The 72,089-nt window shown below is 44.3% G+C and overlaps 2 long non-coding RNA genes across 2 annotated transcripts; one reads left to right on the top strand and one right to left on the bottom strand.

The window, feature by feature from the left end:
* Positions 1-46,446: 46,446 nt before the first annotated feature.
* On the bottom strand, positions 46,447-48,473 carry LOC120927088. The gene is made up of 5 exons (XR_005747029.1): positions 47,454-48,473; positions 47,198-47,329; positions 47,011-47,090; positions 46,812-46,886; positions 46,447-46,548 (listed from the first exon to the last, which is right to left on the bottom strand). It is a non-coding gene; the product is annotated as an uncharacterized LOC120927088 (long non-coding RNA).
* A 24-nt stretch (positions 48,474-48,497) lies between these two features.
* LOC120927087 lies at positions 48,498-49,359 on the top strand. The gene is made up of 4 exons (XR_005747028.1): positions 48,498-48,514; positions 48,620-48,699; positions 48,824-48,898; positions 49,162-49,359. It is a non-coding gene; the product is annotated as an uncharacterized LOC120927087 (long non-coding RNA).
* The last annotated feature ends 22,730 nt before the right edge of the window (positions 49,360-72,089 follow it).

Raw genomic sequence — 72,089 nt, 5'->3', positions numbered from 1 at the left:
CGTTCAAAAAAAACGGCATTTACGTGGGGTCAAGATGAATTAACATAAAACACGCCCACATGTTAGTCATTTGAATTTTGCGCCCTTACGCCGACACATTTACACTACGCCGCCGTAACTTACGGCGCAAATTCTTTCTGAATAAGGATCCTCCACTCTAAGTTACGGCGGCGTAGTGTATCTGAGATACGCTACGCCTGCCTAAAGATAGGCAGTTCTTTGTGGATCTGGCACAAAGTGTCTTGTGCAATAATTAATGTAACACCACCTTTAAAAAAAAAGTGGTACCAATATTAAAGTGTCTGATGTTTTTATGTGAATGTTTTTAAGCAATTTTATTAAATATTGCACACAAAATTGCATTTCATTTATAATATAAACAATGCTATACCTCACTAAAGGCACTCCAAAATATTACAAATAATTCCCCCAAAACAGTAATTAGTAGCTCTTTAACGTTCCAACTAACTTTTCACATCATCTTCTATATACAAGTATACAGTTCCACTGAATAAGATACGTTTTCCTTTATTTTTCCAAAAAACTATTATTGGCGTTTTATCCATACAGGAACAGAACTTCCCTTGTGTGGATAGTCAAAGTTAACACAATTTTACAGTGCAAAATATAAGATCAGAACAGTAGAAATATATGAAAGCTCTTACATTGACTACAACAACAAGAAATTCTTGCAAGAAAAACACACAATCTTAAAGACAAAAGAGATACAAATTAGTGTGGGGTTATCTCTTCAGTCATGTTATGGTGGCCCAACTTGTATTTATATCAGTAGCTACAGTATATGTATATATTAACACATTCTACTGTGAAATACAGTCTGAGACTTAATAGTCAAATTTTGTTAAGACTGTAATCTCTTCCAGCAGGTATATTTTGTCTAATTGTAGTTTCCATCCAGCCACTGGTGGGGGTCTAAAGATCTTCTAATATTAAACTTTTAGCTGCATTTAATGGGGTTGTAAACCTTCACGTTTTTTTACCTTAATGACACTGACCAGCCCCCCGTTTTACTCATCTGAGCCCGTTCGTTCCCACTGCGGATACGTGCTCTTATTCTCTGGCCATTGTTTTGGCTCTTGATTGAATAGATTGATAGAAGCGCAGCAATTAGCACCTGCTGCTGTCAATCAAATCCAATGATGTGGGCACCGGGGGCGGGGCAGAGTTTGGCATTTTTGTTTTTATGGATGCAAAAGCCGGACTCTGGAGCATGTCCATATGGTAACCCCCAGGGAGAGCGCTTCTCCTAGGAGGTAAACCGATGTGGCGAGGAGCTGATAGTGCATCTGGGGGCCTCTAGAAGAGGTGGATCGGGGCCATAAGCTAGAGGCATGAAAGCTTAAGCAATTTCTTGTATCAATGAGGTAGGAGTCACATGGTTATGTGGTATAATCACAGGGAGTCTTCCACTTTCCAGTGCTGAAAAATTAGGGGCTGGCTGTTAATGATATAAGATGTGAATTTTTCTGCAAAATAAATCAGGTCCCATACCTTAAAGTGTTTGTTACCCCAACACTTTATATTCCTGATACGTGCCTGTTGAACTATATACTTGTATGAGAAAGTATCCTGTTCTCTTTGTATTGCTTCCTTTATGTTAAATCACTGGTGTTCCTGCTAGCACCCTTGGTTCCCTATTAAAAACTGAATCCACTAAGCAGGAGTGCACAACGTGGTCAGATTTGCCTTTCATTTCTATTTTAAACTGTATGGGTTGTTTTACAAGGTGATCGTTTACCATCACTTTAAGTGTCTCATGGAAGTAGGAACAGTAGTGAAAGCCAAGTTTCTTCATGACTTATGGATTCAAAGCAAGAAGCTAAGCCTTTAACCAGAGGACCCCCAGATCCTAGCCCCTCCATGTCAATGAGTATTGGGTACGTTGTACCCATTCACCCCAAAAAAAAGGTAGTGTACTGGCACAGCGTCAGAGAAAGACTGTGTCAGCAGTGGAGAAGACAGCAGCGGCAGAGAAGACAGTAGTGGAGGGAGAAGACCGGAAGAAGAACACATCACCTGAGGGAGAAGACCAGAGGAAGAACACACCACCGGAGGGAGAAGACCGGAGGAAGAAGATGCATTGAAGCTACAATGGGGGAAATTATTATTTTTTAATAAACGACTTGTAAAAACTGTCTCTTGTTTTTATTTAAAATGCACTGCTTTTTTTGGGGTGAATGGGTAGGAGTACAATGTACCCCATACTCATTCACATGGTGGGACGGTATCTGGGGGCTTCCAGATTCTGGAGATTCTGAAAAGACCCCTGCCTGCAAACCCCCACAACCACCGCCCATCAACATGGCGACAAGGTGCTTTGGGGTGGGGGTGTAAAGCACCCTCCCCCATGTTGAGGGAATATGGCCTGGTACGGTGCAGGAGAGGGGGCACTCGCACGTCCCCCCCCTTTCCTGACCTGCCATGCAGCATGCTTGGATAATGGTCTGGTATTGATTTTGTAGGGAATCCACATATTTTTTTGGGGGTGTGAGGTTTCCCTTCGAAATCCATACCAGACTGGAGGGTCTGGTATAGTCTTGGGGGGGGGGGGGAAGGGGCCACACTGTTTTTTTTCATTTCGGTGTAGGGTTCCCTTTCAAGATCCATACCAGACTCAAAGGGCCTGGTATGGATCTGGAGGGGAACACCACAACGTTTAATTTTTCATTTTGGCGTGGGGTTTCCCTTCAAGATCCTCAGAGCACAAGTTGCATGCCACAAGTCATATTATGATGATCTGACTTGGATGCGACTTCCATTCAAATTAATGGGCTGAAAGTCATATCACTTATGACAGCTCTCATAGGTAGCCATTGATTTTGACAGCTGTAATGCTGGTCTTCAGAACACACTGGTCTGGGTTTTTTTTGCATTTAAAAAAAAAACACATGCCACTTACACCTCCTAAAATCCTATGTGTGCATGGACACATAGAATAACATTAAGCTGCAAAAAAAATGAAAAATTCTGAAGCTGGTAAAAGCAGCAGCATCATGCAGGGTTCTGGCTAATTCTAGGATGGCATCAGGCCTGAATCTGAAGATGCGATACACCTTTGAATCACCCATGCCAAAGACGTTCATGCACGTGCGGTATATCCTCTCCCGTGCCCTCCTACGAGTCAGTGGACCCATTAGTAGTGCTAGGACCACGGCTGCCCCTGGAATGTTGGCACACACAGATGTGTTGTCCTGCAAGTGTGGGTGCTCAGATTGCTCAGCTCGTCCGTAACGCTGCTGGTAAGAGCAGACACTAAGGAACACAATTGGCTATGTTATATACAGGCTACGGTCTGCAAAAACTCCACAAACATGGCGCTGGACAATAGGCATACCAGAGGATGGGACTATGTCTTGAGCTCCAGCAAGATGGCGGACGCTAACATGCAATGTGAAAACACATAAATAGGGAAGTGGGAGTAACAGCCTGCACACTCCAGACAAAGTCATTACGACGAAACCGGTCGAGCGGACGCACGCTGTTACAACACTTCCACGGATATATACAAACGCCTTATTTGTTTGAATCAAATGTGAGTACCCAGTGATTTTATTTAATAAACATCGGTTTTTAAACGGTATCACACTATTTGGGCATCCTTTCTTCCTTCTTTTGAGTGGCTTCTGGATAAAAAGGCCATATACAGGGGAACAAGCAAACATTTGCCAGAGCGCAGCACAGGGCGTACACTGTGGATGCCTGCTACCCCAGGAGGGGATTTTAATCTGGTGAGTGCGGGAAACACCTGAGCACAGAGGAAGGGTGCACAGAATGAATCACCTGAAATTCTATTAAGAGTGGCATGCAGCACCTTTTGCACGGATTAATCAGCACTTTATAATACAGCAATGTATCTTTAGAAAATTAATTATTCAGCACGTTAATCACTTTATGGACTTTATGCAATATCATATGGACTTTATGCATGTATTGAGCAATTACCAGATCTATATGTGACACATTTATTTACTAATATATATATTTCATATTTTTATTTTCATTTGTATATATTTTTTCACTTAATGTTATCTAAGAAGTATTTACATATTTCACTTCATATTTCACTTAGCATCAGCACAATTAAGGTATAATCTACACAGCATGCGCCACCACCTACCAACCCCCTTTTTCTCATATTTATATTCCACCACGGTGGGATACTTTTGTAGGGGAAGCCACTGTAACCGATATTCTTTTATACTTATTTGCATTCATTTCATTGTCCTCTCTGCAAAACCTATTTTCAGGCGTATCTTGTTCTGTGGGTACGGAACAAAAATACGCCGGCGCATATTTACACTTACGCCGCGTATCTGTAGATACGCCGGCGTAAGTCTTTCTGAATTTGGCTATTAAAGCCACCACTTGAACTTTAAGAGTGCTAATGCTCCGTGCTGCTCCATCTTGTTAATCAACAGTATTTGAAGGGGGTGACTTGTTTGGATGTTGACTAGGGATGAGCCAGAACGTTCGAACAGACCGAACGTTTGCGCGAACATTTAGAACCCCATTGAAGTCTATGGGACTCGAACGTTCGAATTCAAAAGTGTTCATTTTAAAGCCCAATATTCAAGTTATTGTTGGAAAACGTCTTTGAGAACCCAGGTCTTGCCCCAGGGAACATGTATTAATGGAAAAAAAAGTTTTAAAAACTGTAGTTTTTTCTGGAGCAGCGATTTTAATGATAATTAAAGTGAAAAAAAAAATTCCTTTAAATATCGTACCTGCTGGGTGTCTATAGTAGTAGCACGTGTTTAGAAATGTCCCTGCACAACATGAGATTACTCTCAGAAAAAAGTAATTTAATACTGCTTGCGGATTTAATGTAATGTTTGGTCCCTGCAATATGGATAAAAATCATTGAAAAAAATAGCATGAATTAACCCGCCACAACTCCCCCCAGGTCATTACAAGACCCAGTGCCGATCCTGACCTCCCTGGGGCCCTAAGCAAAATGACATGGCACATTAAAAATGAGAATCGGGGGGCGCTTATGACAGTGACATGTCACATTAAAGAAAGTTGAGAAGCGGGGGGAGGGGGTGTTCTGCTGTCGTAAATGACTCAGCCAGCGAGTTTAGAAGCCGGGTGAGGGTGCGAAAATGACTTCTCACCAGGCGGGGCCTCTAGAAATTTGGGGGGCCCTTAGCGGCTTGCATAGTGAGCCTATAGTGAGGATCGGCCCTGACAAGACAAATAAATAGCACATGTGCAGTAACAGCAACTGCGTTGATGTGCAAATAAATAGCAAATGTGCAGTAACAGGAACTACGTTTATGGGCAAATAAACAGCACACGTGCAGTAACAGCAACTACGTTTATGTGCAAATAAATAGCACACGTGCAGTAACAGCAACTGCGTTTATGGGAAAATAAACAGCACACGTGCACTAACAGCAACTACGTTTATGTGCAAATAAATAGCACACGTGCAGTAACAGCAACTGCGTTTATGGGAAAATAAACAGCACACGTGCAGTAACAGCAACTGCGTTTATGTGCAATTAAACAGCACACGTGCAGTAACAGCAACTACGTTTACGTGCAAATAAATAGCACACGTGCAGTAAAAGCAACTGCGTCTATGGGCAAATAAACAGCACACGTGCAGTAACAGCAACTGCGTTTATGTGCAATTAAACAGCACACGTGCAGTAACAGCAACTACGTTTATGGGCAAATAAACGGCACACGTGCAGTAACACCGAGTACGCTTAGGTGTAAACTAAACAGCACACTGGCAATACAACATGTTAGAACACTGCAGCTAGCACAATCTACTGCCTGACAAATAGGAATAGCTGATCTAGCTAAGCTATACAGTGTATAAATATATGTACAACTCCTAGGATGTATATATATCCTCTACACACTGTAAATTAAGCTAAACTGACTAGCCTGCCTGCTCTATCTATCTGGTAGAAAAGACACTGTCTCTCTCTCTCTCTGACTGACTGATCTGCTCTCATTAACAACAGCAACACACTACACGTGGCCGCCTTGCAGGCAGCCTTTTATAGTGTGGGGTGTGTGCTAAAGCCCTGAGCCATAATTGGCTAAAGCCACCCTGGCTTTGGCCAATTATGGCTCTCCGTTTTCTGCACGCTGTAATTGGCCAATCATGCGGGTCATAGTGCATGCTTGGCCAATCATCAGCGCGCAATGCCGCAGTGAATTATGGGCCGTGGCACGTCACTCGAATTTGGCGCGAACGACCCGTTTTGTTCGAATTTAATCGAACGTACGAACAGACGATGTTCGAGTCGAACATACGTTCGAGTCGAACACAAAGCTCATCCCTAATGTTGACCAAATACCTGAAGAACTTCCCATACAGCTCGCAACTCTCTCCAACTGAAAGGCCTTTTGGAATCTCTCTTGGACCAGGAACCTTGAGACACCCTCTGCTCTAGATGGGCTCCCACTACCAAAGAGATCTTTTTGCAATTTGAGGCAGATAAAACTTCCTGTTCAAGGAATTCTGATCTCTGTCCCAGACTGAAAATACACAACTGTAAAACTATGAGATGGGCTTTCACCCACTGAACCACCAGAATGGAAACACCAAGACTATCAGGGGCATGGCAGTTTGCATGGAGACTGGAAAGTTGCACTGAAGTACTGCTGAAGCCAACATCACCTTCCTAAATGTATTCCTTTGGTAGAAATAAAATTTTTTGTTGAGAATCTGGGTATATCATGTACCCTAGAAAAGTTATTTTTCTGGGAAAAAAATGTAACTGGATTTTTCCCAACTCTATCTATTCCAGGTTACACAGTTACATAGTCTGGTAGAATAAAGATAAAAGCCCATATAGTTCAACCAATAAAAAATAAACAAAATCCTACAATCCTATACCCATAGTTGATTCAGCAGAAGGAAAAAAACACCAGCAAAGCAGGAATCAATTTGCTACAGCATGGGACAAAAATTCCTTCCTGACCCCCTGAGAGTCAACCAGATATTCCCCGGATCCACTTTACCTATAAATGGTATGATATTATATATAAAAAAAAAAAAAAAATCACTGAAATCATTATTAGCTCTCACAAACACAACACAAAATAAAATGTATTGAGTTCATAAATGCGGTATTTGTAAATTTTAAATTGTGCCTTCTTGTGAAATAGTGAAAATCAATGGTATGCAAATCTATAAATACGAAAATTACTCAAAAAATCTGGAGGTTATAATTTTTCACTTATAGTTTTGCATGGGACCTAAGGGATTTGCTATGTATGGAGTGCAGGTTTAAGGAGGGAGCTACGTAAAGAGTGCATGGTTGAAAGGTGCGCTATGTACAGAGTGCAAGATTGAGGGGTGAGCTATGTAAAGAGTGCAGGATTGAGGGGTTTGCTTTTTACGAAGTGCAGGGTTAAGAGGTGCACTTTGTTTGGAGTGTAGAGTTAAAGGGTGCGCTTTGTGTGGAGTGCAGGGTTGAGGGGTTTGCTTTGTATGTAGTGTAGAATTAAGGATGCACTTTTTATGGAGTGCAGGATTGAAAGGGGTGTTCATATGGAGTGTAGGGTTGATGGGTGCGCTTTGTAGGGAGTGTTGGGTTGAGGTGTACTTTGTATGGAGTGTAGTGTTGAGGGGTGCACTTTGTATAGAGTGTATTGCTGAAGGTGCACTTTGTATGGCATGTAGGGTTGGGGGGTGCTTTGTATGGAGTTTATGGATGAGAGGTGCATTGTTGTAACAGGCACTCCGCACGTCTGTTCCCCTTACTATTACAGGCGCTTTCAGCGCCATAATGCGTTCCATGCTGGAGCGCATACGGCGCTCGTGCAAAGACGTCATCGCCCAGCGCCGCTCTGCGTTCCAGCGTGGAACGCGAAAGTGCGCCGCACACGCCGCCCTGTTTGAATTCAGTGAAATGCACTGCAGCTAATCTCCTGCCTATAAAGGCATTCAATGGAGATACAGCTGGCGTTCTATTATTTTCAGCCGTAGACTCAGGCCTAGCCTGTAAGCTCAGCCATGCTGCTCCCTTTGCCGGAACACCGCTCCAGGAAACAACTACTACTTTGCTGCTAAGACTTCCTTCAATAACTGCAATGCTGGGCCATCTCCTTCATGCCATGAACATTTTGCACTATGGACATTCCATCTCCTGCATAGATACCTATAAACGGATAAGTAGTCATTCCTCCACTTGTAGTTCTATAGGAAGAGCTAATGCAAATGTTTCATCTATTACAATTGTAGTATTACAAATACTGTGTGGATATTACTATATCCTCTGGAAGATACTAATGTGCTAAAACTTATTGCAAAGGAGTACCTAAAAGGGACAGCTACCTCTAAATCATTATAGCAACATTTACCTCATGGTTGCTACTCTAATTACCTGAGCTATATTGCCTCTCATATGTGTGCATTGCTACATCTATAATTACAGCTCATGTCTACAACTATATTTACCTGAGCTATACTGCCTCTCATATTATATCTACAAATAAATACCTCAAGTATGCTACTATAATTACCTGAGCTTTATTGTCTCTCATACGCAAGTACTATTACTCAACTAAAGTACCTGTCATATGCAAGTAACAGTTGTCACTACAACTTCTACTACTACGAGCCCGACATAAGTACAAATCCTCACAGGCCTTGTCCTAATTGTTTGAGCATGTTCAACCTAACTTTTCTATGCGTGGGGTTGATACTATTTCATAGCATCTCCCCTAGTGACCTAATACATCTCTACATGCCAAGGTGATATGATGTAGAGAACCCCCAGACTCCTGTTGCGAGGAGAGGCGCCTGGGGTCCCTTACTGATAATCACCTGCATGTAGTGGTGTATTGGGATATTGTCCTTGAACTAATTTTAAACGCTAAGCTCTGGTCGCATGCTGTAATACGTCCATGCTTAGTAGCTCAACGCCTTTCTTTATGTGACACAGAGATGATGTATACAGGGTGGGCCATTTATATGGATACACCTTAATAAAATGGGAATGGTTGGTGATATTAACTTCCTGTTTGTGGCCATTTTGAAGACGGCCATTTTGAATCCAACTTTTGTTTTTTCAATAGGAAGAGGGTCATGTGACACATCAAACTTATTCGAAATTTCACAAGAACAACAATGGTGTGCTGGTTTTAACGTAACTTTATTCTTTCATGAGTTATTTACAATTTTCTCTTTGTTTACAGCCATTGACATGTCGCAGAGGTTAACACGTGCGGAGCGGATAGAAATTGTGTTGATGTCTGGTGAACGCAGTAACTGGGTCATTGCAGCAGATTTCAATGCAAGACAGCCTACGAGACCACCCATCTCCCATGCTAGAGTTAGCAAACTGCTTGCTGAGTTTCGTCAAACTGGTTCAGTGTTGGATTTGCCAAAATGTGGACGCATGAAATCTGTCACTAATGAAGAAACATCAGTGGCTTTCCTAGCTTCATTCAGCAAGAGCCCACAGCGTAGCACTCGCCGCATGTCACTGGAGAGCACATTGAACACATTTTATAAGTGGTCAGAAACTTGTAAATAACTCATGAAAGAATAAAGTTACTTTAAAACCAAGCACACCATTGTTTTTCTTGTGAAATTCCAAATACGTTTGATGTGTCACATGACCCTCTTCCTATTGAGAAAACAAAATTTGGATTCAAAATGGCTGACTTCAAAATGGCCGCCATGGTCACCACCCATGTTGAAAAGTTTCCCCCCTCACATATACTAATGTGCCACAAACAGGAAGTTAATATCACCAACCATTCCCATTTTATTAAGGTGTATCCAAATAAATGGCCCACCCTGTAGATCCCCCAAACTCCTGTTGCGAGGAGTGACGCCTGGGGCCTAATACTGAGTTGTCGCATAGAGAATCGCATTGAAGTCCTTGCTAACCTCAGTTGTGGTTCACTCCATTCACCAGTGCTGTTACGATTGTATATGGAGTGTAGGGTTGAGGGTGTGCTTTGTATGGAGTGCAGGGTTGGGGGTGCGCTTTATATAGAGTGCAGGGTTAAGAAGTGCACTGTGTATGGAGTGTAGGGTTGAGGTGTGCTTTGTATGGATTGCAGGGTTGAGGCTTGCTCTACAGAGTTAAAGGGTGCGCTATGTATAGAGTGCAGGGTTTAGAGGTATGTTGTGTACTGTACATCCAAGTCCCCCCTCTAACAAGTACAGAGCTTTCCTCCCACCAGATTCTAGTTTAGAGCCCCCCCATTTCCCCCCTTTTTTAATATAGAACATTCCTCCCCATCACCTAAAAAACAGAGCGGGCTGAAAAAGAGCAGCTGAAACTTACTGCATGTCCGTGGAGTCCATGGAGAAGATTATGCTTGTGTGGAACCCCCACTCCCCTCCCTTCTCTGCTCTCAAATGCAGATCAATGCATAGAGCAAGGAGGGATGTAAACAGCAGCTGGGAGATGAGTGCTATAACTTTTTAATACAAAAGCAGCGCTACTGTATTTACAAGTGACAGTAGTGTGCAGCCCAGCAGCCAGAAAGTCACCAGCACCGGAGCACGGAGGTGGCGGAACTATGTCTGAGAAAAAGACAGTGGGCAGTGTGGGCTCCAAGGGTAGCTCCTTAGGGCCCCACAGCAATGGCTGGGCCCTGGGCAGCTGTCCCTTTTGCCCCACATTAAAGACGGCCCTGTGTTTAGTAACATTTTCAGTTGTGCCGACGAATTTAGATGAGGTGCCATTTAAAATGAATGCTACTGAAGCTCACTGCAGTGTAGTTTGTTAACCGCTTGCCGCCCGGCGCACGCAGATATACTTCTGCAGAATGGCATGGGCAGACAGAAGGACGTATACATACGTCCCCTTTAAGAAGCCATTGTGGATGCGTGCGCACCCACCGCGATCTCCGTGAGCCCGACCCCAACATCTCTCCGTTCTGCCTAGTGACACTGTCACTGATCGTGTTCCCTGTCCTTGAGAAAAACGATCAGCGACGTGCCATAGCAAGTCACGTCCCCTGACAGTAAGAATCACTCCCTAGGTTACATTTAACTCCTACAGCACCACCTAGTGGTTAACACCTTCACTGCCAGTATCATTTTCACAGTAAACAGTGCATTTTTATAGCACTGATTGCTGTAAAAATGACAATGGTCCCAAAAATGTGTCAAAAGTGTCCGATGTGTCCGCCATAATGTCGAGGTCATGATAAGAATTGCTGATCGCCACCATTACTAGTAAAATTATTTTTTTATAAAAATGGTATAAAACTATCCCCTATTTTGTAGACACTATAACTTTTGCACAAACCAATCAATAAATGCTTATTGCAATTTTTCTTACCAAAAATATGTAGAAGAATATGTATCGGCCTAAACTGAGCAAAAAAAATGATTTTTTTTATATATTTTTGGGGGATATTTATTACAGCAAAAATTTTTAAATATTGAATTTTTTTCAAAATTGTTGCTCTATTTTTGTTTATAGCGCAAAAAATAAAAACTGCTGAGGTGATCAAATACCACCAAAAGAAAGCTCTATTTGTGGGGAAAAAAGGACGTCAATTTTGTTTGGGAGCCACATCGCACGACCGCGCAATTGTCAGTTAAAAAGTGCCCCGTCATTTAGCAACAAAATGGTCCAGGGCTTAAGTGGTTAATTACCACAATGTATAGGTGTGAAACCAACCCCAAGGTTTTTAGCTTAAAGTGTATGTAAAGGAAAAACTGTTTCTCCCTATACATCCACTTTGTCACTTATCTTCAGTATTCCATTCTTTAATTTTTACCTTTTCACAAATAGATGCAATTAAAATTAACACATATTTGTTATTTATTAACAATAATAATGGTCAATCTTTTAGATTTAGTATGATTTTTTTACAATTATGAGGTATTTGTACAGTGCATACAAAGTATTCATAGCGCTTACATTTTTCCACATTTTGTTATGTTACATTACAGCCTTATTCCAAAATGAATTAAATTCATAATTTTTCTCAAAGTTTTACAAACAACCTTTAATGACAATGTGAAAGACATTTTTTTTTAATCTTTACTCATTTCTTAAAAATAGAAAAAAAAATCACATATACATAAATAGGTACATAAGCCTTTGCTCAATACTTTGTTAAGGCACCTTTGGCACCAATTACAGCCTCAAGTCTTTTTGAGTATGATGCTACAAGCTTGGCACACCTATTTTTGGACAGTTTCTCCCAGTCTTCTTTGCAGGACCTCTCAAGCTCCATCAGGTTGGATGGGGAGCATCTGTGCACAGCCATTTTCAGATCTATCCAGAGATATTCAATTGGGTTCAAGTCTGGACTCTGGAAAGGACATTCACAGAGATGTCCCATAGCCACTCCTTTCTTATCTTGGTTGTGTGCTTAGGGTCATTGTCCTGTTGGAAGACGAACATTCACCCTGAGTCTGAGGTCCAGAGCTCTCTGGAGTAGGTTTTCATCAAGGATGTCTCTGTACATTGCTCCAGTAATCTTTCCCTTGATCCTGACTAGTCTCCCAGTTCCTGCCACTGAAAATTTTTCCCACAGCATGATGCTGCCACCACCATGCTTCACTGTAGGGATGGTATTGGCTTGGTTTTCCCAAGACATGACGCTTGCCATTTAAGCCAAAGAGTTCAATCTTTGTTTCATCAGACCAAAGAATTTTGTTTCTCATGGTCTGAGAGGCCTTTAGGTACCTTGTGGCAAACTCCAGGTGGGCTGTCATGTGCCTTTTACTAAGGAGTAGCTTTAGTCTGGCCACTATACCATACAGGCCTGATGTGCTGAAGAGATGGTTGTTGTTCTGGAAGGTTCTCCTCTCTCTACAGAGAAATGCCGGAGCTGTCAGAGTGACCATCGGGTTCTTGTTCGCCTCCCTGACTAAGGCTCTTCTCCCCTGATTGCTCAGTTTGGCTGAGCGACCCGCTGAAGAAGAGTCCTGGTGGTTCCAAATTTCTTCTATTTATGGATGACGGAGGCCTCTGTGCTCATTGGGACCTTCAATGCGTCATAAATTTTTCTGTACCCTTCTCCAGATCTATGCTTCTATACAATCCTGTTTTGGAGGTCTACAGACAATTCTGTGGATCTCATGGCTTGGTTTGTGCTCTGACATGCACTGGTAACAGTTGGGACCTTATATAGACAGGTGTGTGCCTTTCCAAATCATGTCCAATCAACTGAATTTACCACAGGTGGACTACAATCAAGTTGTGGACACATCTCAAGGATTATCAGTGGAAACATGATGCACATGAGCTTAATTTTGAGTGTCATGGCAAAGGCTGTGAATGCTTATGTATATGTGATTTTTTTATTTTTAATAAATGTGCAAAGATTTCAAACAAACTTATTTCATGTTGTCATTATAGGGTATTGTTTGTAGATTTTTTTTCTTATTGAGATTATATAGAGTACAACAAAAAGAGAAATTAGGAAAGTATTATAAAACAAATAGAGGTAGCCAAGCAGAGCAACATATATGTAGAGCAGAGAACAGTCTGTGAGTACATTCGCCAAATTATAGGTAATATTGCCATGGTTGTAGCACATATATTTCAACAGATTACATATTTTACCATTTGACCCATGGTCGCCACACATTTTCAAACAAGGCCAATGAGTTCCCTCTAAGTGCCAGTAATCTTTTATAAGAGTAATGATTTTGTATAGTAGCTATAACCTCAGAGAGGTTGGGTGCCAGCTTCTTCTTCCAGTGTCTAGTGATATTAAGTTTAACTGTTAGAAATATAGGGGCAGATCCACAAATAGAGTACTTTCAAATTTCCTGCGTCGTATCTTTGGTTTGAATCCTCAAACCAAGATACAACGGCATCTGGGTTAGATCCGACAAGCGTATGGCTTTGTATGCCTTCGGATCTTAGATGCAATACTTCGGCTCCTGCTGGGTGGAGTTCTCATCGTTTTCTGCGTCGAGTATGCAAATTAGCTATTTCCGACGATCCACGAACGTACACGCGGCCGTCGCATTCTCTTACGTCGTCTCTAGTCGGCTTTTTCCGGTGTATAGTTAAATCTGCTGTTTTGCGGCGTATAGTTAGACTTGCCATGTTAAGTATGGGCTTCGTTCCCGCATTTATTTTGATTTTTTTTTTTGCGGAAGTCGTCCGTGAATCGGGATGGACGTAATTCACGTCTATTTTAAAAAATATGATGTCCTTGCGACATCATTTAGCGCAATGCACGGCGGGAAATTTAGGGACGGCGCATGCGCACTTCATTCGCTGCGGGGACGCGCTTCATTTAAATGAAACACGCCCCCTACTCGCCGATTTGAATTAGGCGCCCTTACGCCGCAAGAGATAGACTACGCCGCCGTTACTTATGTCGCAAATTCTTTCAGTATTCGAAGTTTAAACAAGTAAGTTACAGCGGCGTAGCGTATCTCCCATACGCTGCGCCGGTGCAGATCTCTGTGGATCTGCCCCACAGATGTTATGGCCTTTCTAAGGGCTATAGGCAAAGCATCTATCCCTAGATTTAAAAGTGCTAATGCTGGGATGATTACAAGACTGGAGACTTGGGAAAGGAGCTGGAACACAACTCTGCAGAAACCACAAACACCTTTGCATGACCACAGGATGTGATGTAAGTTGCCTATTTGGCCACAACTCCTCCAGCATAGGGAAGACGAGGGGGAGGAGAGAGAGGAAAACTGGGCTATCCGATGAAGAGTGAGGTACCATGGTGTGACAGAAACCACTATCAAGAAATGTCTAAGGCCCCGTACACACGATAGAATCCATCCGCAGATAAATCCCAGCAAATGGGTTTCTGCGGATAGATCCTATGGTGTGTACACGCCAGCGGATCTGTTTCCGCGGAGAAATCTCCTCTGGGATGGATTCCAGCAGATCGGATATTTGCTGTGCTGCACAACAAATCCATCTGCTGAAATCCATTCCAACGGATGGATCCGCTCGTCTGTACAGACTTACAGGATCCATCCGTCCAAAGGGATTCCCCGCACGCGTCGTAATGATTTGACGCATGCGTGGAATTCCTTATATGACAGCGTCGCGCCCGTCGCCGCGTCATAATCGCGGCGACGGCGCGACACGTCATCGGCAGAGGATTTCCGCGCGGATTTCAATGCGATGGTGTGTACACTCCATCCCATCGAAATCAGCGGAAATCTTTGAGAGGATTTATCCGTGGAAACGGTCCGCTGGACCGTATCTGCGGATAAATCCTCTCGTGTGTACGGGGCCTTACACTAAACATTTTGAAGCGATCAGCTATGCTGAGCCTATATTCGAGCTGTATAGTGCGCATGCTTTTAATATTCGGTCCTGTATTGTTTGTAAAATTTTTACTAAAATAATGATTTTTATTTCATTTTGGAATAAGGCTATAACATAACAAAATGTGGGAAAGTAAAGCATTGAGAATACTTTCCAGTTGCACTGGATGTACTAATAATGATTTTCATTTATTGTTATTGGAATTACAGTTTTGATAGGCATTTGTGCAACTCTCTTGAGATGTAGAGGATCAGCAGCACCATCTTTTTATTCTACAGCTACATACTTTCAGAAAATAAACAGTTTGGGCGGGGGTTACTAACTAAGTTGTAAGTGAAAATAGCAGGAACAGTAAAAATAGCAAACATGGTCCAACCATCTGAAAATGAAAAATGGAATGCCGGGCCCGGCAGTAAAAAGGTTACATTTAAGAATTCTATTGTCTTCAGTGGTCAGAAAGTAATTACTCCCCTGTTAGAGCAAAGTGGGCCAGCTTTTGTTTTCTTGGTTAAACTTGGAGTGTCTTTTTTCAACCTAACTTACTATGTAACAAAAAGTATGTTACTGGGTTCTGAAATGTTTTGAGTTCTTCCTAGACCTAAGGCATAACATATGCATCACCCTCTACTTAGGTAGGTGCTAGAGGTGAGTGCAAGTAAATCTAGTTTGTTTTGATCTGTGTGAGCTGGGAGTGGCTCAGAGTAGGCTGGTGACTCACAAACGGCATCACTCTCGGTTACCTCCCTCTGCCTACAAATGGCAATTCCTAAGGCCTGATTGAGTCAGTGTTGGGTCTAATTCATGTGCTAGCTGTGCTTGGAGTTAAGTGTTATGCAGGAGAGAGAGAGAGAGAGAATGCAGGAGAGAGAGAGAGAGAATGCAAGAGAGAGAGAGAGAGAGAGAGAGAGAGAGAGAGAGAGAGAGAGAGAGAGAGTCTGCAAGCAAATGTTGCGCAGGAGGAGTTTTAAGGAAACTGTTGACAGTTCTATAATTCTACTGAGCATCCCATATATCCCCATCCCTATCAAAGTTCAAATCCCTCAATAAAAATACAAAAAACAAACATATGAACTGTTCATTGACTCAAGGTGATTGGGAAGTGAATGCCGGGCTGGCAGGGTGACAGGTGGGCCACAACTCTCAGTAGTCCTTACAAGGAATACCGCTACACATACTTTATCTAAAATGTTTCATGTAGTCTGAATTCTATAGATAAAAATTATATTTTGCACAGGTTTGCTTATACAGTATACACATTTTTTTCCAACCAAGAACATTGAGTGATTCTTGATGTTTTTACAGATTAATTTTAGGTACATTTTTACCAAACACCAATCAAATTCCCTTATTGTATTAATTTGGGAAAGCTATTGCACAGAATTTATTTTTCTATTCAACCAATGTTGGGGCAGATCCACAAAAGAATTACGCCGGCGTATCTATTGATACGCCGCGTAATTTTAAAGTTCCTGCGTCGTATCTTTGTTTTGTATCTACAAAACAAGATACGACTGCATCTGGGATCGATCCGACAGGCGTACGTCTTAGTACGCCGTCGGATCTTAGGTGCATTTTTCCGCCGGCCGCTAGGTATCGTTTCCGTCGAATTCCGCGTTGAGTATGCAAATTAGCTAGTTACGGCGATTCATGAACGTACGTCTGGCGCATTTTTTTACATCGTTTGCGTTCGGCTTTTTCCGGCGTATAGTTAAAGCTGCTACATGGTAGCGTACTCAATGTTAAGTATGGCCTTCGTTCCCGCGTCAAAATTTGAATTATTTACGTATTTATTTGCGTATTATTCAATTATTTTGTACGGCCCATGCGCCATTCAAAAAAAACGTTGTTTACGTCGGGTCACGATGTATTTACATAAAACATGCCCCCATCACATCGTTTTGAATTGTGCGCTCTTACGCCACCAAAGATACGCTACGCCGCCGTAACTTACGGCGTGCATTCTTTGAGGATTTGAAAAAAAAAATAAGTCACGGCGGCGTAGTGTATCTTGGATACGCTACACCCAGCGGGAATATGCACCGCGCTACGTGGATCTGCCCCGTAATGTCCAAGTCTTTCTTTGGTGTTTTGACCCAGTGTACTTTATACATGTATTCATGATTTTACCGCTTAAAATGTGCATTGTGTGAGAAAAACAAGCATAAATTGTAGAGCATGGAGACACTTAGTTATATGAACCAAGCAGTGAGAAATACACTTTGGGATGAATTGCCATCTTATTTGGGTACTGCCTGTACTGCTCTCCTTTTATTATATCTCAGTATCTTTTTTTCCTTACCTTTATTTACGTCTTTTTATTCTCATGCTGTGCATTTTGATTACATAAAGAAACACATATTATATAGCTTAGCCAATAAAACTGTACAGTATGAACACTTTCTTTACGAGGCAAATATGAATCTGACAAAAAATCTTGAAAGATTTTTTTTTTTTTTTATTAAGTACTACTATTATTGCCATATTAGCTTAGAGGTTTGAAAATGGTATATATATTCGATCAGGATATTTTTTACAGAATGTAGCAATATCGCAGAAAAACAGAATTGCAAGCCATGAAAGGCAACCTTCAACAATGGAGATCAAGCAGAGGCTGACAATGAAAAAATAAATTACAAAATACAGCAATAACACAGAAAAGTGGTGCAGATTTTTTTTTTAAGGACTACCTACCTAAGCTTTCAATATACATTTTTTTTTTTTAAGATCAACAAGCAAACATTTCCATGATGTTTAATAATATATTTTGTAATAAATCTGAACCCAGTTCAAACCAAACATGTGTAGAGATTTTACCAACCTAGCATATAAATGGCAAAAGAAAAGTCAACTACTTTTTTGTCCCATGGAGTGTGGACTGGTCTCCAACTTGTTTTGTTAAATGGAAGACAGACAGACAGACAGACAGTTTTGCTGGGAAGCAGAGGCGTTGCTAGGGGGGTGCGGGGGGTGCGGGGGGTGCGGTCCGCACCCGGGTGACACCCGCTAGAGGGGTGACACCATCCCGATTTTAAATTTTTTTTTTAGCTGACACGTGGGTGGGGGGCAGCTCCCCCCCGCGACTGCAGCGATGAGCGCCGCGGAATTGGAGCGCCGAGTGCCGCGGTACAAGAGGAGGGGGGGTTGCGGGGTGACACTGCAGCACCATCCATCCCCTCCTCTCACAGCCACGGGCTGTTAGCGGTGCTGGGCAGTCGGCACACAGGCACAGCCCCCTCCTCTCTGTTTGTGTGTACAGAGGGGGAGGGGCTGAGGGGACCTTCTTTCCATGTGCCGTGGAGCTGCCTGTGATGATCTGAGGTACTGAACGGGGAGGGAGGGTGTTTGTACCTGGGGGGACTTCACTGAAGGGGGGGTGTTTGCACTGAGGGGGGATGTACTAAGGGGGTGTTTGCACTGAGGGGGTTTTCACTAAGGGGGGTTTGCACTGAGGGGGGGGTTGTACTAAGGGGGGGTGTTTGCACTGGGGGGGTTGCACCGAGGGGCTTTGCACTGAGGGGGGGTTGCACTGAGAGGGGACATTTGCACTGAGGGGGGGTTGCACTAAGGGGGGTGTCTGCACTGAGGGGGTGTCTGCACTGAAGGGGGTCTGTGTAACATGCAGGGGTCCAGAGGTGCAGGTGGCTGTGTAATGTAAAAGGGGTGCAGTGATGCAGGGTGCTGTGTAATGTAAAAGGGTCCAGAGGTGCAGGGGGCTATGAGATGTAAAGGGGGCCAGTGATGCAGGGTGCTGTGTAATGTAAAGAGGTCCAGAGGTGCAGAGTGCTGTGTAATGTAAAGGGGTCAAGAGGTGCATGGGGCTATGTGATGTAAAGGGGTCCAGTGGTGCAGGGGACTGTGTAATGTAAAAGGGTCCAGAGGTGCAGGGGGCTATGTGATGTAAAGGGGTCCAGTGATGCAGGGTGCTGTGTAATGTAAAGGGGTGCAGTGATGCAGGGGGCTGTGTAATGTAAAAGGGTCCAGAGGTGAAGGGGGCTGTGAGATGTAAAGGGGTCCAGTGATACAGAGTGCTGTGTAATTTTAAAGGGGTCCAGAGGTGCAGGGTGCTGTGCAATGTAAAGTGGTCCAGAGGTGCAGTTGTGGAGAGGGGGTACACAGTAGTAACAAAAAGATATTGAAGGATGCAGAGGTATGCAGGGGGCACAGTGGGGTGTTTTTACATTTTAACGTGGGGGGGGGTGCCAGATATTGGATCCACCCCGGGTGCCAAATGCTCTAGGTACGCCCCTGGCCTATAGGCTCCTGAGATGTGAATTCCGGTTCTGGAGAAAGGGAGGTGGGGGGAGGGGACAAAGAAAAATGGAGAGAAAGAAGGGATAGAACGAACAAGAAAGATGGATAAGGAGAGAGAGAAAAGGGGAAGAAAGGAGAACAGAGAGCAAACAGTAGGGTAAAAAATATTTGAATTTTTTTATTGGGGGGGGGGGGGGGGTGACACCATATTTTACCGCACCAGGTGACACCAACCCTAGTGACGCAACTGCTGGGAAGACTGGACATGCATTAGAGTTGGAGATATTAACCACTTCAGCCCCGGAAGATTTGGCTGCTTAACGACCGGCCAATTTTTTGCGTTTCAGCACTGCGTCGCTTTAACTGACAATTTCTTTCTTTTGGTTATATTTGGTCACCTCTGCAGTTTTTATTTTTTGCGCTATCAACAAAAGAAAAGCGACAATAATAAACATCCCTAATTTCATTTTTTCCTCAGTTTAGGCCAATATGTTATCTACATATTTTTGGTAAAAAAAAAAAACGCAATAAGCATGTATATTGATTGGTTTCCGCAAAAGTTATAGCATCTACAAAACAGGGGATAGATTTATGTCATTATTATTATTAATTTTTACTAGAAATGGAGATGATCAGCGATTTTTATTGGAATTGCGATATTGGGGTGGACAGATCGGAGACTCTTGACACATTTTTGAGAACAATGACAATTATACAGCGATTAGTGCTATAAAAATGCACTGGTTACTGTATAAATGTTACTGACAGGGAAGGGGTTAACACTAGGGGGCGATCAAGGGGTTAAATGTGTTCCCTAGTGTGTGTTCTAACTGTGGGGGGATGGGACTTACTAGGAGGAGAGAGGGATCAGTGTTCATACATTGTATGAACATACGATCAGTCTCCTCTCCCCTGAGAGAACCGCATCGGCTCCAGCAGCGAGCCGTGGGTACACACCCCCTAGTGGCCAAAATGTGAAGCAATGTAAGTGCCCCCAGAGCAAGCAGCACACACAGAGCTATGGGTTGGCCCCACCCCCTCCTGATTGGCTCACTGGCAGTGATTGACAGCAGTGGGAGCCAATGGCTCCTCCTGCTGCCTCAGCCAATGAGAAGTGAGAGTCTCCGCACATCAAGATGGGGCACAGGTAAGTATTAGAAGGGGGGAAGGGGGTTGCTGCACACAGAAGGTGTTTTACCTTCATGTAATGAATGCATTCAGGTAAACAACCATGAGCCTTTAGAACCACAATATGTGTACATTCTCGGGTAGATTCACGTAGATCCGCGTATCTTTGCGGCGGCGTAACGTATCCGATTTACGTTACGCCTCCGCAACTTAGACAGGCAAGTGCTGTATTCTCAAAGCACTTGCTCCATAAGTTGCGGCGGCGTAGCGTAAATCGGCCGGCGTAAGCCCGCCTAATTCAAATGTGGGACAGGGGGACGTGTTTTATGTTAATGTTCTGTGACCCGACGTGATTGACGTTTTTCCCGAACGGCGCATGAGCCATCCGTGGAATTTCCCAGTGTGCATTGCTCCAAAGTACGCCGCAAGGACGTCATTGATTTCGACGTTAACGTAAATGACGTCCAGCCCCATTCACGGACGACTTACGCAAACAACGTAACTTTTTTCAATTTTCGACGCGGGAACGATGGCCATACTTAACATTGGTACGCCGCACTTACGCCACCATATAGCAGGGATATTTATACCCCGGGAAAAGCCTAACGTAAGCGGCGTAACTGTACTGCATCGCCCGGGCGTACGTTCGTGAATTCGCGTATCCAGCTGATTTACATATTTAGACGTGTAAATCAGCGTACATGCCCCTAGCGGCCAGCGTAAATATGCAGTTACGATCCGACGGCGTAAGAGACTTACGCCTGTCGGATCTAAGGGAAATCTATGCGTAACTGATTCTATGAATCAGGCGCATAGATACGACGGCACAACTCAGAGATACGACGGCGTATCTGGAGATACGCCGTCATATCTCCACTGAGAATCTGGCCCTATATGTTCCTTTACTGGAACAACAGAACTAGGAAGTTGTTGGTAAAGAAAACAAAGATTTTTTTCTTTTGTGTTTTGTTTGAGCAACAGAAGCTAAAGAACACAGGGTATGGATGGTATGCATTGAAAAATCAGCAAAGAAAACAGAATAGTAGCCTGTGTGCATTAACGTGTTTGTAAAGTTGTGACTTTAATGGTATCCCTTCTAAATGATTCTGGCATTAGCTACAGTGTTTTTTTTTTCAAATGAAAAGACTAAATACCTTTTCTTACATGACAGCTGTGCTGTCATGTGATCCGCTTCTGCTCTTCTTCCGTGACCTATGGAGAGAGGTGGGAGAGGCTGAGATTCCCCTGTGATGTCAGCTGGCCAGCCGAGGGAAGTATCGTGACAGCACAGAGGGAAAAGGTATTTAGCCTTTTCATTTAGGAAAAAACCCATACACTATAGTTAAAAATCAGCATAATCCAGAGGGAATATATGTATTTTTGTTGCATATTGCAGCTGAATATCGGTGGGAAGGCCAGGGAGGAGAGTCGCTCTCACACTGACAGGCAGGCAGGTAGAGAGGGGAGAGATTCACAGCAGAGAGCAGGCTGAAGGAGGCACGTAACCTTACCACGGTATCATGGCTTAGCAGCCATGATTACCGTGGTCAGCACAGACAGGGGGAAACAGGAACAGGCAGGATCAACAAGGTATGTTGCAACATAGGAAGGGACAAATGACACAGCACAAGCACATGCCTATAAGGAACAGGATTTTTTTTTTAGGGTTACGACCACTTTATTATACACTTTATAATACTGTATTTTGTAAAAAGAAAAGGAAATAGGAACTTTCTGGAAGATATCATGATGTCAACCTGTAACAGAGATAGTTAAGTGTACCTGGGCTTTTTTGGTTCATGGTCCCTTACCCCAGCTGTTTTGCTTACTACAAATTAATCACAAAGGAAGTAAAAGTGTTTTTAAAATAATTTTTATTATTTTAATTTAATACTATGAACTGTAAATGTTTTATATGAATATAATTGCTAGGGGTGGATTCTTACTGTTCCGTTTGTGTTGTAGTGAGTGTGGTAGCAAACGTGTAGGTGTAAATGAAGAACTATAGGTGTTCTTCCTTCCAAAACAAACTAAACTACAGCACATAACTATGAACCAATCATATTGAAAACATTTTTAATGCAGCAAAATACATAGGTTTTGCTGCATAAAAACTGACAATTGTGAAAAAGTTGTCAAACAAATCTTAAATAATTTTTATGAGGATGTAACCAAAAACTTAGACAAAGGAGTAGCTGTGGACATATGGGGCCAGATTCACGTAGCACTTACGCCGACGTATCTCGAGATACACCGCGTAAGTGTAAATATGCGCCGTCGTATCTGTGCGCCGTGCCCACAGAACTAGATACGCCTGAAAATCGTCTTCTTCCGACCGACGTAACTTTTCTACGCCGGCGTATCGTGGGCGCATATTTACGCTGGACGCATCTGGCGCTCCCATTGATGTCCTATTCAAATATGCAAATGAGGGAGATACAGCGATTCACGAATGTACATGCACCCGACGCAGGCTACGCGATGTGCGCGTAAGTTATATGTCCGGCCTAAAGTTTTTCCTCATAAAGCAGGTGTAACTCAGCAACAGACGTGCACAGGTCAGCTGGAGAGCAGCTGCAGCAGCACCGTTACGGACGAGCTGAGCAACCACACTTGCAGGACAACACATCTGTATGCCAACATGCCAGGGGCAGCCATGGTCATAGCACTACTACTGTGTCCCCAGGCACGTAGGAGGGCATGGGAGAGGATATACCGAACGCGCATAAACATCTTTGGCATGGGGGAATCGGAGGTGTATCGCATCTTCAGATTCAGCCCTGATGCCATCCTGGAATTAGCCACAGCCCTGCATGATGACATCACCAGCCAGACACAACGCTCACATGCAGTGCAGCCTCTGGTCAAGGTCCTGGCAGCACTGCATTTCCTTGCCAGTGGATCTTACCAACGTACAAGTGGAGTCGTGTCTGGGATGTCACAATCCACCATGAGCAGATGCGTGCACCAGGTTATCCCCGCAATCCTCACACGCATGTCCCACCACATCATCAAACCCACCCATGAGCATCTGCGTCAGAAGGCAATGCAGGATTTCTACAGAATTGCTGGATTCCCACGCACCGTTGGGGCCATTGATTGCACACATGTGGCACTACAGCCCCCCCGTGCCACAGAGCACATATACCGCAATCGTAAGCAGTGGCATTCCATCAACGTACAGGTGATAGCCGATGCCCAATGCCTCATATGGCACGTCCGTGCCAAACACCCCGGGGCCAGCCACAACAGCTACATATTCTATCTAAGCAACATCCCAACAGAATTCGAACAGAACGTGTACAGGGACAGCTGGCTGGTTGGTGAGTGACATGGATGTCAGGCATGACTGTCCGACCCCATGATGCAGACATCACGAGCGGCACATGCACGACTAACATCCTCCTGTCTTTTCCCTTCCAGGTGACTCTGTATATGCACTTGGGCCCCATCTCATGACTCCATACCGAAATCCCCAAACCAGAGGAGAGAGAAGATACAATGCTGCACACATACGTACCCGTGCAGTGGTGGAGCGCACATTTGGCATCCTGAAGTCCCATTTCCGATGCCTGGATAAGTCCGGGGGGACCCTGTTGTATTCCCCAAACTTTGTCTGCCAGATCATCTGTGCATGTTGCGTGCTGCACAACTACGCCATGAGAAAGGGCTTGGAGATTGACATATGTGATGACCTGCCCCCCCAACCACACAGTCCCCCCCTGAACGAGGCTACCCCGTCTGCTGAGGGAACAGCAGTCAGGAGTTGCCTCGTGGAACGCATCTTTGCACGTTAAACACACGCATTCATCATGGCACACGGACAATGCACACCACTGTGGTCCCTAGCTCACACACACCACATCCACCTCACATTGGATTAGCCCAAGTCCACCATGCAGGACTTGGGAGCAGCAACGCCATGCCAAGGCCCCAATGGTGTTGCTGTCCATTCATACCACATTCACACGGTCGTGGGGATAACCTCTCCCCGACGACCCAGGGTGACACGCCTTGCTGGCAGGTATGTCACCCCCACATTCACACACCAGTCACACTGTAGCCTACACTCCTCACCATGTGCATTCACTACAAAACAAAAAAAAGGGTTCATGCCATTGGCCGACATGGCATGCCCTTACTGGAGGCCGGCACATCCTTCTGTGCACGGCACTCCAAAATAAAAAAGCTCATAACCTGAGCAAAAATAACAAATCAAAAAGGCACTCATTTGCCCTGTCATGGGCCAGGCCTGGTGCAACAGCTCCGGCTCCTCAGTTGTCTGGGGGGAGCCTTGGGTGGGGGGGTACATCAGGAGGAGGCTCATCACCAGGTCTGCCACTCCTGGCAGGTGCTGGCTGCCTGCCCTCCAACGCCAGGGCAATGCGGGTGAGGACCGCATTAGTCTGCGCCTGCATCCGCAGCTGGCAGATTTATTATACTGTGCTTCAAACAATCCACCCTTATTCTGGGCATATGTTACTAAGCAGTGACAGTTCATCAAATGTTAAACAGAGTAACAGTTCATCAATTTATGCTATATACCATGAAATTCTTGACTAAAAAGATCCAAATGTGCTTAAAAATAACCTCTTTCCGCTCACCACTGTGCTCTCAGTGCCTTTGCCTTGCTGATATGACATACAGCGCATGTATGGTCATATACAGTTTGACTCTCTCTAGGTGATATCTCATAATGGATCCTCTGTGTACTTGCAGTATAGCCTCCAAATCACTAGGGTGCTTGTGTCCTGCAAGGTGTTCTTCCTAGGGATTTAGGTGCTGGTCCCTTTTAAGAATGCCTAACCCTTGTGTTGCCATATTATATCACTCCAGTGCCATGTAGTGAGATTAATGCTTGTTTTCAGTTAAGTGGAGAAGGATTCGTATTTTTGGTAAAGCGTTAATGTATTTTCTCATGAACGGGGGTGTGGCCCCTCTATTCTATTCTATTAATTAGTCAGTACAGTTTCAGATGTGGGTGTGGTCATGTGTGAAGCAGGAAGAGGAAAAACGAGGTATAATCTAATTTTTGTTTAAGATTAACAATGTCATGGGGGAATTCAATAAAGCTGTTGTGCCACTTTTCTGGCGTTAATCCCTCTTGTTAATGTGTTGCATCAAATTCATGAAGAATTTGCTACACTTATTGTTCTGACAGCGATTGGTGTACCCAATTCAGGTTGTTCTAAAATGTGCCACTTTTACGTTGTGTCTCATTGAATGCGCTAAATGTAAAAGTAGAGCTAATTAAGACCAACTCTCTTTTGGTGTACAGAGAGGAAAACTGGTTTAGATATTTTTTTTGCCGTCTCTTGTATAATTTCAAAAGTGGTGCAGCGTAAGCCAAATTCAATTCTAGACGGGTATATGAATTTGCAAATTTTCCACCACTTTTAGAATGCATGAGACACACTATCTCAAAATCTGCCTGTGTCAGTCATGAATTCCAAGGAATATCTTTGAGAACACAATAAAAGTTATGTTATCGTGTAATCCCGTGTACACACGATCAGATTTTCCGTCGGAAAAACCTTGGATGTTTTTTCCGTCAGAATTCCGCTCAAGCTTGGTTATGCGACGGTCACACAAAAATTCTCTGATCTTTCGACCGTCAAGAACGCGGTGACGTACAACACTACGACGAGCCGAGAATATTAAGTTCAATGCGTCCGTGCATGCGCCAAATTGTTTCCAGGCCTGCGTCAGAATTTTGCGCGTCGGAATTGCTACAGACGATTGTATTTTCTGATAGGAATTTTTTCCATCGAAAAATTTGAGAATCAGCTCTCAATCTTTTGTTGGCAGAAATTCTGACAGCAAAAGTCCGATGGAGCATACACACGGTCGGAATTTTCATTCAAAAGCTCACATCGGAGTTTTGCTGTCGGAATTTCCGATCGTGTGTATGCGGCATAACAATAGATATTACCAGTGTAGCTTTAAAACCAGTAATATATATTTATATAATGTGATTACCAGTCTAGAGCTGAGAGTATTAAGAAGCAAACTAATGTGAGTGGTTTAGTGGAATATACCGTATTTATCGGCGTATAACACGCACAGGCGTATAACACGCACCCTAACTTTAAGAGGGAAGTTTCAGGAAAAAAACTTTCCACAGCTCCCTGCGTATAACACGCAGGCACAGTTTATCCTTTATTTCCAGGTTAAAAAAGTGAGTGTTATACGCCAATAAATACAGTAATCCTAGGTTCATGAAAGGATTTGATCCAATGTTCTGGAACTCAGATTTAAGTACCGTAGCGTCCTTTTATCTGAGTCCTCTCAGCTATGGCTAGCAATCAAATCTTGTGTGGAGGGAGTGGGAGTCATGCTATGAGGGTCTATGGATGCATGCAGCCTAGCTTGGGAGTGCACCTACATAAGTGCCCCCATAGAACATGGCTTGCTAGTAAGGATGAGCTGAACACCCCCAGTTTGGTTTGCAGCAAAACTTGCAAACCCCGTTAAAGTCTATGGAACACAAACATGATAAACCAAAAGTGCTAATTTTAAAGGCTTATATGCAAGTTATTGTCATAAAAGTGTTTGGGTGCCTGAGTCCTGCCCAGGGGACATGTATCAATGCAATTTTTTTTTAAAAAACACAATTTTTTTCACGAGCAGTGATTTTAATAATGCTTAAAGTGAAACAATAAAATTGAGATTTTCCTTAACATTTTGTGCCTGGGGGGTGTCTATAGTATGCCTGTAAAGTGGCACATTTTTCCTGTGTTTAGAACAGTCCCGCAGGAAAAAAAGTCATTTAAAACTACGCGTGGCTGTAATGAATTGTCGTGTCTCAGTAATATGAATAAAACTCATTGAAAAAAATGGCATGAGTCCCCCCAGTCCATTACCAGGCCCTTTGGGTATGGTATGAATATTAAGGGGAACCCCGAACCCCAAAAAATGTGTGGGGTCCCCCCAAATTCCATACCAGGCCCTTCAGGTCTGGTGTGGATTTTAAGTGGAACTCTGTGCCACTTTTAAAAAAAAATAGCGCAGGGGTCCCCCTCAAAATCCATACCAGACCCTTCAAGTCTAGTAGGGATTTTAAGGGGAATCCTGCGCCAAAATAAAATAAATGGTGTAGGGGTCCCCAAAACTCCATACCAAACCCTTATCTGAGCACGCAACATGGCAGGCCGCAGGAAAAGAGGGGGAGATGAGAGAGCGCCCCCCCCCTGAACCATACCATGCCACATGCCCTCAAAATGGGGAGGATGCTTTGGGGTCTGACCCCCAAACACCTTGTCCCCATGTTGATGAGGACAAGGGCCTCATGCCCACAACCCTTGCCCGGTGGTTGTGGGGGTCTGCAGGTGGGGGGCTTATTGGAATCTGGAAGCCCCTTTAACAAATGGACCCCCAGATCCCGCCCCCCCTATGTGAATTGGTAATGGGTACATTGTACTCCTACCATTTCACCAAAAAAGTGTAAAAAAAGACAAGAGACAGCTTGGGACTTATTAAAAAATGTAAATCCATCTCGCGCCGACAACTGAAAAAAAAAAAAGCCGCAACAGTTCCGCCATGTGTTGCTTCTCCCACCATGACAGCTGTTATATAGCTGAGGGCCACCCAGTGACGTATATGGGTGACCCCGTCCCCCTTTGACGCCACGGGGAAATGCAGCGGGGCCACCCGGTGATGTATACAGGTGACCCCGCCCCTCTGATGCCACAGGGAAACGCAGCGGGCCCCCGTGATGTACACAGGTGACCCTGCCTCCCTCTGACGCCATGAGGAAACCTCACATGGTTTCAGAGGGGGCATGGTCACCCGTATACATCACAGGGTAGCCCAGCCCTCAGCTATATAACAGCTGTCACAGTGGGAGAAGCATCACTCGGTGGCCGCCTCCCATGGAGTTTTTCCATGGGTTTTTCTCTGGCCGATGCCGATATTTAGAAATCGCGGCGGCCGATAGCCGATTTATGATGCCGTTTTTTTTGGGCCGATAGGTTTGGCCGATTTGCCCCCCCCCCCTTCATCTCATAAAATCTAACAGTTAAACCCCTTTCACACTGGGGCGTTTTTCAGACGCTTTTGGGCTAAAAATAGTGCCTGTAAAGTGCCCGCAATGCTGGCACCCAAAGCCGATCTCTCCCTCGGGTGCTGCTGCCACCATCTTTGGTAAGGGAATCAGGAAGTGAAGCCATGCGGCCTCACTTCCTGGTTCCCTACTGTGCATGCGCGAGTCACGCTTCACGATCCCACTGGTCCCTGCTGTCTTCTGGGACCTGTGTGTCTCCCAGAAGAAAGCTGGGGGCGGAGTAGGCGCCAGATGTGGTGTAGGTCACCACAGTCACTGCGGTGACCTATGCCTGGAAGAGGGAGCAAATACCTGGGATTACGCAGGTATCTGCTCCCCCCCTGAAAGGTACTAAATGTGACACCGGAGGGGGGGGGAGCAATCGGAAAAGCGGAAGTTCCATTATTACTCTGCTAAGTAATACAGAAAACTTCTTAAATGTAAACATTTATTTTAAACACAACAAGCCTCCAATCAGTGCACTTGTATGTATAATTTAGATTTTTTTTAAAAAAATATTATTATATATCATCTAATACACAAAAACAGGCAATGAAAACTTTTGGACGAAAAAAAAAATATGGGCTAACTTAACTGTTTTTATTTTATTTTTTTATTTGTTAAAGCATATTTTTTCCCAAAAAAATGCGTTTGAAAGACCGCTGCACAAAAACCGTGTGACAAAAAATATTGCAGCAATCGCTATTTTATTTCCCAGGGTCTCTGCTAAAAAATATATATATAATGTTTGGGGGTTCCAAGTGATTTTCTAGCAGAAAATACAGGATTTGTACTTGTAAGCAACAAGTGTAAAAAAAGATTTAGCCTTTAAATGGTTAAACTGAGAACTCTCCTACACGGAGTTCAGTTCATTGATAAGTAGCAACATTGTATATCTTTTCTCAAAACTTGGCAGTCTGCCCAGAGACAGAAGTCGCTTCCACGGGAACCTTCTCAGGCAACTTGCATTAATGCTGGCCATACACTAGACGAAAAATCGTCCGATTGCGCTATCGGAAAACGAACATACGTTCGTGAGAGCAAGCGATCACGCCATCATGTAATTCCGATATTCGAACGATAAATCGGTCGGAGTACATTAATCAGCATTTTTTTGCCCGATTTTTGCATTGAAAAAGGAAGTGACTAAACAATATTGACCTCTGCTCCCTGACTTCCTGTGCTCACGTATATGCCCAGAGAAGCAACGTACGTTCGTCAGAACGATACCTGAGCGTAGCCTCTCTACATCATCACCTGGATCTCTACATCACCTGCATCTATACTGCATCACCTACAGCACCACTATGGATGTTGATGAGAGGACCATTGGCATAGTGATGCTGGGAGTGATGGCTATTGAGCAAGATGAGCAGCCCCCTCCAAAAAGGCGAAGGGCATGGAGCAAAGAGTGGCTGAAGAACCGGGACCAATTCTCACATAAGAGATTGGTGAGAGAATTAAAGGAGAACAATCCTGAAGATTACCGTAATTATCTTTGGATGCCTGATGAGGCCTTTCAGCTACTACTCAGTCTTGTGTCACCTATAATCACCAAAAAGACACTGTTCTAAGAGCCAGAATCACAGCGGAGCAGAGACTGGTAGCCACATTATGTTTCCTTGCAACCGGTAGAAGTTTTGAAGATTTAAAAATTCACTACTGGAATCTCTGCCCAATCCCTCGGCCGCATCATACCAGAGACCTGCCAAGCCATCATACGAATGTTACAAGACGAATATTTAAAGGTAAGAACTGATTGCTTTTATTTTAAAGTCTGACAAACACTGCTTCCATGAACATTTAAACATGCAATCCTAATTGTAAAGTAATCTAGCATGTGTTTCACAGGTGTGTGTAGTGATATCCATTGCCCCATTGGCCTTGGGGATGATCCTGTTGTGTTTGAAATGGGCCGGGCCACTGATTATTTGGGTGATGTTGTTGGGATGGTTGGTTGTTGGTGGGGTTATGCTCCCCTAAATGGGTGTTGGTAGTCAGCTCCCCTCTTAACCCTTTATTCAAAAGCTGTAGAAGTAAGGGTTCCACCAATTGCTTCTGTTCCTCTGTCATGCGACGTATCTTTTTGGCCGTCAAGCCACTTAGGTCATCGCACTCATCTTTTTTTTGGTTGAGGGCTGCAGTTGCTTGTAGTAGAAAGTTCCCTGTAGCCTCGTGTGTTTTTCTTTTTTTGGGTCGATTCACTGCCGGTGATGACACGGTCTGTGTCTCATTCCTAAACAGATCCTGTATAATAATCGTACATAAAACAAAGTTTAAATAATTGCATACTGAAAATCTTTTTTTGTACCTTTTACAGCTCCCATCATCTGTGCAGGAATGGAAAGCTACTGCCAAACAATTTCAAGATTATTGGAATTTCCCGAACTGCGGCGGTGCCATAGACGGCAAACATGTGCGCATAACTCCCCCAGCAAAATCAGGCTCATTCTACTATAATTACAAAAGCTACTTTAGCATTGTACTGATGGCAATAGTCAATGCTAAATATGAATTCATGTTTGTTGACATAGGGAAAAACAGTAGAAATTCTGATGGCGGAGTGATTGACAAGACAGTTTTTTCCCAACGTTTGAAGAATGGACTACTCAATTTACCACCCAAACAGGAAACAGTGGAAGGCCTCAATTTCGTCTTCGTTGCGGATGATACATTTGTATTATCAGAGCATGTTTTGAAACCCTTTGCACTGAAAAACCTGACCCCAGATCAGAAAATCTTTAACTATCAGTTATCGCGTGCTAGACGAGTGGTCGAAAATGCCTTCGGGATTATGGCCAACCGCTTTAGGATCTTTCATACAGCAATCAATGTAACACCACCAAAAATTGACCTCATGGTCCATTGTTGCTGTGTTCTCCATAATTTCTTGAGACGTACCAGCCCCACCTACATAACCCAAAATATGATGGACCGGGAAGATACACAGTCTGGGGATGTCATGCCTGGTGAGTGGCGTAACGATACTGAAGGACTTTCAGATCTTGGCCGTGCCCCACCACGTCTTGCTACTCAAATTGCCCGTCAGAATCGGCTGGACTACATGCACTACTTCCTTGGTCCGGGCGCAGTAAATTGGCAATACAATCTCTAAATGTCCAACAATAATATCAGTGTCTGGAATGATATAATGCTTTTTCATTACATATCTTTTTTCAAATTAAATAAAAGTAGAGATAATAGCATTGGTCCTTAGAAACATTGCTGATGTGATTGTGTTCTGTATAACAATTTAATAAAGATTATTGTTATGTTCATAGAAATGTGATTAATAAATGTATTTGTGGTTAAATTACCTGACTGTTATCCAGTTCTTCAATCCTCCCATCTTCCTCATCACCAGAATTAGCAGCACTCACACTACTGTCCAGGCTAGATACTGAGGCTCTGGGTTCCTCTTGTTCAGTCAGGAATCGCAGACTCTCAAAATACCACAGGCGTGGCACATAAACCTCGTCTGCTCCAGCACCAGATTTCTTTGAATCGTGAATTTTATTCAATTCTTTTTTTTAAATGGTTCTCAGGTTTGAGATTTTTTGCTTTACATAGGCCATATCTGCCTTGGAATAGACCACAGTTCACAGTTCTGCCAATTTAGTGTACGCCTCATTGCGCTTCTGCCTGTCAGAGTACTCTCTGGAGTGCACCTTCCACAGACATGACAGTTCTCTGTACATGTCTATGAATTGGGGGAGGAAATGTGGGGATGTAAATTTGTCCACCATTTCTTCTGTAATAAAAATAAATAAAATCATGGGTTAATAGACATTCTACATTTAAATCTTATTACTGATATATAATATTTAACTGGTCTTGCTTACCTTGAAAAGTAACTTTATTTATGAATTTGGTCCGTGTGATCGTTCGTTGAATCGTTCTCTTCCCGGGAAGAATCTTGCCAACGTTCTGTGTGTTGGGTCACAGTGCACCGCATTGCACTATGGGAGTTATTATTACATTTTAACATGCTCCGCCCTTCTTCTTTTGGCGCCATCTTTACCCCTCAGAACGATGTCAGAAGAGAATGAGCATGCCCTTGCCAAAAAGATTAGGCCTGTAAAAAAAAAAAAAAAAGGCTACACAGATGTCCCTGGAAGAAATGACAACTATGGTAAAGATTTTGGAGAGAAATGATTACGATGGGAGACACAAAAACTACCCTATGCCTAATAGGAGAAAGGAGGACATCATGGAGAAGGTTATCCATGTGCTTGGAAAGAAGTATGGTGTTGTAAGATCAAAAGACCAGCTGAGGAAGAGATGGTCCGACTTAAAACACAGAGAAGAAGCACAGTTGTGTAACATACACCATCTTATCAAGAAAGGTAAATTAAAAGAATTGTCCTTTTTGTTCTCTTAACTAGCTATGTAATCCATGTAGTCTGGGTGCAATGTGTTCATGTATGGCAAAGATTCTTTACGCATGGATACTAATTTCTGGCATTTTACTTTGTTTTCTTTTAAACACAGGAAAAAATAAAAAAACAGTAAAAACCAGCACTGTGACAACAGAACTGAATATTATCACAGTTGATGACACCTCTCCAGTTTCTGTAAGAGCAACAGATGAGGATGATGCAGAACCAGGCCAAAGTATGATAGATGTTGAAGCAGACCAGCCACAGGATTCCTGTGGAAGCATCACAAGCACCACAGGTTAGCCAGTATACAATATAAAATATACACTGTAATTTAAAATTAATTGAAAACACATTCCCCTGATTTTTTTTTTGCTATCTTCAACAGCACATCATCTGCCTGTGGAACATGAAATAAATACCGTCACTGGCCAAAGATTATTATCCAATATGTTGAAGTGCTCCTCACAGTTGGGGAAATGCTTATCCGAATTGGAAAAAAAATTAAAGATGTTGTAACCTCTGTCCAGAAGCAATTCATGGTTGTTATTGATGCCTTAACTGAAATGTAGGAGGTGTTTTTTTCACCTATGTCTATTTCCTTTTTTGGTTATTTAGTTATTTTTTGCGGAAGTTTGCACTACATTTCTAATATTTTACTTGGTAAAACAAGCACTTTCTTTATATTGTGAGTCCTTTGCACATTAAAAGGTCAAGCCTGGCATGGAAAAACATGGTTAGAGCAAATCTATCACTGAGATTTGAGCTGACAATCACTTTTACTATAGGACAGTCACTTTATCTGTCGACATACATTATAGTATTGGTGACTGACATCTCAAATCTCAAATAGAAACTCAAACCATGTTTATTCTGCAGGCCAAAAACTAGACATATTTTTGCTAGAAAACACTGGAATTTTCAAAAAAAATAGGTAATTTAAAACATAGTTTTACCAAAATAATTATGTTCTCCTTGTTAATAACAATTATGTTCCCCTGTGTGATCTCCAAAATTATGCTTCTCTTTAACCACTTAAGCCCCGGACCAATACGCTGTCTAAAGACCCAAGGTGTTTTTACAATTTGGCAATGCGCTGCTTTAACTGGTAATTGCGCGGTCATGCAATGTTGTACCGAAACGAAACTTGCGTCCTTTTCTTCCCACAAATAGAGCTTTCTTTTGATGGTATTTGATCGCCTCTGCGATTTTTATTTTTTGCGATATAAACGCAAAAAGACCGTAAATTTTGAAAAAAAATGATTTTTCTTATACAAAAAGTAAAAAATATCACATAAACTAAATTTTAGTCAAACATTTAGGCCAAAATGTATTCAGCCACATGTCTTTAGTAAAAAAAAATCGCAATAAGCGTATATTTATTGGTTTTCGCAAAAGTTATAGCGTCTACAAACTAGGGTACATTTTCTGGAATTTACACAGCTTTTATTTTATGACTGCCTATCTCATTGCTTGAGGTGCTAAAATGGCAGGGCAGTACTAAACACCCCCAAATGACCCCATTTTGGAAAGTAGACACCCCAAGGAAATTGCTGAGAGGCATGTTGAGTCCATTGAATATTTTTTTTTTGTCCCAAGTGATTGAATAATGACGAAAAAAAAAAAAAATGTTTACAAAAAGTTGTCACTAAATGATATATTGCTCACACATGCCATGGTTATATGTGGAATTGCACCCCAAAATACATTCTGCTGCTTCTCCTGAGTACGGGGATACCACATGTGTGGGACTTTTTGGGAGCCTAGCCGCATACGGGGCCCCAAAACCAAGCACCGCCTTCAGCATTTCTAAGGGCACAAATTTTTGATTTCACTCCTCACTACCTATCAAGGTTTCGAAGGCCATAAAATGCCAAAATAGCAAAAAAAAAAACCAAATGACCCCATTTTGGAAAGTAGACACCCTAAGCTATTTGCTGAGAGGCATGTCGAGTCCATGGAATATTTTATATTTTGACACAAGTTGCGGGAATATGACAAACTGATTTTTTTTTGCACAAAGTTGTCACTAAATGATATATTGCTCACACATGCCATAGTTATATGTGGAATTGCACCCCAAAATACATTCTGCTGCTTCTCCCGAGTACGGGGATACCACATATGTGGGACTTTTTGTGAGCCTAGCCGCATACGGGGCCCCGAAAACAAAGCACTGCCTTCAAGATTTCTAAGGGCATACATTTTTGATTTCACTCCTCACTACCTATCACTACCTATCACAGTTTTGAAGGCCATAAAATGCCAAGATGTCACACAACCCCCCCAAATGACCCCATTTTGGAAAGAAGACACCCCAAGCTATTTGCTGAGAGGCATGTTGAGTCCATGGAATATTTAATTTTATGGCCCCAAGTGATTGAATAATGACCAAAAAAAAAATATATATATATATTTTACAAAACGTCACTAAATGATATATTTCTCACATATGCCATGGGCATATGTGGAATTACACCCCAAAATACATTCTGCTGCTTCTCCTGAGTACAGGGATACCACATGTGTGGGACTTTTTGGGAGCCTAGCCGCGTACGGGACCCCGAAAACCAAGCACCGCCTTCAAGATTTCTAAGGGCATACATTTTTGATTTCACTCCTCACTACCTATCACAGTTTCGAAGGCCATAAAATGCCAAAACAGCACAAAACCCCCCCAAATTACCCCATTTTGGAAAGTAGACACCCCAAGCTATTTGCTGAGAGGGATGTTGAGTCCATGGAATATTTAATTTTTTTGCCCCAAGTCACTGAATAATGACCAAAAAAAAAAAATTACAAAATGTTGTCAATAAATGATATATTTCTCACACATGCCACAGTTATATGTGGAATTGCACCCCAAAATACATTCTGCTGCTTCTCCTGAGTACGGGGATACCACATGTGTGGGACTTTTTGGGAGCCTAGCCGCGTACAGGGCCCCGAAAACCAAGCACTGCCTTCAAGATTTGTGTGAGTGAAATCAAAAATTTATGTCCTTAGAAATCTTGAAGGCGGTGCTTGGTTTTCGGGGTCTCATACGCGGCTAGGCTTCCAAAAAGTCCCACACATGTGGTATCCCCGTACTCAGGAGAAGCAGCAGAATGTATTTTGGGGTGCAATTCCACATATAACCATGGCATGTGTGAGAAATATATCATTTAGTGACAATGTTTTGTACATTTTTTTATTTTTATTTTTTTTGGTCATGATTCAATCACTTGGGGCAAAAAAAAAAATATTCCATGGACTCAACATGCCTCTCAGCAAATAGCTTGGGGTGTCTACTTTCCAAAATGGGGTCATTTGGGGGGGGTTTTGTGCTATTTTGGCATTTTATGGCCTTCGAAACTGTGAAAGGCAGTGAGGAGTGAAATCCAAAATTTGCGTCCTTAGAAATGCTGAAGGCGGTGCTTGGTTTTCGGGGTCCCGTACGCGGATAGACTCCCAAAAAGTCCCAAACATGTGGTATCCCCGTACTCAGGAGAAGCAGCAGAATGTATTTTAGGGTGCAACTCCACATATAACCATGGCATGTGTGAGCAATATATCATTTAGTGACAAATTTTTTTTTTTTTTTTTTGTCATTATTCAATCACTTTGGACAAAAAAAAAAAATCAATGGACTCAACATGCCTCTCAGCAGTTTCCTTGGGGTGTCTTCTTTCCAAATTGGGGTCATTTGGGTTTTTTTGTGCTATTTTGGCATTTTATGGCCTTCGAAACTGTGATAGGTAGTGAGGAGTGAAATCAAAAATGTACACCCTTAGAAAGCCTGAAGGCGGTGATTGGTTTTTGGGGTCCCGTACGCGGCTAGGCTCCCAAAAAGTCTCACACATGTGGTATCCCCGTACTCAGGAGAAGCAGCAAAATTTATTTTGGGGTGTAATTCCACATATGCCCATGGCATGTTTGAGCAATATATCATTTAGTGACAACTTTGCGCAAAAAAATAAATATATATATATATATTTATATTTCCCGCAACTTGGGTCAAAATCTAAAATATTCCATGGACTTAAGATGCCTCTCAGCAATAGCCTCTCATAGCTTGGGGTGTCTACTTTCCAAAATGGGGTCATTTGGGGGGGTTTTGAATTGTCCTGGCATTTTATGCACAACAATTAGAAGCTTATGTCACACATCACCCACTCTTCTAACCACTTGAAGAAAAAGCCCTTTCTGACACTGTTTGTTTACATAAAAACATATTATTTTTTTGCAAGAAAGTTAAGTTGAACCCCCAAACATTATATATTTTTTTAAAGCAAAGGCCCTACAGATTAAAATGGTGGGTGTTGCAATTTTTTTTTCCACACAGTATTTGCGCAGCGTTTTTTCAAACGCATTTTTTGGGAAAAAAATACTTTTTTTTATTTTAAAGCACTAAAACACACTATATTGCCCAAATTATTGATGAAATAAAAATTATGATCTTAGGCCGAGTACATGGATACCAAACACGACATACTTTAAAATTGCGCACAAACGCGCAGTGGCGAAAAACTACATACATTTTTAAAAGCCTTTACAGGTTACCACATTAGATTTACAGAGGAGGTCTACTGCTAAAATGACTGCCCTCGATCTGCCGTTCGCGGTGATACCTCACATGCATGGTGCAATTGCTGTTTACATATGACTCCAGACCGACGCTTGCGTTCACCTTTGCGCAAGAGCAGGGGGGGACAGGGGTGCTTTTTTTTTTTTTTTATATATATTTATTTCGCTTTTTTTATTTTATTTTATTTGTTAACTGTTCCTTCCATTTTTTTTTTTTTACCATTTTTATTGTTATCTCAGGGAATGTAAATATCCCTTATGATAGCAATAGTTAGTGACAGGTACTTTTTTTTTTTTAAATGGGGTCTATTAGACCCTAGATCTTTCCTCTGCCCTCAAAGCATCTGACCACACCAAGATCGGTGTGATAAAATGCTTTCCCATATTCTCAATTGCGCCGTTTATATCCGGGGGGGGGGGACATTCCCTCCCACTGAATGTAAAAGCAGTCTAGAGGCTAATTAGCCGCTAGGACTGCTTTTACATGAAAGCTGACCGCTGGCTGAAAAGAATGATACCAAGATGATGCCTAAACCCGCAGGCATCATTCTGGTATAACCATTCAAAGTCCAGCAACATACCAGTACGTTGATGGTTCTTGTTGGACATGTATTGTAATCTTTTTTTTTTCATGCAGCCTGTTGGCTGACTGAAAAAAAGATTGATCGGTGGGTATGCCCACCATTAGAATACCTCCCTTCATCCACCCACTTCTAATGATGGGCATACATGCACCAATTATATATGCCGAAGCATGGGGGCATCCTCCCGCAAAAAAGTTATGCCGCGTACGGTCTGACTTTTCTATGCCGCGTACACACGGTCGGACTTTTCTATGCCGCGTACACATGGTCAGACTTTTCCACGGGAAAGCCTCCGTAGGAATGTCAACCGTATGTACGCGGCATTAGGAGCAAAATCGCTCCTCCGCCCCTAATGCCCCCATTCTTCGGCATATATGCTCTTTTTTGAACTGTGGTGGTGAAATCAGCTCCTACAGCATTGGAGTCGCGGCTTTATATATCGTGGGAGCAAACGCTGTTGCTGTCACGCTAAATAAATCCGCACTGCAACTGAATGGTGTACCTGCTAAGCAAATGATGGTTAACCCTAAAACAAAGTACCATTCCAGTATAACAGTAAGATCATACCATACCTGCAAAGCAAATACCTATAAAAAAAACATAGTAAAAAATAAAACATTTTTTAACGCAACCTGTGCCTAAAATATATATATGCCGAAGCATGGGGGCATCCTCCCGCAAAAAAGTTATGCCGCGTACGGTCGGACTTTTCTATGCCGCGTACACACGGTCGGACTTTTCTATGCCGTGTACACATGGTCAGACTTTTCCACTGGAAAGCCTCCGTAGGAATGTCAACCGTATGTACGCGGCATTAGGAGCAAAATCGCTCCTCCGCCCCTGCTGCCCCCATGCTTCGGCATATATGCTCTTTTTTTTAACTGTGGTGGTGAAATCACCTCCTACAGCACTGGAGTCGCGGCTTTATATATCGTGGGAGCAAACGCTGTTGCTGTCAAGATAAATAAGTCCGCGCAACAGCTGAATGGCATACCTGAAAACAGTAAAGTAAATTACATACCTGAAAAGCAAGCATGAAAAAACACAACAACAATAAAACTTTGCAGAATAGAATACAGTAAAAAAGAGAAGAACAATAGAGAGAGAATAGAGAGGGAGAGAACAATAAAACGACAACTATTTTTTTTTTTTTCCTTTTTTTTTTTTAACACTTTTTTTTGTAACTGTTCAACTTTTCGGTTCCAGGTTTGGGTCTCTCAAAATGCGATGGCATCTTGGGAGACCCTCTGTAAGTGAGCCTAGCCTGTGTAATGTTTTGCCCTACGCTAATACTTCACTAGTGTGTGGAAGCGTTCAAAACATTCCCCAATACAAAGACCAGGATCGGCAAGACATTTGGGACAAAAATAACGGGTGTCACGCCTAAATCCGCGCTTGGTACAGACACGACATCTTCTTTGGGGGGTTCGTTGGGTAGGGGTACTCTCGAGGGCATACAAAAAATGCCTCTCATGCAGTCGGCTTACTGCATTTGGTAGGGGATGGTGAGGTACAGTACCGCCTGGATACAGGAGTTCTGTGATGATATCCTTCTGGAATTGAAGGAAGGATCCATCCTGTCCTGAAGCTCTGTATACGACATGAGCATTCAGTAGAGCCAATTGGAATAAATGTAGAGACACTTTTTTGTACCAGCATCTCGTCTTGCGGGCAATATGATACGGCGCCATCAACTGGTTGTTGAGGTCCACCCCTCCCATGTTTTGGTTATATTCGTGGACACAGAGGGGTTTCTCCACAACACCAGTCGCCGTACGAATTTGTACTGTCGTGTCTGCGTGAAGGGTGGTAAGAACGAAAACATTCCTATTGTCCCGCCACTTCACAGCGAGCACATTTTTACATCTGAAGCAGGCTCTCGCCCCCAGGCTAAGACGGGCATCTACAAGCCTCTGGGGGAAGCCCCGGCGATTAGGTCGCACGGTGCCACATGCTCCAATCTAATGATCAAACAAGTGACTAAAAAGTGGCACGCTGCTGTAAAAATTGTCCACATACACATGGAGCTTTAGGGTTTACGAGGACAAAGATAGTGAGGTAGAGCCGGAAGGATGCCCAGATTACATGGGGAGCGCTGGCAAGATCGTTTGGGACTTGGTGTCACCCTTATTCGGAAAGGGGTGACACCAAGTCCCAAACGATCTTGCCAGCGCTCCCCATGTAATCTGGGCATCCTTCCGGCTCTACCTCACTATCTTTTCCCTCGTAAACCCTAAAGCTCCATGTGTAGCCTGTGGCCCTGTCACAGAGCTTATAGAGCTTGACCCCGTATCTGGCACGCTTGCTGGGAAGGTACTGTTTGAAAGACAAGCGGCCAGCAAATTTAATGAGGGACTCATCAACGCATACAACCTGCTGGGGATTAAACAAGGCTGCAAAACGTTCGTTGAAATGGTTTACGAGGGGCCGAATTTTGTAGAGCCGGTCAAATTCAGGGTCTCCACGTGGACGACAAAGTGCATTGTCACTGAAATGCAGAAACCGCAGGATCGCCTCGTATCGTTTCCTGGCCATGTGAGCAGAGAACACAGGCATATGGTCAATGGGATGTGTGGACCAATACATCCGCAATGACGGAAATGGGTGTATGCCCATGTTGAGGGTAAGGCCCAGAAATGTCTTAAATTCGGAAACCTCAAGAGGTTTCCATTCTTTGGCAAGGCGAGACTGGGGATTAGCGGCGATGTAGGTACCAGCATATAAATTAGTCTGGTCCACAATAGATCCATAGAGATCTTCCGTGAAAAACAGCGAATAGAAATCAAGTGGCATAAAATTCGCTGTATCCACCTGAATACCGGGTTGGCCAGTGAATGGGGGAAGTACGGGTTCTGCAGAAGTGGTGGGGACCCAATCAGGATAGGCGAATTCTGCAGGAAGGGCACTATGGGCACGATGGGCCTGTCTTTGTCTTCTTCTTGGTGGCAGCGGGACACTACTTGTGCTTGCCACCTCGCCAGCTTGAACTGCACTTATGGGACTCGCCACGTCGCCACGTCTTACTGCAGTGCTGGATGAACGACCAGGGTGTACTAGGCCGCTGGTGCTTGCCAATCCACCAGAAGGAATAGCGGCGCTAGTACTGGCTCTCTGCTCCATACAAGGGTCCTGCGGTTCTTGCTGCTCAACAACATCAGAACGGGATCGGCTACGCCTGGCCTTAGCAGGGACAACAACTCCGTCGTCCGAACTATCTGACATGGAGCCGCTGTCGTAAACGGGTTTGTATTCTGAGCCAGATTCTGTCAGATGCGTGACCTCCTCTTCTTCACTATCTGACATGCACAGAATCCTGACGGCCTCTTCACCAGTGTACATTCGCTTTGTCATTTTGGACTCTAAATTTAGTCGTACACTGGTGATGATTCACAGGTAAAAAAAACACCTGACTATAGAAAGGAAAATGTAGAAAACGCTTCGAAAAAAACTGTTAGCGATCGCAGGGATCAGGCCTGTCTCTGCGAACGCTGCAGTTATGTGTCTTGTGTTTTTGAAGTGACAGTGATCGATCGATACTGCACTTGGGTGGGTTGGGCTGGGCAGAGGGGGAAAACGCAGGTGCTAGTGGGTATCTGGGCTGATTCCGCTAACAATGCGTTTTTGGGTACCCTAAACTGCTGGGTACGCTAGTATAGATCTGATCAGATCAGGTATCGATCCGTTCAGATACTATACCACTAAGGGGGGTGTATGCTTTGCGAGTGGGTGTAAGCGGTACTGGCACCTAACGCTACCTGGGGTGACGCAGACCCTGACTGACGCTAAAATTTAATTTATATCACCCGCCGGGCGATCAGGGGGTTAAACCTTTATTGGGTTATATACGGCGGGTGCCCTGATGCTATAAACAGCAAACTAACCAACCAGCGTCAACCGTAACACTTATACGGTGATCACTGGTGAAAGGGTTAACTAGGGGGCAATCAGGGGTTAAAAACTTTATTTATGGGGGTACCTAACGCTATAGAACCTGGCGGCGAACCTCAAAAAAAACTAACTGCCTAGCGGCAACAGTGACACTAATACAGCGATCAGAAAATCGATCGCTTAGTGACACTGGCAATAGGGGGTAAAAGGGTTAACTAGGAGGCAATCAGGGGTTAAAAACGTTATTTATGGGGGTTCCTAGCCTTCTAGGAGTTCTGGGACCTCTTTTGTGTCTCTTTCGGCTTTTCCCTATACACCTTAGGGATTCGGTGCCATGATGCTCTCCGGTCCTCACGGTCCATACACGTGGTGATTGGTACGTGTTTTGTATATTGTGCAGATTTTAAATCTTTTGCTTTTTCTTTTCTTGTATATGTACATAATTTGTAATTTACTTTATTATAATCTCTATTACATACAGTATAATAGCTCGCACGGACTCTGGCCCCTGAAGAAGGGACGGAACCTCGAAACGCGTAGGGCCTGAACTCATCCCTGCGAATATACAATAACCACCCACTGATGAACCTTGTTTTTAAACTACTGTGTTGTTCTTTATATATACAAAAAACATTTTTTCATTTTCTTTTGGAATCTTCTCATATAATAAATTTAATAATACCCTATACTCTCTTCATTTTTGTTGGCGTTAAAGCCCCATCCTGGGGGAACTTCTCCTTTTTCTCACTCAAACCAGGGGTGTTGGCAACTTTTTAAGGTCTTCCAGATAAAATACTCTCCTTTCAATTCCTAACGCTATAGAACCTGGCGGCGAACCTCAAAAAAAACTAACTGCCTAGCGGCAACAGTGACACTAATACAGCGATCAGAAAATCGATCGCTTAGTGACACTGGCAATAGGGGGTGAAAGGGTTAACTAGGGCGGTGATCAAGGGGTTAAACCTTTATATGGGGGGGTAGGGGGCTACCCTGGACCTAAAGGGGGCTAAAACTAACTGCCCTAACACTTTTTTCTGTAACACTGACACTAAATGCAGTAATCAAAAAAAAAATGACACTGCATTCAGTAAAACTGTTACAGGAGACTGGGGGGGGGGGGGCGATCGGCGGTGACTTGGGGGGGTCAAATGTGCCTATGTGTGCTGGTGTTAGAGTAGTGTTGGGGTGCAACTTACTTGTGTGATGTCTTCTCTCCGCAGTGGTGGTCGATATGACCACCACGAGGAGAGATCACACACTTCCTCCTTCCTGTTTACACTAAACACAGGAAGGAGGAGGGGGGAGTGCAGGGGAGCGCTGGCATTGGCTGAGAGCGATCGCAAGGGGATGGCTGAAAACGGACAGCCATCCCCTCATCCCGGATCGCTTCTGCAGCCGACGGAACCGCCGCATGTACCGGGGGGGTCCAGTCGGACCCCCGACCCACGTCAAGCAGGGCACGTATATATACGTTGATGTGCCTGCCTGTGCCATTCTGCTGACGTATATGTACATGCGGCGGTCCTTAAGTGGTTAACAAAAAATACCCTCCCCTGTGTATTTATGAAAAAATATACTCCCAAGTGTAATATCCAACATTATGCTCTTCTATGTAAAGAGAAATTATGATCTCCTGCCTAAAATTTTGGACAAATACTGCTCCCCTGTGTAAGATAAATATTATGCTCTGTTGCGTAATAAAAACCCAACAAACATGTTTATTACTATTATATCTTGTATACAAGAGACTAATTTTGAAAACAAGGAATAAAAAGAATAAAGAATAAAGAAAAAAGAATAAAAAAAAAAACAATTACAGACAAGTATTGAACAGGATTACTTTATTTTTGTTTCTAAATATATTTAGCAATAAAAGTTAATATTGCATATTTTGTGTTCGTAGTGCATTCTTTAAATAAACATGAAGGTATATCACATTCGATGTGATTGCAGGTATTTAGTGAAGTTTATCATGACCTTCTGCCATGAACATTCTTTGACACGAATATTTACCTTCCGGGTTTGTGTTTTCATACATGCGCAGTAGCAAGCATTCATTTTTTTTTTTCGGACGAAAAACGCATTAACCTTACGATTTATCGTTCGGCCGTCAAAAGATTTCCAAACTAGCCGATCGTTTTTTTTCCCGCGAAAACGTCACAAACGATTAACGATTTGGCCCCATTAACTTGACGAAAAACGAACGAAGTGTCTCCCTGAGCGATTTTCGGACGATTTTTCGTCTAGTGTATGGCCAGCATAACTTCTATCAGAGAAGCTTTTTGTAAGTCGCGCTGCTGAAGGTAAAATCGTTTTTTTTACAGCACAAATCGGCCGATGCGATTAATTAAAAAACGCCAAATATCGGCCGATATATTGGTCGACCTCTAGGCGGAACTGTTGTGGCTTTTTTTTTGGTCATCGGCGTGAGATGGATTTACATTGCTGGATATTTGTACTTTTTAAAAAATACAATTAATAAAGGACTTGTCCCAAGCTGTCTCTTGTCTTTTTTTAAAATGTTAACTTTTTTTGGGTGAAATGGTAGGGGTACAATGTACCCGTTACCAATTAACATGGGGGGGCTGGGATCTGGGGGTCCCCTTGTTAAAGGAGCTTCCAGATTCCAATAAGCCCCCAGCCTGCAGAACCACCGGGCAAGGGTTGTGGGGATGAGGCCCTTATCCCCGTCATCCTCACCATGTTGGTGGCCTGGTATGGTTCAGAAGGGGGGTGCTCTCTCATCCCCCCTCTTTTCCTGTGGCCTGCCAGGTTGCATGCTTGGATAAGGGTCTGGTATGGAATTTGGGGGGACCCCCACGCAATTTTTTTTTTTACATTTTGGTTCGGGTTCCCCTTAATATTCATACCAGACCCAAAGGGCCTGGTAATGGACTGGGGGAACTCATGCCTGTTTTTTGTTGCATTGATACATGTCCCCTGGGGCAGGACCCAGGTCCCCAAACACTTTTTATGACAATACAATGCATATAAGCCTTTAAAATTAGCACTTTTGATTTTTCATGTTAATCTCCCGTAGACGTTTAAATGGTGTTCCGCGGCTTTCGAATTTATCATATATTTTTTGCTATTCTGCGAACACCCGATGTTCGAGTCAAACTTACGTTCAACTCGAACATCGGGCTCATCTGTACTTGTTAGGGTGCACCCGCAAGAAAGAGAGAAGAGGGACCATTCTGTTTACTACCATTGCAAGGTAAAGTATGAGGCCTTGTACACACGGTCGGTCAAAACCGATGGAAACGGACTGAAGGTCCGTTTCATCGGTCCAAACCGATGGTGTATGGGCCTCATCGGTCCGTTTTCCTTCGGTCAAAAAATGTAGAACTTGCTTTAAAATTCAACCGATGGACGCCTAACCGATCGGTCAAAACCAACGGTTAGTATGCAAAAGCATCGGTTAAAAACCTGCGCATGCTCAGAATCAAGTCGACGCATGCTTGGAAGCATTGAACTTCATTTTTCTCAGCACATCATTGTGTTTTACATCACCGCGTTGGACTTGATCGGTTTTTTAACTGATGGTGTGTAGGCACATCAGACCATCAGTCCGCTTCATCGGTTAATGGACTGATTGTGTGTACAGGGCTTAACATTTAATTTTAAAGTAAAAAAATAAAATAAAAATGCTTTATTATCACTTTAAGGAAAACATTTTGAGGAAGACCATCAGTTTGTCACCATGTCAGTGTCTGATAAATCCTGGAAAAACCCTGAGGGTTCAGTTTTCTGTAGCTTTTAGATCTGTTGTGGCTTCTACTTTCACAGGTCAATTCTGGCCTATTACCACTGGATAAAAAACAGATATCAGAGACAAAACTAACCTTTTTTTAGGTTGAAATTAATTATATTGGGGTGCTGATTATGTATTTAAGTCATGCTAATTGTAAAATGTATATAATGGTTATACATCCAAAATATGTGGTGCCAGGATATGGTGTCACTGACATTGTCCGTAAAGAACATACTGGTTCATAAAACCACATACATTTTAGAGGTATCTCCCAAGCATGTGATTGAAGGGATTGGTGTTTTTTTGTAACCCTTTAAGTTTACTTTAAAGTGGTATTCCAGGTTAAACCTTACTAATCTTAAAATTTCTCCTTCTCCCCTCCTAACACTTATGCTGACTAGATTGGGGGGTGTGTGATCGAGAGTCCTAAAAAAGGATACAGCACCTCATCCCAAAATAGATTCAAAGGAGGGGAATTTTTTGGAAGAGTTGGGGGGATTATTGCGGTGCGATGAAGAAAACCAGACAAAGTATGTATGTATATATAAAAATATATAAAAAAGGTTTATTCATTCAATTTTTACAAAATATAGTAATTCAATATACAGATAGTGCATAAATTATTTTGTGGGAGCAAGATCTAGAAATAATTTTTTCGATCAGGTCGACCCTACTAGTTTCGCCTCTTGGCTTCTTCAGGGGAATTAGGACAAGATCGTCTCTCTAGATTACTCTAAAGAGATGAAAAAGAAAACAATTTTAACATATGCATACAATATAAGCTCTAAAAGAACTTCAATTATATATGTTCAACAAAACATGTCATGTATATAGAGTACAAACAAAAGTTTGGCTGGGATCTCTGGCGGGGCAAGAGAAACCAAAGTTCATAGGAGCAAATGCGCATATATCCACAGCCTAGTAGCAGCCAATGCTGTTCAGCCCATGAGAGGGGGCTGGCAGCAAAATTCCATAGGTAGGAGAAATAAAACCTACCCTAGCTTCATGCACAGCCAGTCAAGGAAAAACCCCCTCAGGGTGGATATTGAAATCCAAGTTCAACTGACAGGACTTAAAAATACAGAAGAAAAAGAATCCATGTTAGAATATGTGTTATTAAATTATGATCTGTTTCAACTAATTAAACAAATCCATAATAGAGTCAATAGGGTTAATATATGTAAAACAGCCATACCTTGAAGCGTAATAAAATCAAGGTGAATACAGGGGAATTAAGTAAGACAATAACATGGGCACTGAAGAGCCTCAATTCATCTGAGAAAAAAAAAAAAAAAAGTGTTTGAATAGATTTAGTATACTTCATAAAGTTAGTGAGAACATGGGTAACTAAATTATTAAGTGTAAGCAAGGGATCAACTTACATGGAGTATTTAACTAGATGAACAGTCTGAGTGCAAGCAAACATCAGCTGGTGATAGAAAGTCAAAGGATAGTCGTTTGCAGCAAAAATCAAGGACCAGTCAATTGCAGCTGAAAAGTCCACAGATAATCTCCTTTAAAAAGGGTAGAAAATGAATGAAAATAAATGAAAAAGTGAAGGTTTAGCCATAAGTATTCAAACCTTACACAGAGGAGACAATAGTGAGGAGAGTGAATGGTTGCAGGATGGAAACTTACCTATCTTTAAGAGGAATAAAGACATCTGTCAGTACCCTGTTGGTAGCAGACAGATAATGATCATATCATGCTATATATAGCCTGTTGGGGAGGCGGGTGCATCGCGATTGGATCTCAGAGGTCACATGGTCGCTGAGATGCCTACAATTCCCACACTCCTTAGCGCTGAAGCAGCCGTGTCATATGATGACACCGGCCAATCAGCGGAGCCGCACTCTGGAGAAAAAGGAAAAAAGGAAGGAAACGTATGAGTGCAGAGGGGAGGAACACAGAGCACTAAAAGAGAGCGATTGCCAGCCAGCAGCACCAAAACAGTCACACATACACAGAGCGGCGTGGACCATGACCGCAAGCTGACTGATCAAGACAAACCAAGCAATCAAACATGAAAGCAAAAGCAGTAGATATTATATTGTAGAAGTCAAAATATAATAAAGAATTAAGACAAACAAAAAATCACTAATAAGAAGGGGAGAGAGACCCTGAACAGGGATGTGAATGGGCTGATGTATGGAAAAGGGCTGTAGTGGCTTATTGGGAAGGATGCGCATTACCTCCAGAACTAATTAGGGCTCAAGCTAGTCCCACATATAGGTGAACCCAGAAAAGGGAAAAATTGCCAAGCCAGAGACCCAAGCCAAAATAAAAAATTATATACAACATATTTACCAATAAAATGAAAAATGTAGGGTTTACACTATATGTACAAACATATGTATTCAGTATATTTCAATACATACAATCAAAAATCGACAACATTATTATTGATTCATAAATTATACATCAATATTCAAAGGAAGTAAATGTGGTTGTTATAATGATATATAGCAATATATAACACATTATTGCCCCCATCATAAATGGGAGCAGGTGGGTTGATTTTAGCCAGTGCCGGAACTTGCCCACTAGGTGGAATATGGGGCAAAGAGTTTGGTGGTCAAAGTAGAATACATGTAGGACCTGCTGGAGAGTGGCAATAGAGCAGGATGTAATGAGGAGGGAGGAAATGACCAGACCATAACACCTTTCTTAGATGTTTCTTTCCTAGTTAAATACTCCATGTAAGTTGATCCCTTGCTTACACTTAATAATTTAGTTACCCATGTTCTCACTAACTTTATGAAGTATACTAAATCTATTCAAACACTTTTTTTTTTTTTTCTCAGATGAATTGAGGCTCTTCAGTGCCCATGTTATTGTCTTACTTAATTCCCCTGTATTCACCTTGATTTTATTACGCTTCAAGGTATGGCTGTTTTACATATATTAACCCTATTGACTCTATTATGGATTTGTTTAATTAGTTGAAACAGATCATAATTTAATAACACATATTCTAACATAGATTCTTTTTCTTCTGTATTTTTAAGTCCTGTCAGTTGAACTTGGATTTCAATATCCACCCTGAGGGGGTTTTTCCTTGACTGGCTGTGCATGAAGCTAGGGTAGGTTTTATTTCTCCTACCTATGGAATTTTGCTGCCAGCCCCCTCTCATGGGCTGAACAGCATTGGCTGCTACTAGGCTGTGGATATATGCGCATTTGCTCCTATGAACTTTGGTTTCTCTTGCCCCGCCAGAGATCCCAGCCAAACTTTTGTTTGTACTCTATATACATGACATGTTTTGTTGAACATATATAATCGAAGTTCTTTTAGAGCTTATATTGTATGCATATGTTAAAATTGTTTTCTTTTTCATCTCTTTAGAGTAATCTAGAGAGACGATCTTGTCCTAATTCCCCTGAAGAAGCCAAGAGGCGAAACTAGTAAGGTCGACCTGATCGAAAAAATTATTTCTAGATCTTGCTCCCACAAAATAATTTATGCACTATCTGTATATTGAATTACTATATTTTGTAAAAATTGAATGAATAAACCTTTTTTATATATTTTTATATATACATACATACTTTGTCTGGTTTTCTTCATCGCACCGCAATAATCCCCCCAACTCTTCCAAAAAATTCCCCTCCTTTGAACTTATGCTGACTAACCTGAGTAAGAAAGATGTAAATACTTGCCTATTTTCAGGCAGCTCCAGTCCGGTCACGTGATCATCTATGTCGGCGAACAGTGGCTGCTGGAGAGAGGAGGGCACACCAACAACAGTTGGGACATAGGAACCTATGGGTGATATCACTGTCCCAGGCATTTCAGCCATTGTTGAGCACTATCTTCTCTCCCTTCCAGCCACTGTTGGATCATATGACCAGACCAGCAGCCTGAAAATAGGTAAGTATAAACAGTACATCTTTTCTTATATAGTCTAGTCAGCAGGGGAGTTAGAAGGGGGAAGGGCATTTTTAAGATTAGTTGGGTCTAGCCTTGAATTACAATTAAAGGAACCTCTCGGGTGTACAGTTTTTTTTTTGCTTTGTAAAATGCAATGGCTATGCCCATCTTCTCATAACCTTTTTTTGACAATAGCTTGCCTATTAGCCTTGTAAATGGCCATTTAGGATTAAGATACATTTAGGTTTTGTGGATTTCAAGCAGGATTTGATGAGCCCCCTGCGAATTAAACCTGGGCAGATTCTCTCTTCCCTATTTGTTACAAGCAGCACATTTTCAAATGGTTAATTTGTGTGGTAAGTTGGTGGTAATGATTTTATATGGAACAGGCATGTATTATCCAGCTATTCAGAACTGGGGGCTGGAAAGATTGTTTAAATCCTTTAATCCATAAATAGGATTTCAGAAGAGCTGGGCAGTGCTCCAAAACTGTAATCTCTACTGTATGAATTATTACAAAGAGATTAGGAGGTTGGCACTAATAACATTTCATATAAATCAGCTTTCACTGGAGAACAACAAACTGATATTGGAAATTAAAAAAATAAAGCTACAGGCATGTGCAGGTTGTTAGTATCCTGTTAACTCCTTTTTGGGGATGAGAAGACTGATTTTCAATCAGAGTTTGCAGCAGATTGGACTGTTATACTTGAGTTGAATGCTTGCAGATAACGTGTGATCCACATCACTATTAAGATTCATACATTAATCCCTTACCATACGGACCAAAAAAACTACTTTGATAATAGGAGTGATGAAGTAATCCAGAAAGTGGCATTATGTTAAATTGATAACTGTGGTCCCAAAATATAGTCTTTTATGATTCATGTACTTCTCATGACAATATAAACAAAAAATAAATAACCTTCATTAAGAAAAAATGGTGTGATGATGATGATATACAGTATAATTGTTTGCACCATTTTTCTGCCAAATGTGCATTTTTTTAACATGCTCACTAACAATACATATATCGCTTGATTTACTAATGGAATAATGCATGTTCACTTTATAATGCATAGCTTCACCAAGCCAAATAAATGGGCATTTAAGATCTACATAACTGTACTGTGGGGAAAATTAATTTGTTGTGTTCTTAGGGCCAAATCCACAGCCAGCGTCGCAAATTAAGTTTCTGAAAACTTATGTCATTTAAGTTACGGCGCCCTAAGTTGGTGTCGTAAGTGCCGTATCCACAGCGCATTTCCGCACAAAATTGCGCCAGCGTAACTTAAATTCCGAGGCGTAAGGCAGGGTTATGGCAAGTGGGAAGGAAGTGGGCGTGCTTCATTGTAATGAGCCGTGACCCCATGCAAATGAAGGGCTGGCCGTACTGCGCATGCGCGCACGAATCTGCTGCTCACTGCGCATGTGCAGAACTTTGCTCGGCGCAATCAGTGAGATAGGTAAAAGGCCATGTGTACTTAGTTTGAGGATCGCCCTGTGCTTAAATTGCCCCAGTCAAACACACTTCCCTTGCAAAAGTATTTCCCTGTGTTCCCTTCCATGAGCAATTTGCTTCTGCTCTTAGTTTGTCAGTGTTTGTTGGTAAGTTGTGTGTGATAGAGAAGTGTTGGAGGAGTATTAGATTGTAGTTGTTGTTTGTTTCTGATAAGTGTATTTTTTGTTTGATTGTTTCTGCTAAGTGTTTTTTTTTTTTTCCTTGGATTTTGTGTTTGTTTTTTGGGTGTTTGTTTTTGACTTTGTAGTAGCTGTCTGCTTGTGTGTTTTGCTTTTTGTGTGTTTGGTGTGTGTGTATTTTTGTGTGTTTGTCCTGTTTGTTTTCTTGTTGCTGGGTGGTGTCTGTGATGGCCCCCAAACGCAGGAAGCTGAATTTTTCTCATGTTGAGAAGCAAATCCTTGCCAGGTATATCATCCAATATGGAAGATATTTACATGGGCCTGATAGCCGGAACACCTCCCCGGCCCAAAGGAAGAGGATATATGCTAAAATTACGGATCACATAAATGCGGCGGGGGGGGGGGGGAGACGAGGACCCCCGCTGGCATCAAGAAAAAGCTCAATGATCTGAGGAGCGTGGTCCGCAATAAGGTGGCAAAGCTCACTGCCCATAGGAGGGGCACTGGAGGAGGGGGACCATGCCCCATCCGGCTGACTGAGGAGGAATGGGCAGTGGCCCAGTGTTTCGAGCCAGAGCAGGTGGTGGGCCTGCCTGGTTATCAGTCTGATGTTCCTGTGAGGCTAGGTAAGGTTTTTGTTTTTCTATTTGGTGATTAGCATGTGTGGGTGGGGGAAGGGAAGATGTGGCAAGTGTGTGGATCCTCAAACCTGTGATTGTTTGGTGTCCTCCACAGATGACCAGGAGATTGCTGGCCCATCAGGCCAGGCTGCTGCACCACCCCAAAGACAGGAGGCTGCTGAGGAGTCCCCAGGGGAGGGGAGTGGCCAAACCTCCCCTCATGAGGAGGCTAAGGGGGAGGAGGCTGAGGGGGAGGAGGCTGAGGGGGAGGAGGATGAGGGGGAGGAGGAAGAAGATCTCCAGATTGGCCGGGAAATCCTTATTGCCACTGATCTCATGACATTTGAGGATACCCTTGAGGCTACCCTTGAGGCTACCCCAGAGGCTGGCACCAGTCAGGCCACCATCAGGGGTAGCCCCTCCCACTCCTCCCCCAACAGGCCGCAACCCACAAGGGTCACTCTATCCCCTCCTCCCAGGCCACAAGCCTCAGGGGCAGGCAGGACGGCGACCCAGGAGACCAGGGGGGTGTTTGAGCGTCTGCCGGCCAGTCTGCAGAAGGACAATGCCCGGCAGACCCGCAGTCTGGGTGACATCAAAAAAACTATGACCAAGATGGAGCACAGCCTGGATGTTATGAGGGAGTCACTCAGTGATGTGGCCACCAATTCATTGGGGGTCATCACCTGTTTGTGGTCCCTGCATACCGCCACAACAGGCGTGGCCCAGGAGGTGACTGCCCTCACCCGGGCTGTGCAGGACAACACCCGGGCTGTGCAGGACAACACCCGGGCTGGCCAGGCCAATACGGCTGCCATCACTGTCTGTCTGAACAGGATAGCAGTGGCCTTGGAGGGCAGGCCAGCCGGAGGTCAGACACCACGGGAGGCTCCTCCCTCCCCTGCTCACCCCCCCCCATGAAGATACTCCCTCCCCTGCTCACACCCCCCCCATGAAGATACTCCCTCCCCTGCTCACACCCCCCCCGTGAAGATCCTCCAGTTGGCCATGCCCGTGGACATGCCCGTGGCCGTGCCCGTGCCCGTGGGCAGCCCAGACAGAGCACTCGCCGCCGGAATTAAATTGCAGGGGTACTTTTTTATTTTTATTTTTATTTTTTTATTTAATTTTTTATTTTTATGATTTTGTTTATTATACTGTACTTATGATTTGGTTTATGTGTGTGAATGATGTGTGAATGTGGGGGGGTGGCATTCCTGATAAAATAAGGGTGTCACCTTCAGGTGGAGTAGGGATCCCCAGGACCAGGGAGAAGTGATCCCAGGTTCCTGAATGGTGTATGAATGCACAGTGACATAATTGGAGCCGTGGCGTTACTGCTCCCAAGTACCAAAGGGGGGGTAGGGTACTTGGATCTAATCCAATTCGATGAGCATGTGATGTGTCTGTGCTAGGGACCACAGTGGTGTGCATTCATGCATTCTCATTGTGACATAATTAATGTGCGTTTCCAGTGAAAAAAAACATTCTCAATGTGACATAATTCATGTGCGTTTACTGTGAAAAGAAACATTCTCATTGTGACATTATTTAGGTGCATTTACTGTGAAAATATGCCTTCTGCGAGGCATCTCCTGGCTGCTGTTCCCTCAGTAGACCGGGTAGAGTGGGTTAGGGGGGGATTGCCTGGGTGGGGGGTCAGGTCAGCACGTAAGTTAATCTCCAGTCCCCTTCTCATGGCAAAGTTGTGAAGAATACAACATGCACCGATTAGTTGGCACACAAAGTCTGGGGAATACAACAATGTACCCCCAGTCTTGTCCAGGCATCTGAAGCGGGACTTCAGCAGCCCAAATGTGCGCTCCACAACTGCCCGGGTGCGAATGTGAGTGTCGTTGTAGCGTTGCTCTCCTGGGGTTTGGGGGTTCCTGAATGGGGTCATCATATGGGGTCCCAGGGCATATCCAGAGTCACCTGGAAGGGAAAAGACAGGAGGATATTAGTCATGCATGTGCCCCTTGTGATGTCTGCATCATGGGGGGGGGACATACCTGACACCCATGTCACTCACCAATCAGCCAGCTGTCTCCATACATGTTCATCTCCAAATCTCGAGATATGTTGGTCTGCCGGAATATATAACTGTCATGGCACGAACCAGGAAATTTTGCACAGACGTGCCAGATGAGGCCATGGGCATCTATAATCACCTGGACATTTATGGAATGCCAGTTTTTGCGATTCCGGAACAGGTGCTCTGTCTCATGGGGGGGCTGTAGTGCCACATGGGTACAATCAATGGCCCCGATGGTCCGTGGGAACCCAGCAATGTTATAAAAGTCCGCCATGGTCTTCAATCGCTGGTCCTCCTGGGTGGGCTTTTGAAATTGATTGCCCATGCGTCTTAGTATTGCAGGACTACTTGATGGACACACCTGCTCATCAAGGACTGTGCCATCCCAGCCAGACCTCCACATGTTCTTTGGAAAGACCCAGTGGCAAGAAAATGCAGGGTTGCCATTACTTTGATGTGAGGTGGCAGGGCATGGGATCGTTGGGTTGGGGTGGTGAGATCATCCTGCAGGATTCGGGTTAATTCCAGGATGGCTTCCTGGTTAAAGCGGAAGTTGCCATAGACCTCAGAAGCAGTCATGCCAAAGAGATCTTGGCGTGGGCGGTATACCCTCTCCTGTGCCCTCCTCCTCTGTGCCCTCCTCCTTCTTTGCGCCTGTAAAGTAGCGAGTGCCGTTAGAATCATGGATGGGCCGGGCATTTTGGCAGTCAGATTGAAGTCCAGCAAAGATGTGTTGTCAGCTCTTCCTCAATGCTGTTGCTTGAGCAGACCTTTACACGGCAGGTGTAAAATTAGGGCTGCTTTTATAAAGTGTAATTTTGCTCCAAGGAAACTAACAGGTGCGAACAGGGCGTAATCTACGGGGGACAGGGCGTAATCTACGGCGCACACACTTAATTTTGTGGATCGCCCTATCTCCCTCATTTGCATCTTTGCCTATCAAAAAAAGCGGCGTGACTAGCGTAATTTGCGTCAGAGGATGCGCCGGTGTAATTATTTTAGGTAGGACGGAAAAAAATGATTTTTCGTTTTGAGGATCGGGCGCAAAGATACGCGCGGTGTAAAATTAGAAATCTCGAGTTAAGTCGGCGCATCTGCTTTGTGGATTTGGCCCTTACTTCTTAGCCAATATTTGCCATGACAGAATCATCTTCTATCTGAACAGTCTAGTTTAACTTTTAGTTGTTTTAGAAATTTTAAACATGCTCATGCACAGCTACCTAAGAATAGAAGGACTAGTACAGTCAAAATAGAATTTGGTTGCCTCCAACAAAAGAGGAATATGGATGTGGTCATTGCAAGGCTTGCAATTTCATTGCATCAAAAAAAAAAAAAAAAAAGATCGTGGATCCAAAAACAAATGCCAATTCAGACATTCAGATTAAATCCAAACTTTAGGGACGTTAACCAATTGCTCTGCCGAACACTCCATAATGTGTTGCAAAAGCTTAGATACTGTAGAAGTGGGGCTTAGGGTACCCCAGGACTCAAGGAACCCCAAAAGAAGGGAGAGTGGGCAAAGTGGACTATTCTGGTACAGAGTAAATGCATAATTTCGAAACAAAAATATATCAAAATTTAGATACATTTATTGACACTATCAAAGAATATAAAAAACATCAAACATCTCAAACAAATAAAACAATACAAATATCGTGACAACCATAACAGTCACCGAAAATATGTCCCACGGGGAGATCCCAGGGAGGGTAGAGGTCACGATATACAAGATCTCTACTAGTTTTGCGACATACGTCACTTCGTCAGGAGAGGTTCTATGAGCAAATATTTCCGTTGGCTCAAACGTTCATACCACCGAGGAGAGTGGTATGAACGGCGGCCAGGGGGGTGGATGTGAGGAAGGACCTAACAGCTGAATGGGGTACCAGACAGTAATCAAATAGGGGGTCTGGGACCACAGTCTGTGGTGATGGAGGTAGTGCACACAAGTGAGAGGCGCTAGTGGATGATACTGATGTTACCAACTGACGCCTCGACATGAATAATGAATAGGGACTTTGAACTCGGTAGAGTAGGTATGTCCCGGGACCCGGCATCCATCGCCAGTGTTGCAAAAGCTCTCATTGGTCAATGATTTATTTTAACAGAGTTGCAACCCAAACTATATAATAGGCTGTTGTTACAACAGCACTTTGTCAGTGTGTGGGAAATTAGTGTGAGAGACAGCTGACACTATTGCAGGTGGTGATGGATGAACATTTGACGGGACGGTTCGCAAACGCTAACCGCAAACTTTCACAAATGTCTGCGAACCGTAAGTTTGCGGCGGGCCCCATTGACTTTAATGGCAGGCGAATATTAAAAACCTTCAGGTCATATTTGCAGTCACAAAATACTTACTAGCTGTGCACAAATAGTCCCACAACATGGACACTGACCTACCAGAAGTATTAAGTGAAAAACCGGATACATAAGTAAGTGCCCGCGATTACAAGCCCCAAAAATTAGCCGACAGGCATTCACCTGACAGCAAACAACTTTGTATTCTGTGGCTGGAGGGACAGTAAGCTATTCACCGGATACAGAAGTAAGTGCCGGCCATTACAGGCCCAAAAAATTAGCCCACGGCCACAGGCGTTCACCGGACAGCAAACAACTTTGTATTCTGTGGCTGGTGGTACATTAGGCATTCATCGGATACAGAAGTAAGTGTCGGCCATTACAGGCCCAAAAAATTAGCCCACAGGCGTTCACCAGAATTTGAATGAAACATGGTCTACTGGTCACATGTATTGAATTCCTCCGAGATCCATGCTTCATTCATTTTTATAAATGTGAGGTAGTCTATCGGTCACGACCCCCCCTGCTGCGCTGAACGTCCTTTTGGACAGGACACTGGATGAGGGGCAAGCTAACAGTTCCTTTGCAAATTGTGCAAGCTCTGGCCAGAGGTCAAGCCTGCCCACCCAGTAGTCCAGGGGTTCATCACTTCTCAGTGCGTCCACATCGGCCATTAACCCGATGTAGTCGGACACCTGTCGGACCTGTCGGACACCTTCCCTGATGCTGGATCCAGAGGAAAGCTGTCGATGGGTCGGCTGAAAGAATGATCTCATATCATTAGTGACCAAGACATCTTCAAACCGCCCTCTTCTTGCAGGCGCTGTTCGATTGGTACCCGAAACTGTTTCTCTGTGAGTGGAAATTCCTCTGCCAGCGGATGCAAAAGCAGAATGCAACATTTCTCGAAGCAAGACCTGGAAGTGCTGCATTCTGATAGCCCTCTGTGATGGTGGTAACATTTCCGCCATGTTTTGTTTGTACCGGGTAGGGATGAGCTTGTCGCTCGACTCGAACATATGTTCGACTCGAACATCGTCTGTTCGTACGTTCGGCAAATTTCGAACAAAACGGGTCGTTCGCGCCAAATTCGAGTGACGCGCGTTGGCCCATAATTCACTGCGGCGTTGCGCGCTGATGATTGGTCAAGCATGCACCATGACCCTGCATGCTTGGCCAATCACAGCGCGCAAAAAATGAAGAACCATAATTGGCCAAAGCCAGGGTGGCTTTGGCCAATTATGGCTCAGAGGGTTTAGTACACGCCCCACACTATATAAGGCCGCCTGTAAGGCGGCCGCGTGTAGTATGTTCCCGGCTTTGTTAAAGAGAAGTCAGTCAGACAGTTAGAGAAAGATAGATAGAGACACAGTGGGCCGGATTCAGAAACGAGATACGACGGCGTATCTCCTGATACGCCATCGTAACTCCTGATACGCCGTCGTATCTCTGAGTCCGGCCGTCGTATCTATGCGCCTGATTCATAGAATCAGGTTACGCATAGATATCCCTAAGATCCGACAGGTGTAAGTGACTTACACCGTCGGATCTTAGGCTGCAATTCCAGGTCGGCCGCTAGGTGGCGCTTCCGTATTATTACGCGAGGAATATGCAAATGCGGATTTACGCCGATTCAGAAAGGAGCGACTGCCCGGCGCTTTTTTTTACGTCGTTTGCGTTCAGCTTTTTCTGGCGTATAGTTACCCCTGCTATATGAGGGGTAGCTAATGTTAAGTATGGCCATCGTTCCCGCGCCGAGTTTTGAAATGTTTACATCGTTTGCGTAAGTCGTTCGCGAATACGGCTGGACGTAATTTACGTTCACGACGAAAGCATGACGAGTTGCCGATGTCATTTGGAGCATGCGCACTGGGATTCAGTCGCGGCCGGCGCATGCTCAGTTCGTTCTGTGCGGGGAGGCGCATCATTTAAATGATACACGCCCCCTACCCGCCGAATTTGAATTCCGCCGGGTGGATTTACGCTACGCCGCCGCAACTTTACAGGCAAGTGCTTTGTGAATACAGCACTTGCCTGAAAAACTTGCGGCGGCATAACGTAAATGAGTTACGTTACGCCAGCAGAAAGATCCACTGATCTTTCTGAATCTGGCCCAGTGTCTTTTCTACCAGATAGATAGATAGATAGATAGAGCAGGAAGGCTAGTGAGTTTAGTTAAATTTACAGTGTGTAGAATATATATATACATCCTAGCGTTGTACTGTACATATATTTATACACTGTATAGCTTAGCTAGATCAGCTATTCCTATTGTTAGAGCACTGCATCTAGCACAATCTACTGCCTAATGTGTTGTATTGCCTGCATAGTGTTTAGTTTACACCTAAACATAGTACTCAGTGTTAGTGGACGTGTGCTATTTGCACATACACGCAGTTGCTGTTAGTGTACGTGTGCTATTTGCACATAAACGCAGTCGCTGTTAATGCACGTGGGCTATTTAATTGCACATAAACGCAGTCGCTCTTACTGCACGTGTGCTGTTTTTTAGCCCATAAATGCAGTTGCTCTTACTGCACGTTTGCTGTGCTGTTGCCCATAAACGCAGTCGCTGTTAGTGCACGTTTGCTGTGTTTTTGCCCATAAACGCAGTTGCTGTTAGTGCACGTTTGCTGTGTTTTTGGCCATAAACGCAGTCGCTGTTACTGCACGTTTGCTGTGTTTTTGGCCATAAACGCAGTCGCTCTTACTGCACGTTTGCTGTGTTTTTGCCCATAAACGCAGTCGCTGTTAGTGCATGTTTGCTGTGTTTTTGGCCATAAACGCAGTCGCTCTTACTGCACGTTTGCTGTGTTTTTGCCCATAAACGCAGTTTCTGTTAGTGCACGTTTGCTGTGTTTTTGCCCATAAACGCAGTCGCTTACTGCACGTTTGCTGTGTTTTTGCCCATAAATGCAGTTGCTGTTAGTGCACGTTTGCTGTGTTTTTGCCCATAAATGCAGTCGATCTTACTGCACATTTGCTGTGTTTTTGCCCATAAACGCAGTCGATCTTACTGCATGTTTGCTGTGGTTTTGCCCATAAATGCAGTCGATCTTACTGCACGTTTGCTGTGTTTTTGCCCATAAATGCAGTCGATCTTACTGCACATTTGCTGTGTTTTTGCCCATAAACGCAGTCGATCTTACTGCACGTTTGCTGTGGTTTTGCCCATAAATGCAGTCAATCTTACTGCACCTTTGCTGTGGTTTTGCCCATAAATGCAGTTGCTGTTAGTGCACGTTTGCTGTGTTTTTGCCCATAAACGCAGTCGATCTTACTGCACGTTTGCTGTGTTTTTGCCCATAAACGCAGTCGATCTTACTGCACATTTGCTGTGTTTTTGCCCATAAACACAGTCGATCTTACTGCACGTTTGCTGTGGTTTTGCCCATAAACGCAGTTGATCTTACTGCACGTTTGCTGTGGTTTTGCCCTTAAACGCAGTTGCTATTAGTGCACGTTTGCTGTGCTTTTGCCCATAAACGCAGTTGATCTTACTGCACGTTTGCTGTGTTTTTGGCCATAAATGCAGTCGATCTTACTGCATGTTTGCTGTGTTTTTGCCCATAAACACAGTCGATCTTACTGCACGTTTGCTGTGTTTTTGCCCATAAACGCAGTCGATTTTACTGCACGTTTGCTGTGTTTTTGCCCATAAACGCAGTCGTTCTTACTGCACGTTTGCTGTGGGTTTTGCCCATAAACGCAGTTGCTGTTAGTGCACGTTTGCTGTGTTTTTGCCCATAAACGCAGTTGCTGTTAGTGCACGTTTGCTGTGTTTTTGCCCATAAATGCAGTTGCTGTTAGTGCACGTTTGCTGTGTTTTTGCCCATAAACGCAGTCGATCTTACTGCACATTTGCTGTGTTTTTGCCCATAAACGCAGTCAATCTTACTGCACGTTTGCTGTGGTTTTGCCCATAAATGCAGTCAATCTTACTGCACCTTTGCTGTGTTTTTGCCCATAAACGCAGTCGCTCTTACTGCACGTGTGCTTTTTATTTCTGATTTTGTCCTGTGCAGGCTATTAAAATGTCTGGATGGACAACAAAGAGAGGCAGAGAGTCACAAGGGCAAGCAGGCTCTGCATCTAGAGGCAACGCTGGTGGTGGACACGGTGCATCCTCTTCAGGACGTGGCCATCTGACACGCTCATCCTTCTTTTCGGGAGCTGGCCGTGTTGAGCCTCAACATGCAGAGAAATTAGTAGAGTGGATGACCAAGCCGTCCTCATCCTCCTCATCCTCTCTCACCCAGGCTGAGCTTAGCTTATCTGGCAAAGCAGCTGCCAAGGCGTCCTCTTCCCTCTGCACAATGGCATCACACAATCCTTCCCTAGTCCCACCATGTCCTCCTGAGGAGTCCCCCAAACTGTTTCAACACAGTGTTGGGTACATGCTACATGAAGATTCGCAGGGTTTTGAAAGCTCCGATGACGGAACACAGATAGAGGAAGGCATTGATGTGAGCCCAGAGAGAGCGGGTGCCCGAGAGGGACAGCAATCTGGCATGTTCCCCCAGCTGCAGCATACTGCCAGGTTTTCGACAGTGATGAGGAGGGAGGGGATGATGAGGTCACTGACTATGTGGGTGCCTGATAGGAGAGAGGAGGAGGAGGAGGAGGAAGAGGCACAGGCACATGTCCAAAGAGGCAGGATGCCCTCCAGGGGACAGCTTAAGGGCAGCACACCAACTGCATTACATCGCAGAGCTACGCCTGTGCAGGGCGCTGCTGTGTCTCATTGGTACTGCAAAAGTTCTTTAGTGTGGGCCTTTTTTGAGACATGTGCATCAGATTGCACCGTTGCTATTTGCAGCATATGTCTCAAGCGTATCTCGCGTGGCCAAAACATCACCCGCTTGGGCACCACATGCTTGACCAGACATATGTCGACCTGCCATGCAGTTCGTTGGCAAGCATACCTGAAAGACCCACACCAAAGAACAAAGCGGACCTCCAACCCCACTAGACCCTCAGTCCTCTCTGAAGCCTGCACTGATAGGACTGAAGGTGTAGAAATAGGTGTGTCACAAACTAGTAGTACATGCGGGATATCTACTGATGGTAGCAGACAAATTTTTCTGCCCCAGCTGCTGCAGCGCTGAAAGAAGTACTCTCCCAGCCATCCACATGGCCAGCGGTTGAATGCTAGATTAGCGAAATTGCTAGCACTTCAACTGCTACCTTTCCAGTTGGTAGATTCTGCCCCCTTCTGTGAGTTTGTGGAATGTGCGGTACCTCAGTGGCAAGTACCCAAACGCCACTTTTTCTCGCGGAAGGCGATTCCCGCTCTCTACCAGCATGTGGAAGGCAATGTCAATGCCTCGCTGGACAGGGCGGTCAGTGGTAAGGTGCATATCACCGCTGACTCATGGTCAAGCAGGCATGGACAGGGACGTTACCTCTCTTTCATGGTGCATTGGGTGACTCTGCTGGCAACTGGGAAAAACGCAGGGCAAGGTATAGTAGTGTTGGAGGTTGTTCCGCCACCACGCCTCCAAAACACTACTACTGGTTGTGACACACCTCACTCCTCCACCCCCTCCTCTTCTTCCTCTGTGGCCTCTTCCTGTGCTGATGTTTCCTCTGAACCAGCCATGCTCCGTAGGCGTACGAGGGGCTACGCAGGAATGCAGGCCAAGAGATGCCAATGCGGTGCTAGAGCTGGGGTGCTTGGGAGACAGGAGCCACACTGGGGCAGAGGTTTTGTCAGCTCTACAGGGGCAGGCTCAGAGGTGGTTGACGCCATGCCGGCTTAAGCCAGGAATGGTGGTTAGCGACAATGGCACAAACCTCCTCTCTGCTCTGCGACAGGGAAAACTGACCCATGTGCCCTGTTTTGCTCATGTTCTCAATTTGGTGGTGCAGCGGTTCTTGGGCAGGTACCCGGGCTTACAGGATGTCCTGAAGCAGGCCAGGAAAGTCTGTGTGCATTTCCGAAGGTCATACAATATCACTGCTTGGCTGACAGACCTCCAAAGGGAATACAACCTGCCCAAGAACCGCCTAATCTGTGACAAGCCCACCAGATGGAACACTACATTGGCCATGCTGCAGCGGCTGCAGCAGAGGGCCATCAATGAGTACCTGTGCCAATATGGCAGCAGAACTGGGTCAGGGGAGCTTGGGTTTTTTCCCCACGCCAGTGGGCCTTGATCAGGGATGCATGCACTGTCCTGTCACCATTTTGAGGAGGCCACGAGGATGGTGAGCAGTGACAGTGCATGCATCAGTGAGACTGTCCCTCTTATTCACCTGTTGGAGCACACTATGCATGGAATATTGGACAGGGCCCTTGAGGCAGAACAGAGGGAGGAAGAGGAGGACTTCCTTACCTCTCAAGGCCCCCTTTATCCAGACAGTGGTCCTGCATGCCCGCCTACCACACAGGAAGAGGACGAAGACGAGGTGGAGGAGGAGGAGGATTGTATCAGCAGCATGGAGGTGGAGCCTAGCACTCAGCATCAACAGCAGCAGTCTTCAAGGGATCATTTACAGTCCCTGAGGCTTCGGTGAGTCACAGATGGAGCGGTGGAGAAGGTGGCCGTCTGACCGATGCGTTCAGACACTTTTTTAGTCCGCAGCCCCAAGGAAGGTATGACCGGTTCCAGCAACCATCGCCAGCGTTTGGCTTACTGGGTCTTGAGGATGGATCACTGGCCAGAGCTTGCATAGTACGCAATTGAGCTACTGGCTTGCCCTGCATCCAGAACGCACATTCAGTGCTGCTGAAGGCTTTGTGACCAATCACAGGGTGCGCCTCTCCACTGACTCCGTTGATCGACTGACGATCATAAAAATGAATCAGGCTTGGATCAACACCAGCTACCAAGCACCTGATGCAGATGTAACTGAATATTTTTTTTAAATGACAGATCCCTTGGAGACTGCCTATGCTGATGCTGAGTGACTGTCCTGTTATGCTGCTGACTGAATATCCTTTTCCTCCTCACTGATCTTGCTGATAGCTAGTAAGAAAATGTTTGTTTCTGGGCTCCGCCACCAGTGCCCAAGGCCCAATTTTTATGCCCCGGTTTAACAGGGGTGTCTAATAACAATTTGTAATGCAATACTTTGCATGTGGCTCTTTGCTGCACTCCAATTACAGTATCTGAGGGGTTGCAGTGTTGTGTTGTGCCTAAGGCCCAATTTTTATGCCTCTGTTTAAGGCCCCGTACACACGATAGAATCCATCCGCTGAAAAATCCCAGCAAATGGGTTTCAGTGGATAGATCCTATGGTGTGTACACTCCAGCGGATCTGTTTCCGCTGATATTTCTCCCCTGGGATGGATTCCAGCAGATCGAATATTTGCTGACATGCCAAACAAATCCATCTGCTGGAATCCATCCCAACGGATGGATCCGCTGGTCTGTATAGACTCACCGGATCCATACGTCCGAAGGGATCCCCCGCATGCGTCGTAATGATTCGACGCATGCGTGGAATTCCTTATATGACAGCGTCGTGCATGTCGCCGCGTCATAAACGCGGCGACGGCGCGACACGTCATCGCCAGAGGATTTTGGCGCGCATTTCAATGCAATGGTGAGTACACTCCATCGCATTAAAATCTGCTGAAATCCTCGAGAGGATTTATCCGCGGAAACGGTCCGCTGGACTGTATCCGCGGATAAATCCTCCCGTGTGTATGGGGCCTAACAGGGGCATCTAATAACAATTTTTGATGCAATACTTTGCATGTGGCTCTTTGCTGCGCTCCAATTACAGTATCTGTGAGGGGTTGCAGTGTTGTGACACCGCCACCAGTGCCTAAGGCCCAATTTTTCTGCCCCTGTTCTAGTCATTTTCTTTGTTTGATTCTTTTCTAATTTGAGTTCATTCTAGCTTTCTCCTACGTTATCATAGTGTCATGTTTATTTTCCTGTACTAAATACTCATCATTGTCAATGTAAACACCACAAATCTAGATTTATTATTTTAGGCAGCATTGATATAATAAGAAGCCAGACATTGTTGAGTATCCAAAAATATTTATTGTATCACACTTAACCACTTGCTTACTGGGCACATAAACCCCCTTCGTTCCCAGACGAAATCTCAGCGTCCGGCACTGCGTCGATTTAACTGACAATTGCGCGGTCGTGCGACGTGGCTCCCAAACAAAATTGGCGTCCTTTTTTACCCACAAATAGAGCTTTCTTTTGGTGGTATTTGATCACCTCTGCGGTTTTTATTTTTTGCGCTATAAACAAAAAAAGAGCGACAATTTAAAAAAAATATATATTTTTTTTTACTTGTTGCTATAATAAATATCCCAATTTTTTTTTTAAAAAACTCTTTTTTTTCTCAGTTAAGGCCGATACGTATTTTTCGACGTATTTTTGTAAAAAAAAAAAAAAAAATCGCAATAAGCGACTGGTTTGCGCAAAAGTTATAGCGCCTACAAAATGGGGAACAGAATTATGATTTTTTTTATTATTTTTTTTTTTGGGACTGGGATATTGCGGCGGACGTATCGGACACTTTTGACACAAATTTGGCGCCATTCACATTTATACAGCGATCAGTGCTATAAAAATGCACGAATTACTGTATAAATGTGACTGGCAGTGAAGGGGTTAACACTAGGGGGTGAGGAAGGGGTTAACTGTGTAGCCTGGGTGTGTTATAACTGTGTGGGGGGAGGGGGGTGACTGGGGGAGGTGACCGATGCTGTGTCTCTATGTACAAGAGACACAGATCGGTCTCCTCTCTCGCTGACAGGACGTGGAGCTCTGTGTTTACACACAGAGCTCCACATCCCTGCTGTCACCTGCCGTGTCACCGACGATCGCGTGTACCCGGCGGACATCGCGGCCGCCAGGTACACGCATCGGGTCTTCGGCGATGCGCCGGGACAGTTTTTACCCGCCGCGCGCCACCCAGTGGCGCGCGCGGGTAATGCACATAAAAGGCCGTGTTTAAACGGCCACTTGGCACTTGAGAGCCGCGCTGCGGACGTATTTTGTCTATAGCGCGGATCTCAAGTGGTTAAAATGTGTCATTTTAATTTTTTTATATATCTTTTTTGTTTATTTATAATTGACTTACACTGTCGGATCTTAAGGATGCAATTCTATGCCGGCCACTAGGTGGCGAGGCCATTGCGGTCGGCGTAGAATATGTAAATGACTAGTTACGGCGATCCACGAATGTCCGCGTTACCCGTCGCTCTAACTTTACGCCGTTTCTGTCGAGATACGCATCGTAAAATTAGGGCTGAGCCCTAGGTGTTCTAAGCCATGTTAAGTATGGCCGTTGTTCCCGCGTCGAAATTAAAAAAAATTACGTTGTTTGCGTAAGTCGTCCGTGAATGGCGCTGGACGCCATTTACGTAACGTCGAAACAAATGACGTCCGTGCGACATCATTTAGCGCAATGCACGTCGGGTAATTTTCCCGACGGAGCATGTGCAGTACGTTCGGCGCAGGAACGCGCCTAATTTAAATGGTGCCCGCCCCATTTGAATTAGGCGGGCTTGCGCCGAGCGGATTTACACTACACCGCCGCAAGTTTACAGGTAAGAGCTTTGTGAATCAGGCACTTACGCTGTAAAACTGCGGCGGTGTAACGTAGATCAGATACGTTACGCTGCCGTGAAGCAACGTAATTCTTTCAGAATCTGGCCCTATATTTTTGCTTTGAAATACTTGTCTACATCTATTGTTTTTTTTTTTTAAACCCTCCCCAGAACATCAATAAGATTCTTCAGGTTTTGGTCCACCTTTCTGTTGTTCTTTATGATCTTCTCGAGGGCGAGGTTTGTGCCCTGCAGGTCATTATCTCCCCAATTAGCACCTGGGCACTGTAGGTGTCTACGCCGCCCCCCGACAGCTCGTACACCTGAAGTTTGGAAAATAAACATGTATTAAAATTATGCAGGCCTACATGTATTACCTGAAGCTGTGCTGTATGACACTGACCTGATGTGGTGGCATTTTGCACTTCCTGCACATCTGCCGAGGGTGGGGCTTGGGACTGTGTGGGGTTGGTTGGCTCCACTGCTGCAGCTTGACTGCGGCCTATGAGATTGTAAAAAAAAGGGATAGATGAATCAAAAAGATTAGAGACCTGAAAGAGGAATATCAATCATTCTTTTTAAAAAGTGTCGTACAATTGTCTGTTTTTACAATCCTTCTAAGCTTAACACAGGATTTTATCCATTACCAAAGCTGCTGCATTTCTCTATCTTTGGCCAAGTTTCCTACATGGGAAAACAACAAGTATACACTGGATCACCTCTGTGTGACATGCTAACTAGGTTGTTCTTGTGACCAACACTCAGTGCCGATCCTGACCTCCCTGGGGCCCGAAGCAAAATGACATGGCACAGAAGCGGGGGACGCTGACGACAGTGACATGTCACATTAAAGAACGTTGAGAAGTGGGGGGAGGGGGTGTTCTGCTGTCGGAAATGACATCTTACGTTAAATTGAGAAGCAAGGGGTGCTGACTTCTTGCCTCTTCTCCCATGCAGCCAGCGAGTTGAGAAGCAGGGTGAGGGGGCGAAAATGACTTCTTACCAGGCGGGGCCTCTAGTTATTTGGGGGGCCCTTTGCAGCTTTGTAGGGCCCTAAGCGGCTTGCATAGTGAGCCTATAGGGCGGATCGGCCATGCCAACCATTGAGCTACTGAGTCCATATGTGTAATCAACTGCTGTGCTGAGCATACTCCCCTTTTACTGTATATTGACTTAAGTTGGATTATTTAAATCTAGTTAATAACACATCTACATTAACTAAAAAATTGGTCTCGCATAAAATGATCATATATAGAATGAACAGCCGATTATTATGCCCACAAACATGAACCTTGAGACATTCTTGGACTGTATATATACACAACCTGAAAGAAAAAGCACATGCTGCAAAATAATAAAAACAAATAATCAGAGTACACTTTTAAATAACTTGTGTCTTCTGAGGACTCTCTGAATTCTCTCGAGCTGCTCCGGTTCTCTTCTTTTGAGGTCTGACCACCTCTTCCTCAACTGCTCCCTTGACCTCTGCACCTTAAATTTCAGATGGAGAGTCCTCTGAACATTCTCTATTATCTTGACCTTGACCTTCTTGGGGTTCTTGTAAGGCCCTTTTAGACAATCATAGTCCTCCTTTTTAAGGATGGCAACCATCTCCACCATTTCATCAAAAGCCATGTTGGTGGCTTTGTGCCTCCTCTTGCTCCTGGTGTGTGCCTGGCCTCTCTCCTTACTTCTTGTTGCAGCTTCCTGTCTCTCCTGAGTGTCCTCCATGATGTCTTCAGTGAAGTGCATTGACCGACCGAAAAGGGGCGTGGCAATTACTAGCACGATCGTCATGGGCGGGGAGACGTGCAGAGCTTCTTGCATGCGTAGTGTACAAGGGATATTGCGTGAGTGAGAACGTCGTTTGCAGTCGGTAGAAAACGTCGGGCAAACAATCGTGCAGTACGACGATACGAAACTTGATTTTTGGACTTTATGATCAGTGGATGAGTTTGTGGGTTAGATATGGGGAGAAAGCTAAGGCTTGACTGACATTATTTTTTTTTTATACATTTTGACTTGCAGAAATAATGGAGGCCTTTAGAGAACAGGAGTTCTTCACAGAATTTGTTCAAAGGGGGCCCCGGGTGGCAAACCCCCTTTTTTCTAGAATTTTTCTTTCCCAAAAAAAATATTTTATTGAGCCAAGATCTGGCATTGTAATGCCCCCCCACCCTAAAACAATTGACATATTGTTGCCACACAGCAAGTGCGCTTTGGGGGGCCAAGCCTGTATGGCCACAGGCTCACGGGCCACCACTGGAACATCAATGGCCTCATCACAATGCACAAGTGTCATGTAGTTTGGTGAGGGTCTCTTTAGGAAATTGTGCAATATGCAGCAGCAAAGTATGACATGGTTCAGATTCTACTTAACAAACCTACAGTCCTTGTCTTGTTTGCACCGCCTGTATACTGCTGTTCAAAGTATATAGGGCCAAAGGGTCTTGTCAGGGCCGATCCTCCCTATAGGCTCACTATGCAAGCCGATTAGAGCCACACAAAGCTGCAAAGGGCCCCCCAAATTACTAGAGGCCCCGCCTGGTGAGAAGTAATTTTCACCCCCTCACCCCGCTTCTAAACTCGCTGGCTGAGTCATTTCCGACTCATAAAGAAAACCCCCTCCCCACGCTTCTCAACTTTCTTTAATGTGACATGTCACTGTCGTCAGCGCCCCCTGCTTCTCATTTTTAATGTGCCATGTCATTTTGCTTAGGGCCCCAGGGAGGTCAGGATCGGCACTGGGTCTTGTAATAACCTGGGGGGAGTGGTGGCGGGGAAACTCATGCTATTTTTTTCAATGATTTTTATCCATATTGCAGGGACCAAACATTACATTGAAGCCACAAGCAGTGTTAAATTACTTTTTTCTGAGAATAATCTCATGTTGTGCAGGGACATTTCTAAACACGTGCCACTACTATAGACACCCAGCAGGTACGACATTTAAAGGAATTTTTGATTTTTTTTCACTTTAAGCATCGTTAAAATCGCTGCTCCAGAAAAAACTACAGTTTTTTTTAAACTTTGTTTTCCATTGATACATGTTTCCTGGGGCAATACCCGGGTTCTCAAAGACGTTTTCCAACAATAACTTGAATATTGGGCTTTAAAATGAGCACTTTTGAATTCGAACGTTCGAGTCCCATAGACTTCAACGGGGTTCTAAATGTTAGTGCGAACGATCGCGGGTATGTTCGGCTTATCCCTAGTACCGGGGGTCCAAGTACGTTGCCATCCAGTACTGGTCCTTGCCCTCTATGCTTTTTATACGGGGGTCCCTCTTAAAACACTGGAGCATGAAGGTCCCCATTTGCACTAAACTGGAAGCACTGTACTGGCCTGGCTCCTGCTCATCATCCAGGATAATGTCGCCCTCGTTCTCCTCCCCCCACCCACGGACAACACCAGGGATCCTAGAAAGGTTTAAAGCATGCTATTCTTGCTCCTCCTCCTTCCCCCCAGCACCATCCTCCTCTGACTCTTTTTCAGACTTCCGTTGTTGACTTGTCTCAGGTGGAGTAGCCTCCCCTGGGAATTCATCCAGCATTGCGACTTCCTTATCTTCCTGCTCCTGTTTCTCGATGGCTTGATCAATGACACAACGCAATGCACGCTCTAGAAAGAAGGCATAAGGTACGATGTCACTGATGGCGCCCTGGCTGCGACTGACCAGTTTGGTGATCTCATGAAGTCTGCATGAGTCGCGCATGAGCAGCCACTGGCGCGGTGCAAAAAAACCAAGCTCCCAGAACCTGCCGCAGAGTTCGTACAGGTAGTCGTTAACTGCACGTTTCTGCTGGAGCAGCCTATCAAGCATATACAATGTTGAGTTCCATCTCGTCGGACAGTCACAAATAAGACGTCTGATGGGCAGGTTGTGTCGCCGCTGAATGTCAGCAAGGTGAGCCATGGCCGTGTAAGATCTTCTGAAATGGGCCGAGATTTTCCTGGCCTGCTGCGAGACGTCCTGGAGCCCATTTGGCAATGAATCGCTACACGACCAAGTTCAGGACGTGTGCCATGGATGGCACGTGTGTAATTTTGCCCTGTTTCAGCATGCTCAGCAGATTGGCACCGTTGTCGCACACCACTTTACCAGCTGTCAAATTGAGCAACGTTTCACCTGGCATGTCGAATAGGTTCTGGGGATCTTGGGTGGCGCAGCGGAAGAGACGGTAGCATCGGAAAATAAGGAGTCAGCCGAGGAGGAGAGGGAGGATGGAGTAGGAGGAGGAGGAGAAGAAGAGGCAGGCCTACATGTATTCCGTGGCGGTTAAACCAAATCTACATGGGTGCCACGGGTTACATGCTTGACGGCCATCAGAAGGTTCACCCAGTGGGCAGTGAAAGTTATATACCTTCCCTGCCCGTGTTTGCTAGACCACGTGTCTGTGGTCAGATATATCTTGGCACCGACACTGTGTGCCAGAGATACATTCACTTGCCGCTGAACATGGCTATATAGCTCTGGGATGCCCTTCTGTAAAAAAAAAAAATCCTTCCTGGAGTCCACCAGTTTATATGGCAGTAGTTGGCGGGCTATCAGTTCCGACAAACCAGCGGTCAACCATTGGGCAAGAGGGTTATCCGGCGTCATCGTTTTTTTACGATCGAACATTTGGGCCACAGAAGCCTGCATTTTTGCAGAAAACGTGAGGAAGGCATGATGGAAGGTGTGGAGTGGAGGACAATTGTGAGCATATAGGGGAAGGAGAAGGAGAAGGGGCTGGACGATGAGAGCCTGGAGTGTGGCTTTGTGGGTTCTGATGGCGTTGCTCCCACTGGGCTCGGTGATGGGAGGCCAGGTGCCTTTTTAAGGCGATCGTCCCTAGGTGAGTGTTGGGCTTACTGCGACTTATGCGTTGACTGCAAAGGCTGCAGATGGCAACACTATTGTCTGCAGCGGACACGTTAAAAAAAGCCCACACTGCGGAGCCATGGGCCGGAGTCCTTGGAGCACAAGATGTGACCGTACATGGTTGATGGCTCGTTCCTGATACATTAGGAGTCTGGATTGTCCCTCCTGTGCATGTAAGTTCGGCCTGCTTCTCCTCCCTATCTGCTGGTCCATCTCTCCCTCTGAAATCCCCTCCTCTTTCTCTCTTGTGGGCACCCACATGACATCTGTAGACACGTCATCATCTACGTCACCTTCCCCATCACTAACAGAGATCTTGGAGTAGGCAGCAACAGCGGGCACCAACCTCCTTGGGCTGATCTGAGTACTGTCGACAGACTGCTGAGTGCCGGCTGTTGCTACCTCCTCTTCCTGATCCAATGCCAAGAATGCGCATCCGTAATGTCTTCTGATGGATCGGAAAATAATTACTGTGACTCAAGCGAAGGGTATATGGTGGTGGTGGTGGTGTTGGTGGCGAGCGCTTCCATGTACACATTTGTGTGTCAGGCATAGGGCCTTAAATGTGACTCTATCCTTTACAGCCAGCCAATGGAGGGATCTCAGGGACGGAGTGATCGATTCCCAGGGTTTTTTCCCTGTTACCAGTCGTGCCGCCGTGTTCTGGACAACTTGAAGATGGCAATCTGGTATTTAGGGAGTCAGAGGTAGAGGGAATTTGCATAATCTTTTTTTTTCATATTTAACCTTTTTTTTATTTTTCTGTAGTCAAGGTCACAGAGTAATAACACAGCATAAATCATAAATACATAAACATATAAAAATCCACTGTACATTCTAACAGAGAGTCGGCTTGAAAGCGAACCAGAAACAACCTAGACAGATAGTGGGAAGCCAGAACTATAACCGTCCTGGTTCCCTTACTCTGTTCTTATTTTAGCTATCTCTTTGTCTCTGGCTTGCCCTCCACTCTCCCCCAGAACCCTGTGTTACTCCATACTTCTGTCCCACTCTGTTCCCTTTACCTACCCCATGCCCTACCTATCGCCTCCCTAAACTTAAAACCAAAACAAACCCTCTCAGCCACAAAACAGAAAGAAAAAAAAAAAAAAAAAAAAACAAACAGAAAAAAAAAACAACAACAAAACAAGCCTATATCAATATCCCCCCTCCCCCCTCTCCCCTCCTCCTCCTCGCCAGAGACAGATACAACCTCGTTTAGTTCACCTCTTTTGCCTCTCTCTACCTACCCCGGTCCTAGTGGGCTCTACCCTCTCTATTCTATTATTCCAATAGTCTCTTTCCTTCTTCTGATTTCATAAACTGATTCCACCTGGACCATGTTTCTTCATATTGTTCCCTTTTGTTCCTCGCTGAGAGGATTAAGTCCTCTATAGCTCCGATCTCTCTCACTCT

This window comes from Rana temporaria, chromosome 2, assembly GCF_905171775.1.
Source record: "Rana temporaria chromosome 2, aRanTem1.1, whole genome shotgun sequence".
In the NCBI taxonomy this organism is placed as follows: Eukaryota; Metazoa; Chordata; class Amphibia; order Anura; family Ranidae; genus Rana; species Rana temporaria.
This window is presented reverse-complemented; position numbering and strand designations above follow the sequence as displayed.